A 51453-nucleotide genomic window follows, 5' to 3' on the forward strand; every position below is an offset into this window, starting at 1 on the left:
TGGGTATTGAGGAGGGCACCTTTTGGGATGAGCACTGGGTGTTGTATGGAAACCAATTTGACAGTAAATTTCATATATTAAAAAAAAAAATAAACATCTTTACAGCCAATATAAAAAAAAAAATTCCATTCTCGTTAGCTCTATTATTTAGTGGAATGTCTGTGATAAGGACAGCCAGTTATAGCGGCTTGGGGGATTTTATGTTAAAACCAACTCTTAGTTTTGGGGCGCCGGGGTGGCTCCTTCGGTTAAGCGTCCAACTTTGGCTCAGGTCATGATCTCGAGGCTTTCTGAGTTCGAGCCCCGCGGCTAGCTCTGTGCTGACAGCTCAAAGCCTGGATCCTGCTTCCGATTCTGTGTCTCCCCGTCTTCCCATCTCTCAGCCCCTCCCCTGCTCGTGCTCTGTCTGTCTCTGTCTCTCAATAATAAATAAATGTTAAAAAAATTTTTTTTAAACCCAACTTTTAGTTTTGATTGTCCTAGGCTTCATAACATTTATTTTGAGAAATTGCTGTGAAAGGCACAGCAAGTTACTTTGGAATTTTGTTTGTTTGTTTTAAGGGAAAATACGTTACTGATTTTTATATTTTAGTAATAATTCCCCAATTTCTTTAAAATCTTATTTTTTGGGAAGAGATATATAGAGAGTGGTTTTTGTAAAAGGAACAGCTAGTTAAGGAGGTTTAGAGATTTTTGTTTTGTTTAAAAAACAAAAACAAAAACCCCTGGTTTGACTCTTTTAGTAATAGGTAATAGCACTACCTTCCCAAATTAGCCTTCCGACTACCTTCCTTTAAAATATTACTCAGTGGATCTCTTATTTTGGTAGGATTTATTTCATGACTTTGGGTGAGAGACCTCATATAGGCTTAGGTCCCTATGCCAAATGAAATTTTTTCCTTGGGAATATTGTATTTTCTTCTTTGACCATGCATCAGTTTAGAAATGTGTTTACTGAGTTTTCATTTTCTCCTTTTTCTTCTGTCTTGTCTAGCTCACAAAGGAAATACTAACCAAAAAGAATAACTTGATGGATTTGGAGAGATATTTTGATTGTACTTATCACTATGTGAGGTTGATTTTTACTCATTGAGCATCGGGCACAGTCCTGGGAGGCCAACAGCCTCATTCAGATCACATATCCAGCCTTTATTACCTGTCTGACCTTGAACCTACCAATGAACCTCTCTGTGGCTTTGATTTGTCATAGGGAAAATGGTAGCATTCAGAGTGACTGGCTGCCAGGTTCACATTGATGATCCAGGGGAAGTGCCTGCTCCTTGCTGCCCCAACCTTTGCCCTGTTAATTGAAGAAATACTGCTATAAACACTTCCTGGAGGTGCATTTACTCTCCTAATGGCTTATGGAGAAACCCCTTCACATTTTCAGTTGCTTCCTCTGCTTTTTGTCATTCTTAACCCACCTCACTTGACCTCGTGTGATCTTAATTGTGTGTGTTTGCACTGATAGAATTTTGGCTTACCTGTCTCTTCAAAGCCTGATTGCCCACCTCCTACCTCTGCCAGAATGTGGAATTTCTCAGGACCCACTTGCAGCCCATCCCTAGAGTCTTGTATGACTCCTCCCCCATCCCCATCACTGCAACTTTGTTGATTTAATATTTCATGGTGGGCATCCCTTCCTGACTTTGTATTATGTTAAATTATATTGAGTTTCTGTGCTGTGTTACAGTTCATGGAGGCAGGTGGTCCTGGGTAAGATTTTGCCTTCTGCTCCTGAAGGAGGGTCACAAGAGTTGTTGAGAGAGATGGGAAGACACTGGACTGATATTTATTTATTTAAATTCCAGTTAGTTAACATATAGTGTAGTTGGTTTCAGGAATAGAACCCAGTGACTCATCACTAGTATATAACACCCAGGGCTCATCCCAAAAAGTGCCCTCCTTAATGCCCATCACCCATTTAGCCCATCCTCCCACCAGCCTCCCCTCCAGCAACCCTCAGTTTGTTCTCTGTATTTAAGAGTCTCTTATGGTTTGCCTTCTTCTCTGTTTTTATCTTATTTTTCCTTCCTTCCCCTATGTTCATCTATTGTGTTTCTTAAATTCCACATATGAGTGAAATCATCTGATATTTGTCTTTCTCTGATTGACTTATTTCGCTTAGCATAATACACTCTAGTTCCATCCACATTATTGCAAATGGCAAGATTTCATTCTTTTTGATGACTGAGTGGTATTCCATTCTATATATATACATCTTCTTTATCCATTCATCAGTCGATGGACATTTGGGCTCTTTCCATAGTTTAGCTATTTTTGATAGTGCTGCTATAAACATTGGGGTGTATATGCCCCTTTGAATAAGCATTTTTGTATCCTTTGAATAAATACCTAGTAATGCAATTGCTGGATCGTAGGGTAGTTCTATTTTTACATTTTTGAGGAACCTCCATATTGTTTTCTAGAGTGGCTGCATCAGTTTGCCTTCCTACCAGCAGTGCAAAAGAGATCCTTTTTCTGCATTGTCACCAACATCTGTTGTTGTCTGAGTTGTTAATGTTAGCCATTCTGACAGGTGTGAGGTGGTATCTCATTGTGGTTTTGATTTGTATTTCTCTGATGATGAGTGATGTTGAACATCTTTTCATGTGTCCATAAGTCATCTGGTTATCTTCTTTGGAAAAGTTTATTTGTGTCCTCTGCCCATTTCTTCACTGGATTGTTTGTTTTTGGGGTGTTGACTTTGGTAAGTTATTTATAGATTTTGGATAACCCTTTATCCGATATATCATTTGCTAATATCTTCTCCCATTCCGTCAGTTGGCTTTTGGTTTTGTTGTTTACTTTGCAGTGCAGAAGCTTTTTATCTTGATGAGGTCCCAATAGTTCTTTGCTTTTGTTTCCCTTGCCTCTGGAGACATGCCTTGTAAGAAGTTGCTGCAGCTGAGGTCAAAGAGGTTGTTGCCTGTTTTCTCCTCTAGGATTTTGATGGTTTCCTGTCTTACATTTAGGTTTTTCATTCATTTTGAATTTGTTTTTGTGCATTGTGTAAGAAATGGTCCAGTTTCATTCTTCTCTATGTCACCATCCAGTTGTCCCAGCACCATTTGCTGAAGAGACTGTCTTTTTTCCAATGGATACTCTTTCCTGCTTTGTCAAAGATTAGTTGGCCATATGTTTGTGGGTCCGTTTCTGGGTTCTGTATTCTGCTCCATAGATCTATGTGTCTGTTTTTGTGCCAGTACCATCCTGTCTTGATGATTATAGCTTTGTAGTACAGCTTTAAAGTCCAGAATGTGATGCCTCCAGCTTTGGTTTTCTTTTTACTTTGGCTATTCGGGGTCTTTCCTGGTTCCATACTAATTTTAGGATTGTTTGTTCTGGCTCTGTAAAGAATCCTAGTATTATTTTTTAAATTTTTAAAATGTTTATTTATTTTTGAGAGAGAGAGACAGAGCGTGAACAGGGGGAGGAGCAGAGAGATAAGGAGGCAGAATCAGAAGCAGGCTCCAGGCTCTGAGCTGTCAGCACAGAGCTGGATGCGAGGCTCAAACTCACAAACTGTGAGATCATGACCTGAGCTGAAGTTGGACGCTTAACCGACTAAGCCACCCCACCTAGGTGCCCTTTGAATGCTAGTATTACTTTGATAGGGATTGCATTAAATGTGTAGATTGCTTTGGATAATATAGACATTTTAACAATATTTGTTCTTCCAGTCCATGAGCATGGGATGCTTTTTCCATTTTTTTGTGTTTTCTTTCATAAGCTTTCTATAGTTTTCAGCGTACAGATCTTTTACCTCTTTGGTTAGGTTTATTCCTAGGTATCTTATGATTTTTGGTACATTTGTAAATGGGATTGATTCCTCAATTTCCCTTCCTGTTGCTTCATTATTGGTGTATAGAAATGAATCTGGTTTCTGTACATTGATATTATATCCTGTGACTTTGCTGAATTTATGTATCAGTTCTAGCAGTTTTTTGGTGGAGTGTTTCAGGTTTTCCATGTAGAGTATCATGTGATCTGCAAAGAGTGGAAGTTTGACTTATTTGCCAATTTGTATGCCTTGTATTTCTTTTTGTTGTCTGATTGCTGAGATTAGGACTTCCAGTACTATGTTGAACTAAGTGGCGAGAGTGGACATCCCTGTCGTGTTCTTGACCTTAGGGGGAAAGCTCTCAGTTTTTCCCCATTGAGGATGATATTAGTCGTGGGCCTTTCATATATGACTTTTATGATGTTGATGTATGTTCCTTCTATCCCTACCTTCTTGAGGGTTTTTATCAAGAAAGGATGCTGTATTTTGTCAAATACTTTTTCTGCATCTATTGAAAGGATCATATGGTTCTTATCCTTTCTTTTATTAATGTAGTTTATCATATTGATTGATTTGTGAATATTGAACCAGCCCTGCAGCCCAGGGCATGATCAGGATCCCACTTAATCATGGTGAATAATTATTTTAATGTACTGTTGAATTCAATTTGCTAGTATCTTGTTGAGAATTTTGCATCCAGGTTCATCAGGGACTATAATTCTCCTTTTTGGTGGGGTCTTTGATTTTGGAATCAAGATAATTCTGGCTTCATAGTATGAGTTTGGAAGCTTTCCATCCATTTTTTTTTTTTTTTTTTTAGAACAGTTTGAGAAGAAGAGGTATTAACTCTTCTTTAAATATCTGGTAGAATCCCCCTGGGAAGCCATCTGGCCCAGGACTCCTATTTGCTGGGAGATTTTTGATAACTGATTCAATTTTTTTGTTGGTTATGGGCCTGTTCACATTTTCTATTTCTTCCTGTTTGTGTTTTGGTAGTGTGTGAGTTTCTAGGAATTGTCTATTTCTTCCAGATTGTCCAGTTTGTTGGCATATAATTTTTCATACAATTGTTTCTGTTTTTGTGGTGTTGGTTGTGATCTCTTTCATTGTGATTTTTATCTATTTGGGACCTCTCTTTTCTTTTTGAGAAGTCTGGCTGGGGGGTTATCATTTTATTTATTCTTTCAAAAAACCAGCATTTAGTTTCATTGATCTGTGGTATTTTTTGTTTGTTTGTTTCTATATTGTTTATTTTTTGCTCTAATCTTTATCATTTCCCTTCTTCTGCTGGCCTTGGGCTTTATTTGCTGCTCCTTTTCTAGCTCCTTTAAGTGTAAGGTTAGGTTGTGTATTTGGAACCTTTCTTGCTTCGTGAGATAGACCTGAGTTGCAATGTACATTCCTCTTAGGACTGTCTTTGCTGCATCCTAAAGGGTTTGGACTGTCATGTTTTCATCTTCTTTTGCTTCCATGTGTTTTTAAATTTCTTCCTTAATTTCCTGGCTAACCCATTCATTCTTTAGTAGGATGTTCTTTAACCTCCATGTATTTGGGGGCCTTCCAAATTTTTTTGTGTAATTGATTTCAAGTTTCATAGTGTTGTGATCTGAAAATGTGCATGATATGATCTCGATCTTTTTGTACCTGTTGAGGGCTGATTTGTGACCCAGTATGTGATCTGCTCTGGAGAATAACCCATATACACTCAAGAAGAATGTGTATACTACTGCTTTAGGATGAAATATTCTGAATATATCTGTTAAGTCCATCTAGTCCAGTGTGTCATTCAAAGCCATTGTTTCCTTGTTGATTTTCTGCTTAGATGATCTGTCCGTTGTTGTAAGTGGGGTATTAAAGTCTTCTACTATTATGGTATTATTATCAATGAGTTTCTTTGTGATTAATTGATTTATATATTGGGTTCTTCCAAGTTGGGAGCATAAATATTTACAATTGTTAGCTCTTCTGGATGGATAGACCACTTATTTATGATATAATGCCCTTCTTCATCTCTTGTCACAGCCTTTGTTTTAAAGTCTAGTTTGTCTGATATAAATATAGCTACTCCATCTGTCTTTTGACCTCCATTACCATGATAGATGGTTCTCCATCTCCTCACTTTCAATCTGCAGGTGCCCTTAGGTCTAAAACAAGTCTCTTATAGGTGGCATATAAATGAATCTTACTTTTTATCCATTCTGATACCCTATGTCTTTTTTTTAACGTTTATTTATTTTTGAGAGAGAGGCAGAGTGTGAGTGGGGGAGGGGCAGTGAGAGAGAGGGAGACAGAATCTGAAGTAGGCTTCAGGCTCCAAGCTGTCAGCACAGAGCCCGACGCAGGGCTCAAATTCACACACTGCAAGATCAGGACCTGAGCCAAAGTCAGCAGCTCAACCAATTGCCTCCCACCCCCCCCACCCCCCACCCCGGTCTTTCAATTGGAGCATTTAGTCCATTTACATTCAGAGTGGTTATTGACAGATATGAATTTAGTGCCATTGTGTTACCCGTGGAGTTGGTGTTTGAGGTGGCATTCTCTGGTCCTTTGTATTCTTTCATTGCCTTAGTCTTCTTTTTTTTCCTCCACTCAGTCCCCCTTAAAATTTCTTACAGGGCTGACTTAATGGTCACTAATTACTTTAGTTTTTGTTTGTCGGGGAAAGTCTATATCTCTCCTTCTATTCTGAACGATAGCCTTGCTGGATAAAGCGGTCTTGGCTACATATTTTTCGTATTCAGCCCGTTGAGTCTTTCCTGCCACTTCCTTCTGGCCTGCCAGGTTTTCAGTGGACGGGTCTGCTGCTACCCTTATGTGTCTACCCTTCTAGGTTAAGGACCTTTTGTCCCTAGCTGCTTTCAGAATTGTCTCTTTATCTTTGTATTTTGAGGGGAGTTGATTTTGAAGAGAGTTCTCTGTGCCTCTTGGACTTGAATGACTGTTTCTTTCCCCAGATTAGGGAAGTTCTCTGCTATAATTTGCTCCAATAAACCTTCTCCCCCCATTTCCTGCCCTTCTTCTGGAATTCCTATGATACGGATGTTATTTTGTTTCATGGAATCACTTACTCTAAGCCTCCCCTCATGATCTAATAATCTGCTTTCCCTCTTTTTTTCAGCTTCATTATTTTCCATAATTTTATCTTATTTCACACATTCTCTCCTCTGTTTCTTCAGTCCTCGTTGTCAACTGTGTCCAGTTTATTTTGCATCGCAGTTATAGCATTTTTTAATTCATTCTGACTAGTTCTTAGGTCTTTGATCTCTGCATCACGGGTGTCTTCTATGCTTTTTCCAAGCCCAGCTAGTAGTGTTAAGACTATTGTTCTAAATTCTTGTTCAGATATATTGCTTATATCTGCTTTGAGCAAGTCCCTGGCTGTGATTTCTTCTTGACTTTTCTTCTGGGGAGAATTCCTCCCTCTTGTCATTTTGGCTAAGTTTCTGTCTTTTGCATATTTTAAAGGTTTGTTATGTGTCCTGCACCTGAGAGTACTACTATATTAAAAAGCGGTCATACACTGTCCAGGGCCTGGCACTTCAAGAAGTTTCTGGTGTATGTTGCATGCACTCTGCTGTTGCATTTTTGGCCTCTCTTTCCCACTGGTCAGTCAGTCCCCTGCAGAACTCCTCCTTGCTTGTAGTGATGGAATGTTTGGACCTTCAAGCAGGTGTGCTTTGATTTGTTTGTTGAAATAACCCTGGAAACAAAGGAAAAAGGGGGGCAGGGAGCCTGATCCCATATAAAGAGAAAAATGAAAGGGGAGAAAAGAAGACCAAACAGAGAAGCAAAAAACTATAAAACTGATTCCAAAAAAACAGAAAGGGAAAAAAAAGTACACGAAAAGAAAAAGAAGGAAAAATAAAAGAATAAAAAAGACTGATTCCCCCCCCCAAAAAGAGAAAAGAAAAATGAAAAAAAAGAAAAAAACAGATAAGAAACTATGAGCCTGAAACCAAAAGAAAAAAAGGAGGAGGAGAGAAAAAAAGAGTTGTCTTTTGGCGCATGTGGAGTGCTGGCTGTGATGGTCTGTAGGAGAGGCTGCCTGTGTTGGCTCAGAGTCAGTCTTGCCCCAGTAAATAAACAGTTGCCAGGCACAGAGTGGCAGGGTTTGGTGTTAAGCGATCCCACCTCCACTGGGGGCTTCTGTGTTGCTCTCTGAGGTCCCACAGTGTTGATTTTGGGGGGCGGAAATGGCACCACCCAATGTCTCGTCCCTGCCCAGGGATCTCAACCCCTGCTTATTCATACAGCTCTAACGGAATAGCGAGGGCAGTTAGCTTGCCCTGCACCACAGTTCTCCTGCATTTTTTTATTTGGTGTGTGGCTGGGATTCAAAACCCAAAGTGTTTTTTTTTTTTTTAATTTTTAATGTTTATTTATTTATTTTGAGAGGGGGGTGCAGGCAGAAAGAGAGAGAGAGGGAGGGAGGGAGGGAGGGAGAATCCCAAGCAGGTTCTGCACTGTTGTGTAGAGCCCGACACAGGGCTCGATCCCATGAACCATGAGATCATGACCTGAGCCAAAACCAAGATCTGGAGGCTTAACTGACTGAGCCACCCAGGCACCACCAAAACCCAAAGTCTTAAAGGACCCAGCAAGGCACAGATCTGCTCCCCTTATCTGGAGTAGAGCCTCTCCACCCTGCTCATGAAAGGCCTTTGGCTGGCACCTCCAGGGTCTCTTGTCCTTGGGGAAGCAATATATCCTTTTCCAGAAATACTCCAGGAAGGGGACTGTTCTCTCCCAGTGCACCCTGGCGATCTCTACGCCACACTATGCACTGTGGGGGCAGCTCCCTCCTCCCCCAGGAGCACCCGCCACAGCTCTGCTCTGGAGAAAGCCATGCACTTTCAAAACCCCAGAGTTTGAGCTCCAAAAGCTGTTTGTAAAAAAGATCTGGGACACTCAGTACTTCTTTCTCCCTAGTCTGTGGTCCAGAAAAGTCTGCCTGTTGTGCTAACTTGATGCCACAGTAACTCAACTCTTTCTCTCTTTTTTTGACTTTCCATGGAAAGGGTTCCTTCCCCCTCTGTGGTGCTGCCATTTTTTCTCCCAGTTCACATCCACACACTTCACATCTGCCAAGCTGTCTCCCTCCAACTGTGGAGATCTTTCTGCCACTTTCAGTTCGATTTCTTGGGTGTTCCAAGTGATCTGACCTCAATAGAGCTGTGTTTGAGAGACAAGGAAAGCCTAGGGTGCCCCTACTACTCCGCCATGTCAACTCCTTGGACTAATAGTTCTTTAAAGGTTCCTCTAAGAAGGAAGAGACTGAACCTTCTCAAGCAAATCTTGTTTGTTATTCTTTCAGGTCTGAATTTTGGGCAAATCTTGCAGAGATTGAAGAGGTAAGGCTAAGCTTTCAACATTCACACCAAGAAAGGCCCAGGAGATGACTTGGGCTGTAGTTCGGGGTGGCAAAATGGTAGATGAGTGGACAACAGGAGGATTGAAACATAACCCAGAGGGAGAAGAGAAAATGCCCTTCAGAAATCAGGGCAAAATTCCAAAGTATCTCTTTCCCCATGGTATTGCTAGGATGTGGGTTTCCCTCCCAGCTCCACCCTTGCAGTGCCAGTGAGGGACAGAGCAGCTATGGGGTGAGTGTTTGATCCCTCTGTTCAAATGCACACCTAGATGCATGTGTGGCACCTCCTGGTGTGCTGCCCCAGTGGGTAAGTTCAGTTGCCTCATCAGACACAACATATATTTATTTCAGTTGAGACATCCAGGTTATATGGCACCTGCTGATTTGTTTTTGATCTCACGTCATGGTGATAATCGAGACAATGACCCTACCAGTTTCAAATTCTTCAGCTTGTGGGTAGGTGAGTGGGAGATAGTTTTTATGTCTTAGTCACCTGTGATAGTTGTTATTTTTTACACAAACTATTGAGAATGTTCTTATAACTATAGATAATAGAGAAACCACTAATCATGTTAAAATTCTCCCATTTTTTGGTCCAGAGCTGGGACTGGACCCCTCATCAGTGAGGAGCCCTGAAAGTTGGAGTAAAAAAGCAAGTGTTCCTTTAAACCTCTCATCTGTCTTTCTCTCCCAATGCCTTCTTTAATTTTATTCACATCATTTTAAGGGGTTATATTTGGCTTGTTTAGACTCCAGGATAGAAAATGTCCCAGCTGAAGACTTCATTTTTTTTTAAGTTTATTTATTTATTTTGAGAGAAAGAGAGCAGGGGAGGGCCAGAGAGATAGGGAGAGAGAAAATCCCAAGTATTCATAGTGGAGAGCCATAATGGGGCTTGAACTCATGAATTGAGATCATGACCAGAGCCAAAATCAAGAGTCACACGCTCAACAGACTGAGCCACCCAGGCACCTCTGAAGACCTCAGATTCTAAATTTTTTTTTTTAACGTTTTATTTTTATTTTTGAGACAGAGAGAGACAGAGCATGAACAGGGGAGGAGCAGAGAGAGAGGGAGACACAGAATCCGAAACAGGCTCCAGGCTCTGAGCTGTCAGCCCAGAGCCCGACGCGGGGCTCGAACTCACGGACCGTGAGATCATGACCTGAGCCGAAGTCGGCCGCCTAACCAACCAAGCCACCCAGGCGCCCCTGAAGACCTCAGATTCTAACCATATTACAAGAGTTGTCTGGTTTTGTTTTGTTTTATTGTTATTGCTAGGTTCCCATTGTGGGTATGCCATGAAGGAGCAATACAGATTCCTTGAGTAGTTTCCAGATCTGTAGGCCTCTTCTGTTCTCAGGAGCAGTTCTATCAGAGTAGGAAAACCTGATCTTGGATATTTAGTTTCAATCTTTTGTGAGAGGTTATAAAGATAATTTTCCACCTCTAGCTGTAAAGTGCTCTTGGTGCATAGGAAATTAAGTCCTTCAGGGGGATTAAAATCTCATCTGGGTCACCCTAATTCCAAAAGTTTCAGTTGTTAGAATTTTCTTGAATTTTCATGAAAAAGTATTTCATATTTTCCATGAAGATTCATTCTCCTTAGCAGTGAATTTTGAACTTTGTTTTCTTAAACATCCAAATTAGGTTTTCCCCTAGTTTTTCTGTTACTGATTTCTAACTCAACATTAGTGGTAACTTAGTCAAAAGGGCACAGTGCAGAGATAACAGTAGAAGGCACCTTCAACCCCACTGGGGAAGTGAGATTCCTGCTCCAAACAGAAACATTCTCACAATCTCAGCTTATTGGTTTGGAGCTTCAATTCTCTTATAAATGGAATTGGAGGGGGACGGTGTGGAGAAGTGGGACTCTGTTTTTAGCCAGATAGTTTTGATGCTGTGTATGTTTATATTATTTGTCCTATTAAGTATTTCTTGTTTCAATTATAATTTTTTCTGTGAGCTGTCATTGATATAACAGTATTTTTAAAAAAGTTTTGTAAAACTAGGTAGTTTCGTATGTCAGCCTAGCACCCATTGGTGTCACCCATGCTAACCCTGCTGCTGTGCATAAATGAGGCATGTCCTCACCTGAATCGCCAGTGTCCCTCAGTGCCAGCAAGTGAAGCTGCTTACCAGGGGTGTCTCTGTCACTTCCCTCCACCCACCTCTCCTATGTCCCTATGACCCTACCCTGCTAGAGACCATTTCTCTCCAGAACAGTGCTTTTAAATAGATATATAATGCAAGCTTCATATGTATTTTTAAATTTTCTAGTAGCTACTTTTGGGAGATTAAGAAGAAACAGGTGAAATTAATTTTAACATTTGAATAACCCAATATTTCCAAAATAGTATGGTCTCAGCATTTAATTGACATAAAACTTATTAATGAGTTAATTGACTTTTTTTTGAGATATTATTCTTAAGTAACACGCAACGTGGGCTCAAACTCACAACTCCAAGATCAAGAGTTGCACACTCCACAGACTGAGCCAGCCACGTGCCCCTTAATTAGCATCCTTTTGTGTCTTCAACATCTGGAGTGTATTTTGTACCTATACCATTTCTCAATTCGGCCTAGCCATGTTCAAGTGCTCAGTAGCCACGTGTGATGAGTGGCTACATTATTGGACAGCACAGCTCTAGAGAATGATTCTATGTACACATTCCACCTCTCTTGCAGTGTCCGTTATTCTCATGGACCTCTACATCCCTGGAGTCTGTGAGCAACATCCCTGTTGCTCCCTCTTTTCTCTCTTTTCATTTGTCGTGTTTCTTTTCTGATCTGGAGACTCATTTCCAGTTCCTTAACATTTTGGCCTGATTTATTCTGTCTTGCTTTTCTTTGAGGGTCATAGTTTTTTCCTGTAACCCTCATTTCAGCCTTTTCCCATAGGAGGTGACATGCTTTTTTGTCTCGGTTGGGTATTTATTTGCAGTTACTTAGTAATGATTATTTCCTTTGCCCCATTAGTTGAGTTAGACACTTTCTCCATTTTTTTTCAATATATGAAGTTTATTGTCAAATTGGTTTCCATACAACACCCAGCGCTCATCCCAAAAGGTGCCCTCCTCAATACCCATCGCCCACCCTCCCCTCCCTCCCACCCCCCCATCAACCCTCAGTTTGTTCTCAGTTTTTAAGAGTCTCTTATGCTTTGGCTCTCTCCCACTCTAACCTCTTTTTTTTTTTTTTCTTCCCCTCCCCCATGGGTTTCTGTTAAGTTTCTCAGGATCCACCTAAGAGTAAAAACATATGGTATCTGTCTTTCTCTGTATGGCTTATTTCACTTAGCATCACACTCTCCAGTTCCATCCACGTTGCTACAAAGGGCCATATTTCGTTCTTTCTCATTGCCACATAGTACTCCATTGTGTATATAAACCACAATTTCTTTATCCATTCATCAGTTGATGGACATTTAGGCTAAGTGCCCCTATGCATCAGTACTCCTGTATCCCCTGGGTAAATTCCTAGCAGTGCTACTGCTGGGTTATAGGGTAGGTCTGTTTTTAATTTTTTGAGGAACCTCCACACTGTTTTTCAGAGTGGCTGCACCAATTTGCATTCCCACCAACAGTGCAAGAGGGTTCCCATTTCCCCATTTTTTTAATGTATTTTTCTTGACAGATCTCCAAATTAGCGTTAAACTAGACAACTGAAATGCATAAATTTAGAGGTGTGTAGCACCCCTTATGTTTTTGCCTTGATTAAAAAAAATTTCTTTAATGTTTATTTATTTTTGAGAGAGAGAGAGACACAGAGACACAGAGTGTGAGCAGGGGAGAGGCAGAGAGAGAGGGAGACACAGAATCTGAAGCAGGTTCCAGGCTCTGAGCTGTCAGCACAGAGCCCAACATGGGGCTTGAACTCACAAGCCGTGAGATCATGACCTGAGCCGAAGTCAGATGCTTAACCGACTGAGCCACCCAGGCGCCCCTGCCTTGATTTTTAAAATATCATATGTAGCTATATATAATTTAGGATGTATAAGACCTCACTCTTAAGTACTGCTTTGCCTCGTTGAGTATTTTTGATAATCATTTTTATATCTTTTCTATGTATTTTAGGATTTCCATTAAACTGATAGGAAATTTTGTGTTCTTATATATGAAAAAGAAAAATTTATTTTTAAAAATTTCTACATGAGTGGTATTTTTACCTAAGAAAGTCCATAAATACCATAAAACGGGCATATCAATGATGTTCTTTCCTGTGCTGTGATGGGATGTTATCAGCGAACAGAGTGTCAGATCTCAATGAGAGAGGGTGGAAAGTAGGATTTCTCAGAGCACCAGGGTCACAGGTTTTGGGGAAGGTTTCCATAGGTACATTGCTTGGGCCTGTCACTCTACCTGACAGAGCACTCCCTCCATGGTACCTTTTATTGTAGGCATGATGCTGTAAATGCTCTTTCAGCTGTCTTGAAGGTTTTTATGTTTGAGGAGTTTACAGAGAAGCCCCTCCACGTAGTCTTTAAGTCCCTTCTGTTGCTTCTTTGCTCTTTAGTACCTCCTCGTGACCTGGTGTTAGACTAGATCTATTTTTTTTTAATGTTTATTTATTTTTGAAAGAGAGAGAGAGAGCAGTAGCGGGGACGGGGCAGACAGAGATAGAAAGAGGGAGATACAGAATCCGAAGCAGGCTGCAGGCTCTGAGCTGTCAGCATAGATCCAGATTTGGGGCTCAAACTCACAAACCGTGAGATCATGACTTGAGCTGAAGTCGGACACTTAACCGACCAACTGAGCCACTCAGGTGCCCCTAGTGTTAGACTAGATCTTAGTATGGTCCTTGGACCAGCAACATCAGTGTCACCTGGAAACATGTTAGAAAAGCAGATTTTTAGGCCCCACACAGACCAGTGAATTAGAAACTCTGGGTGAGGCCCAGCAATCTGTTGTTTAACAAGCCCTCCGAGTGGATCTGTTGCACCAACATTTGAGAAGCACTATAATTAGATGATGTTTGAGTTCATGCTAACTTAGTACTAGTCACATGTGTCTGCTCACTGCTTGGCCCTTGCACAGGCATCTGGATCCTCTTGGAATCACTACTCCCCAGTGCCTTCTCCCGGACTTTGTAGTCCCTCTTACTTGAAGTCTGTCTTCCGCAGTCTCTGCACTTCCTGGCTTTAGTTTCTAGTGAGGTCTGTGGTATGTATATCCATGTTTATGACATTGTAGAAGTAGCCCGGGCTGGAATTGGCCTCTACTGCTGCAGGCAGTAGTGGTGTTCAGAAGGGAGGTGAGAAGCTGTGTTTGTGTGTGTCTCACAAAATAGACTGATGCTCTCTAACCGCTTTGTTTTTACTTCATCTTCTGTTGACTTCACAGTGTGAGTGCAGTTTGTGTGAACATCTCTACTGGTTTATGCATCTCTATGGTGCATAATATAAGTATTTATGAACATATAAAGCCTGCATATGTGGATAAACTCTCCTTACATATAATTTATTTATCCATCATTACACATCTGTGGTGTCTAGCTGATTCCTCTGTCTTATTTTCTGCCACTGTACCCACCTCTACTTGAATGTATATGAAATATTTTATTATAAAAATATGCAAATTCTGTGTTTACTTTGTGTTTTTTCTCTCACTGTGGAGCCTCCTCCCCGCTGGGGAGTCACTGTGGCACCAGCAGGTCTCCAGGCCCTTTGGGAGGCCCTGGCTCCTCCCTGACTTCTGCTCTAACTGCCTTCTCTGGCCAACTCTGTTGGAGCAGAAGGTGTTGCCTGCTAGCCTGTGGCTGCAGGGACATAGCAGAGGTGTGGGCAGCCATCTCTTACCCTCGAACCCCAGAGTTCCCACATGAGTATTTTACTGGTGTGTCTTTCCGAGGACAGGATTGTGCACATTTTCCTCATCTCACTCTTTCTTTTTAAGAGTTTATTTATTTTGAGAGAGACGGAGATGGTACAAATGGGGGAGGGGCAGAGAAAGAGAATCCCAAGCAGGCTCCTCACCATCAATGCAGAGCCTGACACAGGGCTTGAACCCATGAAGAAGCTGTGAGGTCATGCCCTGAGCTGAAACCAAGAGTTGGACATTTAACCCACTGAGCCACTCAGGTGCCCCCCTCATCTCACTCTTGAGGGCTGTTTCCTCTACTTATTTATTTACCCCATTTGCCCATCATGTGCTGATGTCACTCATGCTGCCCTCCCATCTGTGCATAGGATGGGAAAGGCTCTACACTTGACTCTTTCGTGTTTTGGTTTTTTTTTAAACAATCTAATATCAACCCCTGAATATACCTTCCAGGGGTAACTGTCATCTTCCACATCTAGTATGATCCTTTGTGTACCCCCCTCCCCAAGGACTGTCTCTGAAATGACTTTATGCACAAACTGCACTTCTGCCTCCTACATTCCCATAAGTGCCCCCACCCACCCTCATCTGATTATTTCTTCACTCCCTCATATCCTTGTTTTCCTGTTCATTTTCTGACCTAAGAGGTGATTGCTAGCTCCTTAGTTTTCTGCCTCTGCCTTAATGTCTAAGTCATAGATTACTTTCAGGCTAAAAACTTCCCTCTAACCATCATTTTTACTCATGATCATTCACTGGAAATTAATTTTTAATGATTTGACTTTTTGGTGATTTAGACTCACCCACACCCCCTCACTGTCCAGTTATGGAGTTTTGTCCTTCCCTTTTTGTGATCAGTTTTATTTAAACTTTCTGAGTTTATTCCAACTAGAAATTCCTCCTATAGTGCTTTTGGGGAGGCACTGTTTTTAAGATCTCTGGGTGCCAAAGTAGCCTTATTCTAGTATTTTCACCATTGTTTCTTCCAGTGATTTAATAGATTGCAGGTCAATTTCTTCTTTGTCATCAGTGACACAGTAGTTTGTCTGGCTTTTAATTTCAAAGAATATTTCTTCAATTTTTTTCTTCTTAATTGATTTTCCTAGATGGGCATGACTAGTTTTTTTTTCCCCCACTGTGTTTATAATTTAAATGGATTTTCACATCTCTGAGCCTCAGAGTGCAATTAGGAGTATGGGAAATAGGACTCCTCAAAGCACAGAGATTAAATCTCAAAGCTCTGAGATTTATTAAGGAAACTCAGGTTCAAGATAAAGGGGTCCTGCAAACTGAGGGTTGATGGGGGGTGGGAGGGAGGGGAGGGTGGGCGATGGATATTGAGGAGGGCACCTTTTGGGATGAGCACTGGGTGTTGTATGGAAATCAATTTGACAATAAATTTCATATATTGAAAAAAATAAAAATAATTTAAAAAAAAGATAAAGGGGTTCTGCACCTTAATTCCAACTGTGGGTTTCCCCACCCCACCCTTCCCCCCCCTCCCCCCCCCACACACATTCAAGCAAGTCTCAGACACCAGCTGGGTGTCCTACATTTCAACTGCATTCTGACATTACCTTCCTGGAGACAGTATCACATGGCACAGGTGAAGGGCTCAGTCCTACAAGACTCCCTCCCATCCCCCCATTTAAGATGCCAATTACAAGTCCATGTTGTCACCTGGGCTTTGACCAACTGGCTATAGATTGGAGGCTCCCACAACTCCCTCTTCAGGTTTATTTAATTTGATAGAAGGCTCACAGATTTCAGAGAAACATTTTACTTACTGGATTACCAGTTCATTATAGAAGGATATAGCTCAAGAACAGCTAGATGGAACAGCCATAGGGCAAGGTATGGATAAGGGTCACAGAGCTTTCATGCTCTGAGTGACCACTCTTCCTGAATCTCCACCAACCTGGAAGCTCTCTGAACTCCGTCTTTTTGGGTTTTTATGAAGGCTTTTTGGGTTTTTGCACAGGCAGGCATGATTGATTAAGTCATTGGCCACTGGCGATTGAGTCAACCTCCAACCCCTTTCCCCTCCCCGAAGGAGAGAAAGGGGTATGAGTAAGTTTGCAGAGTCACATCATCACCTGACCTGCTTTTTTTTTTTTTTTTAATGTTTATTTCTTTTGACAGAGAGAGAAGAGAGAGCAGTGTTCATCTGATCAGGGGAGGGGAAGAGAGAGGAAGAGATAATCCCAAACAGGCTCCACACTGTCATCGCAGAGCCCAACAGGGGGGTTCAAACTCATGCATCGTGAGATCATGACCTGAGTAAAATCAAGAGTCAGATCCTTAACTGACAGAGCCACCCAAGTGCCCCTCACCTGACCTGCTGTGTTATATTATGTTTGACTTATTACAGGTAGCCTATCAGCCTAGGTTTCTCTTCAGTGACTGTGTACACACATGTCTACACATAGGGATCTGGATAATCTCAGAATCTTACCTCCAGTCACCTCCCCCCACCAGCACCCCAATCCTTTCTCTAAAGCTTTCAGTCCCTCCATTTCATGTATGCTCTTCACAGCCCCATGCCTGACTTTGGTTCGTAATGAGTTGTTAACAAGCATTTCACATTCATGGATACGAAACTCTTGGTGAGGTATGCCACCAGGACTGGAATAGGTCACTGGGCCGATCCTCATTCCTAAACACCATCCAATGGGGAAGGCTGATACTAACATGCAAACTTTGTTTTTTTACTCCTTCAGGTAAAGAGATATTGGAAGATATTCTGGAGTAGGGTGTGAAGATTCAAGAGTAGTCTTCGAATATGTGCACCATGATAAGTCGTGGAGGTGTTTTGTGGGTGGGGCTTTGGAAGGTTCAGTTATCAGGAAATTGTAGATACTAAGGAAATCAGGAAAGAAAAGATAACCCAACTCAACCATTCAGGGTAAGCTCCCAAAGGGCTCTTTCTGGCTACTTAATGCCCAGAAGCCAGGCCTTCATCTCCTATCAACTCTACAAGCCAGTAGGTGCCAATGAGGTTCATATAGTGTCAGATCTATTCATGCCTTTCCCTAAAGCCAGGACTTTGGGGGCAAAATATAAGGGGCACCATAAAAGTTCAGTATTCAAGATAAATATTTTAAGGTAGTATCTTTGAAAATCAGAATTCATGCAAAAAAATCATGATGAACAAAACTGTCAAATTATGCTTCCTCTTCACTCCTCATCCCCCCCGACCTCCCAACCACAACCCCTGTAAATTTATTCTAAGTGTCACCTGTCACCTAGCTACCAACTAAAAAACAAACAAACAAACAAACACCAAAAACAAACAAACAAACAAAAACAAAAAACCCAGGGACTACGTCTACCACCAGGGGGCCTTGTGCTCTTGGCCTCAAGTCCGGCCTCCCTATCTACCAAAACCCCGGGGACACAAGACCAAAGCTTGGAGTTAGCCCAGCCAATCCCGCTCTCCTCAAAAATAGCCTTGGCGTTCCCTGTCCATACTGGCGCCCCTCCTACCTCCGGGGACCAAGGCCGGTGTCGCTCTTATCCCCGAGTCCCAACAAAGCATCACTCCACTGCTTCATCCCTCAAGTGCTCTGCCGTGACCGGCGCCCACTCGCGCCAATCTGGACCCTGGTTTCTGCTACGGGAAGGGCACACGGGGCGGCGCCTTGGCATGAGTTACCCCAGTTCGTCCGCGCCGCTGACCGTCAGTGCACAGCCTGGCCACTCGCCTCCGTAGCACCGGCGGGAAGCCAGGATCACATATCCTAAAATCCTCGGGCACTTCTGCGACTCTCTCGTGGTCCGCAAGATCTCACTGCCCTTCGGAGGAGAAATAAGTGCACCTTGCGGTCTGGGCATCTTAACAGTGGGCTCCTAAACTTGGTTGTATGAGAGGTGCAGAAGTCAAAGTCACTTTGCAGTTAGCAAGCCTACTCACCCACCACCTCTCTGTCTCAAAGACTACACAGTCCAGAAGCCCATGCGGCCACTTCCGCCGTCCCTTCCGCTCCCCCTGTTTTTGAGTTGACGTAGCAGGAGCATTTCCGGTCCGTGGGATCCGCCACTCGCTGTTTGGAAGTGGCGTCGGCACTTCATTCGGGATTTTCCCGTACTTCTGCACTTCGTTCCCGAGTCTCAGCCTCAGGATCGGCAACGTGCACCCCGCGTTCCGTGAGTGCCCTATAACCATTGCCTCGTCCAGTCAGCGCATCCCTCTGCTTGTCCCTGTTTTACTCGTGGGGGAACAGGCTGCCTCTGTACTCGGGCGTTCTTCTGTAGGCACCTCCAGGCCTTTATATTTTCATTCCAGCCCATAAGGTTAGAGACGGACCCCCCACGCCTCTGCAGGGGGCCATGGGCTCCACTCCCTGGCCAGAGCTTGGGGCTGAATGTGAGGGTGCTCGGTCACCCTGGACCCTTTTCCCAGGGCTCTGGATGGGAATTGGGTTGTGCTGGTGATTTCTGGACACTCTCAACCCGCAGTTGTGGGGCTCCGGAGCCGACCCCCCAGACTCTTGGGGAGGGGCTTCTCCATAGGGGCATTTCTCTTCACATCCCCAGATCTGTCTTCTGAGACTTTGCCCTTCTCCAGAGAGAGCATTCAGGAGACCAGGAAAATGGCCACGGGGCTCCTGAAAGCCAAAAAAGAGGTGAGAATTTTCATCAAATTCCATGCTGGCTGCCAACAGAATGGCTCTGTTCCTTTTTCTTGCACTGCAGACTGCCTTGTTGGTATTGGGCCAAGTTCACTCCTGTTCGTGGAGGCGTGGTGGCTCATCTTACATAGAATCCCCCCTTCACCATTCCTTTCTGTTTCTTCCATACCTCGGCCATCCTCGAAATGGTCAGTTTGAACAGCACACGTAGAACAGTTTAAATAAAAATACAGGAACATCCAAGCTTAATTGTTCAGTGATAAGGATGAAGGGTAGGAACAGCAGAGATGCTTGTGACCTGAGGTGGTTAGGGAGGGCTTCCAGAAGAAGGGCTGTCAGAACTGCCCCTGAGGGTTTGGCAAGTTGGAGAGTTGGCAGAGCAGGGAGGAGAGCAGGAAGCATGGTTAGTCTGAGGCAGGGCACACTGCCCTCGCCACAGTGTGGCAAGGTTGTAGTGGTTAATGGAATGCTTTCAGGTTGATTTTTATGTGCTGGTGAAGATACAGACGCATGGAACAGAGAGGAGTTTGATGGTCTGACCTGAATTTTACATTGAGAGCCTTTTCAGCATTTGGAGATTTCACCAAAAATTCTGGATTGCCTGCTTCTCTGAAAATAAACTGCACTTAACTCTGGTGTCAGGTAATTCACACTGAACAGTGTCTTCATCATTTGGACAGGTCCTGCCGAGTTTATTTGCTGCACTTTTCACAATACCTTCCAAACTGAGGTTGAAACTATTGACCAGCTATCATTTTGCCTGCCTCTCTCATTTATTACCTATCTTGCCCCTGAAGGATTTTCATTTTTCACCTCTGAGTCTGGGTGGCTAGGTTGAGTGCCAGACTGAGGCGTGTAGATTTTGTCTTTGAGTAAGCTAGGTTTTGAAGGATGTTGAGAAGGAATTTGACATAAGGAAATCAAAGGCATGGATGTATAGGGATTTAAGGGGAAACTTTCTAACCCCTGTCAATGGTAGCTATGATGACCTTCCCTTAATTGAATGTGATTAACATTTATCGAGCACCGACGCAGTTGCCAGGCTGGTTTACTATGATTTTTGACACGCATTACTTGGTTATTTCAGATCTGCTTTGACTATCCATATAAAAACAAATCAGGAAAATTTAAACAGAAAATGAGACGTTGATTTAATCCTGAGCTTCTGTGGTAGTGATTTACAATTTCCTGGATGTTATCAGAACAACTATGAGAGTTCTGTGTTTCTCATTTGTAAAATATTTCATTCATTTGAAAGTGTTAGTACCAAGAATGCATAATAAATCTAATTGAGGACATTACCTAACGTAACATTGAGTCTTTTGTGTGTATTTTCTTCACCACCTCGTAATGTTAATAGGAAAGCGTTATGATTTCTGGGAGAAGCTAGATATTTGTGTGGGCTGATTTTTCCTGCCCCTAATACTTAAAAAAAAAAAAAAAAAAAAAGTATTAGGAAAAATTGATCAAAGGGTACAAGCATTTGAATGGATAAGTTGTTTAAGATGAAACTTCTGTGCCTAGAGGAGTACCTGACACATACTAAATGTTTGGTGCATAGAGGAACCACAAATTTAAATAAATTTATTTGAAGGAACTAAGTATCAAAGGAGTTTCTGTTGTTTGTATTGTTATGTTATTTGGGGCGCATAATTAACTACATGTTTCAGGGGGTTTGCATAGACCATGCAGGTACTCTGATATGCATGACAGCCGAATTATGCAAACCAATTTAAACAAATATGCAGTAGGATATTAGGTGTCACTGCCAGGGACCTTTGCCTGAGAGAACAAATGAGAATTTGTAACAAATGAGATGGGCTGGCAGGCACAGGGTATTGCTAAGCCTCAGCATTTTTTCGTTGAGTTCATTGAACAAATTTGCTGAATGTCTGCTGTGTGCAGGGTACTTGGTGGACAACATTCAGTAATGTGGAGGGGCACAGCCTGCACACTTACGAGTCTTCCATTTCGTTTTGGGATTCTGTTACCATTGGGGTTTTTGTTTAATTTTACACACACACACACACACACACACACACACACTCGCACATACACATTTTGATAGACCTTAATGATAAAATCACTATGTTAAAGCTAGTACAGTGTATCTATCCAGACAGATTTTTCATAGGTGGAGGGTTAGGGTTACCAACACTTATCCCACTGGATGTGATTTATATAATAGTGCAATGAGTGGATGAACCCATCCACTATTAACCAAGTTGGGGGAACGTTTTTATTATTATTTTTAATTGCAGTATAGTTAACATACAGTGTTACATTAGTTTCAGGTGTACAATATAGAGGTTTAACAATTCCATACATTGCCCAGTGCTCATCACCAGTGCAGTCCTTAATCTCCATCACCTAGTTTACCCATCCTGCCACCCACCTCCCCTCTGGTAATTATCTGTCTGTTCTCAGTAGTTAAGATTCTGTTTCTCAGTTTCTGTCTCTCTCCTTTGCTTGTTGGTTTTGTTTCTTAAATTCCACATATGAGTGAATCATACGGTATTTGTCTTTCTCTGACTGACTTATTTTGCTTAGCATTATATGCTCTAGTACCATCTATGTTGTTGTAAATGGAGCGATTTCATTCTTTTTTATGGCTGAATAATATTCCATTATATATTTATACCACATCTTCTTTTTCCATTCATCTATGATGGATACTTGGGCTGCTTCCATTATTTGGCTCTTGTAAATAATGCTGCTATAAACATAGGAGTGTTTGTATTCCTTTGAGTTCATGTTTTTGTTTTGTTTTATTTTGTTTTGTTTTGGGTAAATACCCAGTAGTGTGATTACTGGATGGCGTGGTAGTTCCTATTTTAACTTTTTGAGGAACCTCCATATTGTCTTCCACAATGGCTGCACCAGCTTGCTTTCCCACCAACAGTATAAGAGGGTTCCGTCCACTTTGGGGGAACATTTAACTTGCTCGCAGTTATTTTAATTATTGTAAATTTTGCTTCTATGATCAATCTTGTGCATGCAATTCTTTTTATAGATTTGTATTTACTCTCATAACAGGAATATGATAAGGTAAATGGAAATGACTGTTTTGAAGCAGTGGGGACTCACACCAGTTGGAGCTTTGGAACTTTGCCTGTTCTAAAACATTTGATACTGTGGATTATTTCTTCCATTTTTGAGGCCCCCTTCTTCCATCACGATGTCTGCTTCATGTTGTGCAGTTTTCTTGTTTTTGTTTTTATTGTTATACTGTGTAGTTTTACATCCCCAGGGTAGACCTGCCAGTGCAGATCTTTTTTCTCATGTGAATGTTCACAATCGTGTCCCAATTTGTTTCTGCGTGTTGATATAGTCCTTTGCTACCCACTGCGTGTTTCTATGATTCTCATTTTCCCCAAACATTACGGTAACATCAGTTTTCTGTTCAGAAACCCTCCTTCAGTGGCTCATGACAGTGTCTTAGATATTCAGGACACTCTTCATTTCAAATGTGTGGTCCTTTTCTGACATGTTCTGATTATTCTGTAAGTGTGTTTATTGCCAACACAGTGGAGCCATCATGTATACTTTTAACGTAGATTAATTCATTTTTTAGGCACTTGGCTGAAGAAAGGGAAAAAAATAACTGTTCAGGTCATTCAGATGAATCTGTCCTCTTTTCCAAGTAATGACTTCATGCTCCAGAGTGAGAGAAAAACAGGAGGACTGAGTCTATTCCTTGCCAAATCTAAGGAGTTTCTGACAGCATTAGCATCACAGCAAGTCAAGGATGATATTAGTTGTAAAGTATTTTTCATCTAACATGACATTCCTTTATCAGTTTATCAGTGAGCCTTTGCTGCGTAACAGACCACCCCAAAGCTTATGGACTTAAAACAAAATAATTTATTCGCACACAATTTTCTAGGTCAGCATTTTGAACTGGGCACAGATGGGTGTTTTGCAGGTTTCACCTGGGCTTGCTCATGTTGCTGCAGTCGGGGGCAGTTTGGGACTGGAGACCATCCATGCATGACCGTTACCAGGCTAGTTGATTAGGGTGCTCGGCTTGTTTTTTCCCCACGGGTCTGTATTTTCTCTATGTTATACTTATAAACTGCTTAGTTGCCTCTTTAGCTCTTCTCTTTCTTTCTTTTTTTTTTTTTTTTAATTTTTTTTTTAAACATTTATTTATTTTTGAGACAGAGAGAGACAGAGCATGAATGGGGGAGGGGCAAAGAGAGAGGGAGACACAGAATCGGAAGCAGGCTCCAGGCTCTGAGCCATCAGCCCAGAGCCTGACGCAGGGCTCGAACTCACGGACCGCGAGATCGTGACCTGAGCTGAAGTCGGACGCTCAACCGACTGAGCCACCCAGGCGCCCCAAGCTCTTCTCTTTCTTATCGTATGTAGCTAGGAGCATCCAACGGAAGCCTATAACGGGGTTCCCAGAGATCTCTTTAGCCAGATCTGAAAATCATGAAGTGTTTTTTTCTATTTTCCAAACTAGCACAGGTGACATTTTTGCCAGCATGTAGGATGCATTCCCTTTCTCAAGCCGCCATAGTGGTTTCCTCGCTACACTTCTAGTCTGCACTAACAGTTTGTTTACTACTTTTCCAACTTTTGCTAATAGCCTGGTTTTTTTTATATTAAATTTTTTTTTAATTTTATTTTTTAAATTTGCATCCAAATTAGTTAGCATGTAGTGCAACAATGATTTCAGGAGTAGATTCCTTAATGCCCCTTACCCATTTAGCCCATCCCCCCTCCCCCAACCCCTCCAGTAACCCTGTTTGTTCTCCATATTTAAGAGTCTTATGTTTTGTCCCCCTCCGTGTTTTTATATTATTTTTGCTTCCCTTCCCTTATGTTCATCTGTTCTGTGTCTTAAAGTCCTCATATGAGTGAAGTCATATGATATTTGTCTTTCTCTGACTAATTTCACTTAGCATAATACCCTCTAGTTCCATCCACATAGTTGCAAATGGCAAGATTTCATTCCTTTTGATTGCCAAGTAATACTCCATTGTGTGTATATATATACCACATCTTCTTTATACATTCATCCATTGATGGACATTTGGGCTCTCTCCATACTTTGGCTACTGTTGACGGTGCTGCTATAAACATTGGGGCACGTGTGCCCCTTCGAAACAGCATACCTGTATCCCTTGGATAAATGCCTAGTAGTGCAATTGCTGGGTTGTAGGGTAGTTCTATTTTTAGTTTTTTGAGGAGCCTCCATACTGTTTTTCAGAGTGGCTGCACCAGTTTGCATTCCCATCATCAGTGCAAAAGAGATCCTCTTTCTTCGCATCCTCGCCAACATCTGTTGTTGCCTGAGTTGTTAATGTGAGGCATTCTGACAGGTGTGAGGTGGTATCTGTGGTTTTGATTTGTATTTCCCAGATGATGAGTGATGTTGAGCATTTTTTCATGTGTTGGTTGGCCATCTGGATGTCTTCTTTGGAGAAGTGTCTATTGATGTCTTTTGCCCATTTCTTCACTGGATTATTTGTTTTTTGGGTGTTGAGTTTGATAAGTTCTTTATAGATTTTGGATACTAACCCTTTATCTGATATGTCATTTGCAAATATCTTCTCCCATTCTGTCAGTTGCCTTTTAGTTTTGCTGATTGTTTCCTTTGCTGTGCAGAAGCTTTAAAAACAATTTTTTTTAATGTTTATTTATTTTTTGAAAGAGAGAGACAGAGCATGAGCGGGGGAGGGGCAGAGAGAGAGGGAGTCACAGATTTCGAAGTGGGCTCCAGGCTCCGAGCTGTCAGCACAGATCCTGACACAGGGCTCAAACTCAGGAACCATGAGATCATGACCTGAGCTGAAGTTGGATGCTTAACCAACTGAGCCACCCAGGTGGCCCTACTAATAGCCTCTGTTGTTCCTGTTCCCAAAGCTAATGCCATGTGTTTTCGGTATTTGTTATGGTAGTTCATTTCTATCTATTGGTTCTTCATTTCTTCATTTCTATCGGGCTTAAAACAAAAGTCATTTGTTAGCTCACAATTCTGTGGGTCAGCCATTAGGCTTGGCACAGATGAGTGGCTCTTCTATTGATTTACCTGGCCTTACTCATGTGGCTGTGGTCAGCTGTGCTGACAGCTCAGAGCCTGGAGCCTGCTTCAGATTCTGTGTCTCCCTCCCTCTCTCTGCCCTCTCCCACTCGTGCTCTGTCTGTCTCTCTCTTTCTCTCCCTCAAAAATAAATAAACATTAGAAAAAAAAAAAAAGAAAGTCCAGGGGCGCCTGGGTGGCTCAATTGTTTGAACCTCTGACACTTGATTTTGGCTCAGGTCATGATCCCAGGGTCATGCAATCCAGCCCCATTGGGCTCTGCACTGAGCATGGAGCCTGCTTAAGATTGTCTCTCTCACCCTGTCTCTCTCTGCTCCTCCCCCGCTCATGCACTTGCACACACTCTCTCTCTCCCTCTCTCTCTCAAAATAAAAAATAAAAAGAAAGTTCAGAGCCAGGGTACACTTGGAGGGGTTGGTTCTCTCGCTTCATAAGCTTATCAAGGACTAGGAGTCGTTCATTCCTCTCGTCGATTTTGCTCACAGTGTCAGCCTCATCCAGGCTGGTTCCCCTCACAGTCACAGGATGTTTATTAATAGCAACTTTAAACTTCACGACCACCCTAAAAGTAATATTATTCAAATACCCATTTTTAGAAAATTGAGACACAGAAATGTCATGTTACTGGTACAAAGTCATGGGAGAAGGAGGGCTGTCATTTAAACATGGTTGTCTCCAAAGTGTGCTTGTAGCTACTATTTCTCAAACTTTTCTGTGAATCAGAATCACTGAAAAGGCTTGTGAAAGCAGATTGCTGGGCCCCACACCCTAGAATTTTTGATTCAGTGGTTCTGATGGGGCCTAGGAATTTGTATTTCTAACAAGTTCCTCAGGGGTGCTGGTGCTGTGGGTTCAGGGACCACACTTAAAGCCAGTGCACTTATCTCTACTGCCTCAGTTGGGTCATCTGTGCCCACCTTTGTGAGCATCACGAAAAGGATGGACTCCCTGTCACTCCATCTGAAAAATGAAGTCTTCTGCTAGGATCCAGCAGCAGGCTACTTGTGTCTTGTCAGGTAGCATCAGCCTCAGATCCATTTTTCAGCTGACAAAGGGACAGATTGCTTTTACACCAGTCTGGCCTCCCCTTGATTTGGCTTTAGTGCCCCACGCTGCCAGCTGAGTTGCTAGCCAGTGAGAGAGGTTTGGAACAGGTCATGGAGTGTCATCCATTTAGAGTTAGCACACTCCCTATGTGTATGGTTCTCCGACAGAGAAACCATGAATTTTTCCAGGGTTGCAGGAATACCAGTTGTGTTAAACTTGTTGAAAAAAATGTGAGTTGGTCTCCAGTGTAGCTACTTTGTCAGAGATTTCAAAGTATTTGTGTGTGTATGTGCGTGTGTGTGTGTGTGTGTGTGTGTGTGTGTGTTCATTCTAAGAAGGGGTTGTAAAATCAAATCACCAGAAGGACTAGGCAGGTATCTGAAGGAGTGAGTAGTCTTTTTCTTTCCAATATTTAATTATGAAAAGTTTCAAATCTACAGAAAAAATACAAAGACTTTAACATTGACTCACATACCCACCACCTACATTCAATAGTATTTTTTTTTAACGTTTCATTTTTGAGAGACACAGAAAGACAGAGCGTGAATGGGAAAGGGGAGAGAGAGAGGGAGACACAGAATCCCAAGCAGGATCCAGGTTCTGAGCTTTCAGCACAGAGCCTGACACGGGGCTCGAACTCATGAACCATGAGATCGTGACCTGAGCCGAAGTTGGATGCTTAACCGACTGAGCCACCGAGGCACCTCTAGATTCAATAGTATTTTGCTACATGTACGTTACCACCTGTCCATCCACATGTACACTCCTCTACCATCAGTTCAAGGTTATTACTCAAATACTACCTTAAATGCACAGTACAGGATAGGATTTTATATTCCTTTAGCCTTTCAAACCCTCTGTAGTCTGTTACAAACTACCTACTGTCTTTTCCAGCTAGCCACTTTTCTTTTTTTTTTTCTTTAATTTTTGTTTTAAATTTATTTTTGAGAGAGAGACAGAGACAGAGCGTGAGCAGGTGAGGGGCAGAGAGAGAGACAGAAACACAGGATCCGAAGCAGGCTCCAGGCTCTGAGCTGTCAGCACAGAGCCCAATGTGGGGCTCGAACTCATGAACTGCGAGATCATGACCTCATCCGAAGTCAGATGCTTAACTGACTGAGCCACCCAGGAGCCCCATAGCTAGTCACTTTTCATTCTTTATTTCCTCCCATTCTATATGTCTTTTCTGGAGTGCCCACCTCTGTTCTTTCTCTTTGACCCTTCAAAATACTGTGTGCCCTTTAAGACCAAGATCATACCTTCCTCTCATAAAACCTGGTCTCATCTCTCTATCCTGAGATTCCTCTGACCCAGTGATTTTAAGCCATGGCTGTACTTAGGATCCTTCACTCATTCATTCATTCATTCATTTTTAAGTTTATCCATTTGAAAGAGAGAGCGAGCAGGGGAGGAGCTGAGAGAGATGATCCTAAGCAGGCTCCATAACACCAGCACAGAGCCTGACAGTGAGACTCGAACTCATGAACCTTGAGATCATGAGACCTGAGCCAAAACCAAGAGTCAGACACTTAACAGACTGAGCTACCCAGGTGCCCTTACTTAGGCACCCCTATGGAACTGGGTGAGTCAATCGGTTGAGCGTCTGACTCTTGATTTGGGCTCAGTTCATGGTCAGGGTCTTGGGATCAAGTCCCACATTGGGCTCCATGCTCAGCATGGAGCCTGCTTAAGATTCTCTCTCTCTTTCCCTCTGCCACTGTCCCCTTACTCACACTCGGAAGGAAGGAAGGAAGGAAGGAAGGAAGGAAGGAAGGAAGGAAGGAAGGAAAGAAAGGAAGGAGGGAGGGAAGGAGAGAGAGGGAGAAAGGGAGGAAGGAGGGAAGAAAGGAAGAAGGGAGGGAGGGAATGAAGGAAGGAAGAGCTAGGGATGAGGGGTAAGAACCATAGCTCTCATTCATCCTGTCTGTGTTTTATTTATAATCATTAGTTTGGTGGAGGGCTGGTTCTGGGATTACTGTAGGCGGGGGACAAAGTGGGGTCCTGTCTTAAAGCCATTCTACAACCAGTATAGAACAGTTGCACTGATAGGGGACAGGAAATTTGGGGAAGGGTCCCCTGAGAGGGGAGAGACACAGTATCATCCCTCAAGGAGTGATGATGTTCTGAGAAAGGATGCAAAGTCAAATCACCAAAGGGAACAGGCAGGTAGCTAAATGAAACAGATAAGGTAGGAGTTGCAGCAACCTGCCAATAACTTGCCTAGGGTAATAGACCCCCAGTGTGAGTCACGTTCAGCCAACTGTGGCCCTGCAGCAGTGCAAAGCCCAGAGTAGTCAGATTTATGGATTTTTTTTTAACAGGACTCATAAGTTGATATTTTCATGTGAAATCATACATTATATAAGTAATATAAATAAAACTTTTAATGCTTTGTATGGCTCAAACTAACCCTATCTGTGGACTGCAAGTTTTGCCCTTTTTAAATATTTATTTTAGGGGTGCCTGGGCGGCTCAGTCGATAAAGCATCTGACTTCAGCTCGGGTCAGGATCTTGTGGTCTATGGGCTCAAGCCCCACGTCGGGCTCTGTGCTGATAGCTCTGAGCCTGGAGCCTGCTTCAGAATCTATGTCTCTCTTTCTCTATGCCCCTCCTCTGCTTGTGCTTGGTTTCTCTCAAAAATGAATAAACATTTAAAAATTTGTTAAATAATAATAAATAAATATTTATTTTAGAGAGAGAGCGCGAGCGCTGATGGGGGTGGGGCAGAGAGAGAGGGAGACAAAGGATCCAAAGCCAGCTTGAGCTGACAACAGAGAGCCTGATGGGAGACTCATGCCCCGAGCCAAAGTTGGATGCTTAACTCACTGAGCCACTCAGGCATCCCTTGCCATTTTTTAAAAGACAGAAAAACTGATGGGGTAGGAAGAATCTCAGAACTGGATAACTAGGCTCCTTGGAGCTTGGTTTCTGCACACCTCCAAGCCAAGACACCTCACCAGTACTTCCATGCCAAAGGCCATTATATTTTCCCACCTTCCAAAGTACAGCGTTCTAGGTAGTAGAAGGCCATTTGAAACTTGTTCAGGGAATAATAATAATAAATGCACATTCAGTCATCTAAAAATATTTGACTGCTTAGTGTTTGCAGGCTCTGTTCTGGGCACCAGGGCAATAGCCCTGTGAACAATGCATATGGAACTTAGAGTCTAGCACAGAGTCAGAAAATAAATATGAGTAACATGTGCGTTATCTAGAGTGAAGGGGATACATTAAAGCAGGAGAGGGGAATAAGAACCTGAATGAGAAGGGGCGCCTGGGTGGCGCAGTCGGTTGAGCGTCCGACTTCAGCCAGGTCACGATCTCACGGTCCGTGAGTTCGAGCCCCGCGTCAGGCTCTGGGCTGATGGCTCGGAGCCTGGAGCCTGTTTCCGATTCTGTGTCTCCCTCTCTCTCTGTCCCTCCCCCGTTCATGCTTTGTCTCTCTCTGTCCCAAGAATAAATAAACGTTGAAAAAAAAAAAAATTAAAAAAAATTAAAAAAAAGAACCTGAATGAGAAGGAAGAATTTTCATAGAATGGCCAGGGAATTCCTCTCTGGAGCACTCACTGTGTGCAGCAGACATTTGTCTTGAATCCTTACATTTACCAACTTCTCTGATCCTCAGCATAATCCAGTAAGATAAATGCTGTTTTTCTTGGTTCACAGAGGAAACGGAAGTGCTGATAGGTTAACTAATTGGCTGAAGAGTACTCTAGTTGGGGACAGGTGAGTTCCAAATCTAGTTGGGGACAGTGTGATCTGAGTCCACGGTCTTCCCAACCACCCACTTGCACTCTTCAGGCCACATCAGGGCAGTGGCAGTGTGAGGGAGAGGGAGGGATGGGTCCTGCTACAAATACCCAACCAATACCCCTGTTGGTTGGTATTCACCCCCTCAAGACACTCAGCTGCTTCAAGCAGGTAGAACATAAATGCTTAGATCAAGTAGTCTCTAATATCCTTCAAACTCAGTAAGATGATTATTTTTTATTGTTTAAGTTTGTGCCTGTGATGGCTTCCTCTTCTTTCTACCTAGATTTAAAGCTCCCAATGTGAAGGGACTTGTGTTTTGCTTTTATTCCCCATAGCAGCTAGTCTAAGATGTTGGCAGTAATAGGTGCACAAATGGTGCCAGCTGGATAAAGATAGGAGAATAATGGTCTTTTATTTATTTATTTTGAGAGAGAGAGAGCACAAGCAGGCGAGGAACAGAGAAAGAGGGAGAGAGAGAGAATCCCAAGCAGGTTCCACACTGTTAGTGCAGAGCCTGATGTGGAGCTCGAGTTCACAAACCGTGAGATCATGACCTGAGCCAAAATCTACAGTCAGAAGCTTAACTGAGCCACCCAGGTGTCCCCAGAATAATGGTCTTTTAACCCTTGGCACTAAGGTCATATAGGGGAAGAAAAAAAAATCAGTTTTCCTCTACCTGTTTTGAGTTCATTGGCCAGGGCCTTGTAAATTACACTGACAAAAAGACAGATTAACAAGAGAAAAACAGAAGTTTATTAATATGTACCTCATACCTACACATGGGAATATTCAGTGTTGAGTAACTCAAAGGGGTGGTTAGAACTTGGGCTCACATAGCATCTTAACAAAAGAACAGTAACTTTTTAGAGATGTGACAAGACCAAGGAAAAGGATTTTGAGTTTCCAAGGTGGCAAGTTGTGGGGAGGTAAATACATGGGAGAACTGATGGAAGGTAGGGGCTAGTTAGTAAGGTTTGTTGTATAAATTCCTCTGGTGCCATCTCCTGGCTGATAAATTGTTTCCAGTGACTAACTTCTATTCTTCCTGGTTGGGGGGAGGGAGGGGAATACCCTCACAAATTTATGTTCTTCTTTTAGGAAGATAGGAGGAGTGCAGAGAGCTTTTCTTGTATCTGCTTCTGCTCAGTTTCCTTCAGCTCAAAATAATACTTATTTCAGGGGCTCCTGGGTGGCTCAGTCGGTTGAGCACCCGACTTTGGCTCAAGTCACGATCTCACAGTGGGTTTGAGCCATGCATCCGGCTCTGTGCTGACAGCTTGGAGTCTGGAGCCTGCTTCGGATTCTGTCTCCTTCTCTCTCTGCCCCTCTGCTCACACTCTGTCTCCCTCTCTCTCAAAAATAAACATTAATAAAAAATAATACTTACGTCAAAATGGCATAGTGGCATATCCTGTTACCCTTCATTTACAAAGTAGGGTTTAGAAATCTCTGCCTCCCACAGGGAAGCCTTTTCATTCCTCATCCTGAGTTGTGAGCAAGGCGAACTCCTGGATGAGCAGCAGTGTGTTTTGTGTTAAAGGCATTCGTGGCATTCAGGGATGTGGCTGTGGACTTCACCCGAGAGGAATGGAGTTTGCTGAGCCCTGCCCAGAGGACCCTGCACAGGGAAGTGATGCTGGAGACCTACAACCACCTGGTCTCACTAGGTAAGGATGGCTTCCCTTAGCACTTAAAATCTGTCCCACAGAGTATTTTCTACACACCATGAGGAAAGCCTACCATGAAGCAACTGTCCTAGGGTTGGGCTTAAAAACAATAATTTACATTTTCCCTCAGGGTAAATCTGGATTTATTAGAATTAGAAACAGGTGGATTTACTCATGTTGCACATAATACTGTGTTTCCAGTCCTCTTTCTCAAGTCTGGGGGCTCTCCTCTCTTTTTACTTTATGTTGTTTGAAACCTAGGAGATTTTCATTCACCAAGTATTAATATGCTGATTTTCTGATTAGAGTCACCTTTACTTACTCAACTCTTCTTCTGTAGAGAGTTCACTATTTTTTAATGGGTTTTTTTTTAATGTTTGTTTATTTTTGAGAGAGGGGGAGCAGGGGAGGGGCAGAGAGAGAGGGAGACAGAGAATCCCAACCAGGCTGTCAGTGCAAAGCCCAATGTGGGGCTTGAACTCACGAACCGTGAGATCGTGACCTGAGCTGAAGTTTGATGCTCAAACAACTGAGCCACCCAGGCACCCTGAGAGTTCACTGTTATAGGTCCTTTGTACCACCTTTTGGGTTTCCCTCCCCATTTTGGCTCTGAGTTCTGGAATGGCCCCTTGAGCCCATAACCAAAAATCTCCTTGTTTGTTTTTTTCCCCCTGTGAACAGAAATTCCATTTTCCAAACCAAAACTCATTTCTCAGCTGGAGCAAGGAGAAGAGCCCTGGATTGAGGAGAAACGATGTCCGCTGGTCCTCTGTCCAGGTAAGTATGACACAGGGAAGATGGGACCATCTGCAGCTTGACAGATAGGGAAGGAGGACGCATCTCTCGGGTACAGGAAAGAAGCTCTTCTCGGGTCTCCTAGGTCGTTGGTAAGTCTGCCTGGCATGAGTTCCCTTCCAGAATATCATTTTCAGTTGAGGGAGGGACTTTCTTGGTTTCCTTGTCTCTTTCCTCTACCAGGAAGCCTCCCTTCCTCTTACTTGGCTTTCCTTCTTCGTCATGTTTAGTCTTTCCTCATGCGTGGGCTTCTTTCTCTCATCGTGATCTTAAAAACTGTACCTGCCCCATGGATATGAAGTCTGCTACTCTTCAGATACTTTCCAGTTTCTCTTAGGCGAAACATAATTGATTATCTCTACATGTCCAATTCCCATAGTTTAAAAAATGCATTACTCAGTAATGAAGATTAAGTTCCCATGAGCCAACATCCTAGCTTAAAAAATAAAACATTACCTAAACAATTGAAGTTCCTATTTCCCTTTCCCAGATTCTACCCTATACCTTCCCACACCTCTGCCCAAAGAGTAGTGTTTTTTCAAAATTAGGGATTTATAATTCTATGCATGGCTTTTTGTTTTGCTTCATAAATATGAATCCCTCAACTATCTATAGTTGTTTGGCATATTTTTAAACTTTACATTAACGTCATCATAATATGTATATCCTTCTGTAGTTTGCTCTCTTCACTGACACTGAGTTTATAAGATTCATCCATGTTGATATAGGTTGTTCTGGTTCATTCATTTGCACTACTATATCGTGTTTATTGTAGTCTATGCATAATTAAAATACAAAATTCATTTATCCATTTTATTTTGTTGGACATCTGTGGTTTTACCAATTTTGGCTATTAAAGAATGCAACTATAAACATTATCATACAGGTGTCCTTGAGCATAGAAGCATTTGTGTCTTTAAGATATGTGCTCAGGAGTAGAGTAGCTGAGTCAAAGAGCGTGCACTTGTCCATTTGGCCTAGGCAATGCCAACTGGCCCTCAACAATTGTTTCATTAGTCTGCAGGGTTGCCATCACAAAAGGTTTTAGTTTTTGACCATCCTTTGGGTATGAAATGGCATCTCACACTAGTTTTAATTTGCTTAGCACGGAGTTTGAGCATCTTTTCAAACGTTCATAGGTTGATTAGCATTGAATTCTGTGAATTGCCTGTTCAAATCTTTTGCCTGCTTTTCTCTTTCTTGTCCATTGGCAGAAGTATTTAAATAAATCCTGGAAATGAATCCTTTGTTAAATGTATTATGTCCATCTTCTTCCAGTCTGTGGGCTGCCTATATGCTTTTCAAAAAGCTGTTTAATTTTGAAATAATAGAAGTCTCAATCTAAAAATAATGCAGAAAGTTCCCATCTACTCTTCTCTCAGCTTTCTCCAATTTCAAAACCCAAGAAGTTGACATTGGTACAGTACTATTAAATAAACTGCAGACTTTAATCAGATTCAGATTTTGTCAGTTTTTACAGGTACTCTTTTTTTTTTAAGTTTATTTATTTATTTACTTAGAGAGTGTGCAGGGGAGGGGCAGAGAGAGAGAGGGAGAGAAAGAATCACAAGCAGGCTCTGTACTGTCACTGTCAGCCTGGAGTCCGACATGAGATCATGACCTGAGCCAAAATCAAGAGTCAAATGTTCAACCAACTCAGCCACCCAGGCGCCCCTCATTTCCTACAGCTTTACAGTAAGTCTTAGTGTTTGGTAGGTTAAGTCCTCCCATCTTATTCTTCACGTGTCTTTGTAGCTTTACCCATTGAACTTTTACAATCAACTTGTCAGATTTCATAAAGTATCCTGTCAGGATTTTGTTGTAGTTGCATTGAATTTATATATTAATTAATATACATGTATTAATATATTAATTTGGAGAAAATTGACCTCTTTTACAATATTAAATCTTTCTCTTAGTGTGTATTCCTTCACTTATTTATTAATACATCGTTATTGCTACCTTTTGGTAAGCTTTATAACTTTCTGTAAATGTACATCTTTAAATTTATACATAGGCTTATTTTTTTGGAGAGCTATATTTTTACAAACTAAATTTGCATAATTTCTTTGTTAAAATATGTAACTAAAATTCGTTTCATCATAATGATCATATACCCAGTGGCCTTGTTGTTTAATTAATTCAATAATTTGTCCTGTGTATATTCTTTGGAGTTTCATACGTAGACAACTGTTTTACCTGTTTATTTTGCCTTTTGTTGTTGTTGTTTTTTTTTGTCTTTGTTGATCATGTCTATTGTATGTTTTATGTCTGAACTTCTGTTTAATATTTCCTTTCTCTTCTTACTTTGGGCTTATTTTATTATTCTTTTTCTGTTTTTGAGATAGATGCTTAACATTATTACGTTTCAGCCTTCCTTCTTGTCTAGTATAAGGATTTAAGACTATAGATGTCCTTGTATCCCTAACACATATTTGCAGCTTCTGTTCCACCTCTGAATCCTTACCTCTGGTACCTTGAGCCCATAAGGCTTTGGTGTTTCATCACTGTTTCTCCACTGCTGTGGTTGTGTGTGTCAGGAGTGCTCTTTAGCAAGAAACTCACAAATGAAATTCTTACCCTTCCCTTTCCATTGCTTTTTTAGTGTAAACTCTCTCCTCCAATCAGTTTCTGGTTGCTTTTGAGTGTTTTCCAGTGACTTTAAGTAATTATTTCTTGTATTTATCCAGTTTCATCATTGTTTTCTGTAGGGGATTCTTGTGACCAATTCAATATATGTATTTTGGACTTGAGATTTGGAAATTATTTCAAAATTACAGAAAATTTGCAAAAATAAAATTAGTACAGGGGCACCTGCGTGACTCAGTTGGCTAAGTATCCAACTCTTGATTTCGGCTCAAGTCATGGTCTCACAGCTTGTGAGATCGAGCCCCACATCGGGCTTGCTGATAGTGCAGAGCCTGCTTAGGATTCTTTGTTTCCCTCTCTCTCTGCCACTCTCTCTCTCTCTCTCTCAAAATTAAATAAAAATTATAAAATTAGTACAAAGAATACCTTATATCCTCTACACACACATATGTGTAAATATATATGGCATATATGTTATTATAAAATAGCATCATAAAATTACCTATTAATATTTTACATTTGCTTGTGTGCTATCTTATGTACTTGTTCTCCCATCGCCTTCTCCCCTCTCCAGATGTATGTGGATATATTTATGTATATATATGTGTGCATGTAGGTTCATATGTGCATTTTGTTAAAAGATTTTTTTAAGGAGGGCAGTGTTGTCATATAACCATGGTAGTTATCAACGTCAATAAATTTAACTTTGATACAGTAATGTTATCTAATATCTACTTCTCATATTATAATTTTGTCAGTAGAAGCAGTAATATCTTTTTTTAGTAAAAGGCGAAAGATTTATGCGATCTGAAGAGAAACCAGAGTATAGTAATATCTTTTTTTACTCTGCAGAACATCCAGTCCAGGTTTAGGTAGCACATTGACATGTCATGTCTATTTAATCTCCCTTAATACAGATCATTTCAGTAACCTTTCCTGTCTTTTGGACACTGACATTTTAGAAATACACAGTCTTACAGTTCCTGTTTTTTTTTTTAAACTTCATTGAGATATAATTTATATACCATAAAATCTACTTATTGTAAGTTGCATTATTTTTGGTAAACGTTTATTGTTGTATGATCATTTCTTCCATTTAACTTTAGAATAGTCCATTGTTCCAAAAAGTTCCTTTCTGCCCATTTGCATCTATTCTTCCTCTTGTCTGAGCCCTAGGGAACCACTGATATGCTGTCTCTCTAGATTTGCTGTTTCTGGACTTTTTCTATAAATGGTATCATAAAATATATAGCTTTTTGTATCTGGCATAATGTTTTTGAGTTCATCCGGGTTGTGGCATGTATCAGGAATCCATTCCTTTTTATTTCCATATAATATTCCATTGTATGAATATAGCAATTTTGTTTACCCATTCACAGGTTGATGGATATATGGGTGGTGTCTACTTCTGGCTATTGTGAATAGTGCTGCTAAGAACAATCATGTACCAGTCTCGATGTGGGCATACATTTTCATTTTGGGGTAGATAAGTAGCTATAAAATTTCTGGATTGTATGCTTTGTTCATATTTAACTTTTTAAGAAGCTGCAAATTGTTTTCCAAAGTGGCTGTACATTTCTATTAGCATTTCTATGTTACATTTCCGTTTTCTATTTTTACATTTTCTGTTAGCAGGATGTTAGAGTTTCACTTTCTCTGCATCCTTGTCAGCACTTGGAATTGTCTCTAATTGTGATTATAAACATTCTGGTGGATGTGTAGTGGTATTTCACTGTGGTTTTAATTTGCATTTCCCTAGTACTGATGATGTTGATCTTTTCATGTGCTTAGAATCATTACATTCTTCTTTAATGAAATAGCTATTCAGTTCTTTTGCCCATTTTTCAGTTGGATTGTTTTGTCTTCTTTTTCACTTGTAAGAGTTGTTCATATATTTTAGACACAGTCCTATATCAGATATACGATTTTCACATACTTTCCACTCTATAAAATGAAGTTTCAGAAGACAAGTCTGTGGCTTGGCTTTTCACTCTCTTTAATGGTGTCTTTTCTTTCTTTTAAAAAAAAATTTTTTTAATGTTTGTTTATTTCTGAGACAGAGACAGACCATGAGTGGGGAGGGGCAGAGAGAGAGAAAGAGACACAGAATCCGAAGCAAGCTCCAGGCTCTGAGCTGTCCCCACAGAGCCCGACATGGGGCTCGAACTCACAAACCATGAGATCATGACCTGAGCCGAAGTCGGTTGCTCAACCGACTGAGCCACCCAGGCACCCCAATGGTGTCTTTTCAAGCATAAGTTTTACGCTTTAGTGATGTCCAGTTTTTAAATGGATTGTGCTTTTGGTGGTGTAACTAAGAACTTTTTTGCCTTTTGTTTGGAGTGTTCGGTTTGTTCATATTTAATACAATTATTGATTGCATTAAGTCTGCCATTTAGCTATTTGTTTTTTATATGTCTCATGGTTTTTTTTATTCCTCTCCCTTCCTTTTGGCACAAATATGGAGTTTTTGCAGTTATTTTCTTAGTGCAGCTCTAGGAATTAAAATATGCATCTAATTTATCACAATCTAGTTAATAGTTTCAGTAAAATAGATATTTTATAAAGCCCACAATATGGTGTTATAGGCCTTTTATGATAATCTTAGGCACTTTAGAGAAGTTAAGAGAAGAAAAGAGAAAAATATACAGACATAGTCTTTTATATTCACTTACATGTTTACCAGTGTTGGTGGTCCTCATTTGTTCCTGTGGATTTGAGTTAGTGTCTGGTGTCATTTCTTTTCAGCCTGGAGGACTTACTTCGTATTTCTTGTAAGGCACGTTTGCCAGCAATAGATACTTTGTGAGTACTTTTTAATCTGTGAATATCTTTGTATCAATTTTTTTCTTCTTTTTTTTAAATTTAAATTTTATTTTTAAGAGAGAGAGAGAGAGAGCGAGCATGGGAGGGGCAGAGAGAGAGGGAGACACAGAATCCGAAGCAGGCTCCAGGCTCCCAGCTGTCAGCACAGAGTCCGATGCAGGAGTTGAACTCATGAACCGTGAAGTCATGACCTAAGCTGAAGTCGGACACCGAACCCACTGAGCCACCCAGGCACCCCTATCAATTTCATTTTTGAGGGATACTTTTGTAAGAATAGAATTCTCCCTGGCTAGCTTTTCTTTTTTTTTTTTTTTTTTTAATTTATTTTGATAGAGAGTGTGCACATACATGCACGTGGGGTAGGGGCAGAGAGAGAGGGAGAGAAAGAATCCCAAGCAGGCCCCTATACTGTTAGCTCAGAGCCCAATGCAGACTCGAACTTATGATCCATGAGATCCTGGCCTGAGCAGAAATTGGAAGCTTAACCAACTGAGCCACTCAGGTGTCCCCTTCCTTGTTAACTTTTTAACCTTTATTTCAGCACTTTGAATAAATCACTCCACTGCTTTTTGGTCTCCATTACTTCTGATGAGAAGTTAACACTAATCAACTGTTTCCTCCTGTGCATGTTGAATCATTTTCCTTTTACTGGTTTTAAGATTTTCTCTTTGTCTTTTTTTTCTGATAGTCAACAATCTGGCTATGATGTGTCTCTCTAGGACTTTATGTTTTTCTTGGGGTTTGTTGAGCTTCTTGGATTTGCAGATTAATGTTTTTCATCAAATTTCAGACTTTTTAGTTACTATTTCTTTGGACACTTTTTTCCTGTTCTTTCTCTCTGTTGTCTCCTTCATGTGTCCTCGTTGCGCATAGATTGGTTTATTCAATGGTGTCCCACAGGTTTCTGGGGCTCTTTGCTTTTCTTCGATCTTTCTTTCACCTGTTCTTCAGTTTAGGTAATTTCTATAGATTTATCTTCAACTTCATTGTTTCTGTTACCAACTCAAATATGCTGTTGGATCTCTCTAGTAATTTTGTAATTTCAGTTATTTGACTTTTTAATTCCAGAATTTCCTTTTACTCCTTTTTAATAGTTTTTATTCTTTACTGAGATTTTCTATTTCTTAAGTGGTCATACTTTCCTTTAAGTTTTTACACACTGTTTCTTTTAGTTCTTTAATTATATTCATAATACCAGCCTTGAATGCTCTTTTTCCCTTGTACATCAACATCTGGGCCACCCAGCAAAGTTTCTGTTGGCTACATTTTTTCCTCCACATAGGTCACTCTTTCCTGTTTCATTGAAAACTGGATATTTTAGATACTGCATTGTATCCCTTCTGGTATCTCATGTTTCCTGCCTAGATGTTGTTGCTGTTTTTGGTTTAGAAACATTTCTAACCTTAATACAGGGAATATGCTTTTTCTGTGAAGATGATGTTTCTGTGTGATTTGTTATTTTATTCTTGTGTTTATTTTTAATCCTGGCTTCCTGTTTTCAACCTTGTGTCTGCAGAGCTTAGTGAACTGTGACATTAGCAATAGGTTGTGTTCAAAGACTTTGAGCCAGTAAGGCTTCCTGCCTCTGCCACTGGATGAGTGTGTGGGGTGGGGAGCTCTAAGTTCAGATAGCTTTCAAGCCTTTTCTTTCCACTGACCCCTCTGATGTTTTCCTCTTTACTTGGTTGTAGCCTCTCTATCAGGCAGGGTTATGTGCATCAATCACATCAATCTTCCCTGCTTTTGCAAACAGCCTTTCAGTCAGCCAGGATTGTGTGGAGAGTTTATCAAGCCCTTCCCTGGCTCTCTCACTTTCAGGTTTCCCTTGCTACATTTCTGGATGGTCTACCAGTCTTTTTTGTTGTTGTTCCCAACCAAGACTGAACCTCAGACAGCAGTCCCTGGTGGCCTTCCGTGTTCATTTACCACCTAGATCACATTTATGGACAGTTCCACTGGGCATTGGTTTTTCACCTCCTGCTCAAATCAAGTGACTGCCCCTCTGGCAGCGGCAGCACTGATCATTCTATGGCCTGTCCTAGTATAACGACCACACCAACCAAGCTGGGGGATTGGAAGGGTGAGAACAGCTCCAGGCAACAATGCTACAGATTCCCACTTTTCTTATCTGGAGTTCAGTATTTTTCGTGAATAAACACTTCTCAAGTTATTGTAGGTTTTTGATTGATTTCTGGAATTAAACTATGCAGTCTGTCAGGTATTGTGAAAATAAGTTTTTAGTATGAGTTTTCCACATTGCCATAGAACAAGGGTCAAAAACTTTTTCTGTAAGGGGCTACATTAGTAAATATTTTAAGCTTTCCAAGTTATGTGCCCCATTGGTTGGTTGATTGGCTTGCTTTTCTTTCTTTCCTTTCCTTTCCCCTTCCCTCTCCTCCTCTCTTCTCTCCTCTCCTCCCTTGCCCCTCCCCTTCCCCTCCCTTGCCCCTCCCCTTCCTTCTCTCTTCTTTCTTTCTCTTTTCTTTTCTTTCTTTCTTTCTTTCTTTCTTTCTTTCTTTCTTTCTTTCTTTCTTTCTTTCTTTCTTTTATCCTTCCTTCCTCTTTCTTTCTTTCCTACTTCTTTCCTTCCTTCTTTTTCTTCCTTTCTCCCCCCCCTCCCTCCCTCCCTCTCTCTCTCCCTCCCTCCCTCACTCTCTCCCTCTTTCCCTCTCTCCCTCACTCCCTCTCTCCCTCTCTTTTTCTTTCTCCTTCCTTCCTTCCTTCCTTCCTTCCTTCCTTCCTTCCTTCCTTCCTTCCTTCCCTCCCCTAGAAAGGCAAAATCCATTTTTAGCTGGTGGGTCATACCAAAACAGGTTGCAGGCTGAATTTGGCCTACTAGACAAGTTTGCTAACTCCTGTACTTAAAAATGTAATGTTTAAATTCAAATGAAAAATAGCCATTTTTTATGGATGCAAGGATGTCTGAGTGGGAGACATGCTGTGATATAAACATATTATGAATGACCAACAGGCAGAGTAAAATGGCCCAGGCAACCCTACCTATGGCTACTCTGACTAAATATATTCTTTTTTCCCCAGGATCAAAGCTAGAAATTGAACCTTATCCCCCCTGCCCGCTGGCATTCTCTAGTCAGCGAGGCCTCAGCCAACATGTGTGGCTCAGGCATCTTCCTCAGCTCTTCTCAAGTTACTGTGCAGGAAATCATCTCCGTCCGGGGAAACCCTATCCAGAAGATCAGAAACAGCAGCAGAAACAACTCTTTGATCAAGCCTGCTTGAGTGACAAAGCAGAAATTCAAGAGACAGAAGACTCCAAGCCCTTGTTCAGGAGAGTAAGCAGAAGAGGCCCTTGGGAGGTGTTGTCCAGCCCACTGCAAGAACAGCCAGTCAGGTCCAGGGAAGACAACACGGTGCTGGATATAGGGCCCAGCCTAGGCCAGAGGACAGACCTTGAGGAATCAGACAAAGGATCGCGTGGTGTAGAAGTCTCAAGATTTGGGGCAGTCAAATGTGGGGAGTTTGGGCGAGGCTTTTTGAGGGAGTCAAACCTGCTCAGCCTCCAGAAGATGCATACAGGGGAGACACCTTACGTGTACACTGAGTGGGGACAGGGCTTTAGCAACATGTCAGTCCTCATCAAAAACCAGAAGAAACACTCTGGGGAAAAACCTTATGTGTGCAAGGAGTGTGGACGAGGCTTTACCTGGAGGTCAAACCTCATCACACACCAGAGGACACACTCAGGGGAGAAGCCTTATGTGTGCGAGGAGTGTGGACGAGGCTTCACCTGGAAGTCAAACCTCATCACACACCACAGGACACATTCAGGGGAGAAACCTTATGTGTGCGAGGAGTGTGGACGAGGCTTTACTTGGAAGTCAAACCTCTTCACACATCAAAGGACACATTCAGGGGTCAAGCCTTATATGTGCAAGGAATGTGGGCAGAGTTTTAGCCTGAAGTCAAACCTTATCACACACCAGAGGGCACACTCTGGGGAGAAGCCTTATGTTTGCAAGGAATGTGGGCGTGGCTTTCGCCAGCATTCACATCTCATCAGACATAAGAGGACACATTCGGGAGAGAAGCCTTATGTGTGCAGGGAGTGTGAGCAGTGCTTTACCCAGAAGTCACATCTAAGTAGACACTTAAGGACACACACAGGAGAGAAGCCTTACGCGTGCGCGGAATGTGGGCGCCGTTTTAGTTGGAAATCAAACCTCAAGACACACCAGAGGACGCACTCCGGGGTTAAACCTTATGTGTGCCTGGAGTGTGGGCAGTGCTTTAGCCTGAAGTCAAACCTCAACAAACACCAGAGGTCACACACGGGGGAGAAGCCATTTGTGTGCAGAGAATGTGGGCGAGGCTTTACCCGGAAGTCGACTCTTATCACACACCAGAGGACACACTCAGGGGAAAAGCCATTTGCGTGCAGGGAGTGTGGACGAGGCTTCAATGATAAGTCAACCCTCATCTCACACCAGAGAACACATTCAGGGGAAAAGCCTTTTGTGTGCAGGGAGTGCGGTAGAAGGTTTAGCCAGAAGCCAAACCTCTTTAGGCACAGGAGGGCACACTCGGGTCATATGCCGTTTGTGTGCAAAGAGTGTGGGCAGGGCTTTTGTGATAAGTTAACTCTTGTCACACACCAGAAGGCACACTCCGGGGGAAAGCCTCACGTGTGCAGGGAGTGTGGGCAAGGCTTTAGCCGGCAGTCACACCTCGTTAGACATCAGAGGATACATTCAGGAGAGAAGCCTTACATTTGTAGGAAGTGTGGGCGAGGCTTTAGTCGGAAATCAAACCTCATCAGACATCAGAGGACACACTCAGGATAGACACCTTGTGTGTACAGCGAGTGTAGTGAAATCTTTAGTCAAGAGTCCTATTTCACAAGATGCCAGAAGTCACACCTAGTGGTTTTAGTAAGAAGTCAGCCATTACCAGACACCAAAGTGGAGACAGCTACTTACGTGTGACAGGAATGTTCACGAGCCCAATGGGAAGAGTCAACATCTCCAGTCCGCCTGAAGGAGAACTACTGGCTCATTTTCAGGAGCTCTGTCTTCCCCTAGTGGGCATGGTGGGTTGTGGAAGATCAGGTAACTTGATGGAGGGAGCACTTAGAAGTAGATTGAAATAAAGGAATGGAGACTATTCTAATGTCATTTCCTGAGAATATTTAAACCCTCCTTACACAGTAGCCTGGATGTTAGAGATAACAGCAATAATAGAGCTCGCCCCTTAAAATCTGTCCGACTTTCTGAGAACAAGGGACTTGACAGAGACCATTGCTGATTTAATCTTGCTTTCCCAGAGCAGGACCTAGCAGCAGTTAGTTTCAGGGAAGTTTGGGAAATGATGAATTCATGGAGACAGAGGTAGTACGTGGGTAGAAGAAGGTTTTATTATGCAAAAGGGCTTACAAGTGAGAAAGACCATGACTGTCCTAGCTCTAGGTTTTGGGAGGAAGTATCCATTTTTGCTTGCTTCCAGGGGCTGTCTCTGGTTTCCAGGTTGAATCCATACTGAAGATATTCTTATTTACCGATGTACTTAGACTAGAAATGTATTATATGCTTTTATGAAGAAAACTGGTAGTAATTTTTGTGAATTTGACTTTCAAACCAAAAGTTAGAATATTGAAAAACAACTGTCGCCATGAACTTGACAGCTTTCCACTACTTAGTCTTTTGTGACAAGATTGCTGATGATATTAATGAATGTGATTTTGTAATACCATATAATGAAATACGTAAACATTTGGAAGATCTGCCTAACTCACTGAACAAGTATTTTCCAAATGATTAGTGTGTGATGCTACAAAATCATCCATGGTGATATTAAAGTATAAGATAGGCAAATGGATTTCAGTTTAAAAGATAAAGGTACCCGGCTGGCTCAGTCAGTAGAGCATGCAGCTCTTGATCTTGGAGTTGTGAGTTCAAGCCCCACCTTTAGGGATAGAGTTTACTTTAAAAAAGAAAAGAAAAACCAAAAACAAAAATTAAAATTAATACCAATCTTTAAAAAAAAAAAGAGATAAAGGCCAGATTCCACATTACATTAACCTTTAAAAAATTATCACTTGTTGACTTTTGGTATACTTTGGTATAGTCAAAGAATAATATTAACAAATATCTGAAAAGGTCATTAAGATACATCTCCATTTTTAAAATTTGTACATGTGAGGTCATATTATTTATCTCAGCAAATTAAATGCAAGAGCACATATAAAATACTAGCTATATTAAGATTAAAGAGATTTTCAAAAATACAAGATAATGCCACTCTTCTCACTGATCTATTTTTTAAAAATTTTTTTGGTGGAAAATATTCAAACCCAAGTGAAAGTGAAGCACTTTACTTCTCATTTAAAGTGCATTGTTTCTAGATGTTTATGGTTTTGGGGTACCTGGCTGGCTCAGTCGGTGGAGCATGTGATTCTTGATCTCAGGGTTGTGAGTTCAAACCCCACACTGGGTGTAGAGATTACTTAAAAATAAAAGTCTTTAAAAAAAAAACAAACAGGTTTGGGGTTGCCTGGCTGGCTCAGTTGGTGGAGCATGCGACTCTTGATCTCAGGGTCATGAGTTCAAGTCCTGTGTTGGGTGTGGAGCTTAACAACAAAACGTTTAGATGTTTATGGTCTATATCTCACAGCAAAAAATACTTCACACACACTTAAACACCAAAAAAAAAGTTACCTAACATACTATTATACTTAATATAATTTAAACTAGGCATGGGGCACCTGGCTGGCTCAGTTGGTGGAGCATGAGAATATTCATCTCTGCGTCATGATTTCGTCCCCATGTTGGGTGTAGAGATTACTAAAAAAAAAAAAAAAAAAAACTTAAAAAAAATTAAACTAGGCATAGAAGAAAATTACCAAATAACACAAATGCAAAGGAAATGCTTGTTAACCCCCACTGGCAGATGTAAACCTACGATTGAAGTATGCTGCTCTATCTAGACAAAACACACAAATCTTGGGGAATACTCATTGCTAGAACTAAATAATATAATTACTTAATCTCTGTGCCTGTCGCTATGTCTCTTCCTGAATATTCTTGCCAATTTTTCTATTTTTTATTAAAATCTATTCTTTTAATCTTTCCAATGTGTTTTTAACTTATATTTTGTTAATTTTTGTTAATATTTACTAATATCTTGAAGCTAGTTTTTATTAATTGCTTTTTGAAGCTTATTTAATCATACTTCAGGTTTTTTTTACCTTTTCCTTTTTATTTTCTTCTGAAAGTCAAATCAGTTATAATTTTTATCTTTATTTTCTCTTTTAGCCAAGAATTACTATTTCTACAAATGGCTAGATGGATGTATTCATTTTTACACTCTCCTAGTATTTAGGTTTTTTTAAATTTTATAGCATTATAGTCAATATATTTTTGTAGTTTCTTCCATTTTATTTTATTAAAAAATGTTAATGTATTTATTTAAATTCAAGTTAGTTAACATACGATGTAGTATTGGCTTCAGGAGTAGAACCCAGTGATTCATCACTTCATATGACACCTAGTGCTCATCCCAACAAATGCCCTCCTTAATGCCCATCACCCATTTAGCCCATCCTCAACCCACCTCCCCTCCAGCAACCCTGTTTGTTCTCTGTATTTAAAAGTCTCTTATGGTTTGCCTCCCTCTCTGTTTTTGTGTTATTTTTCCTTCCCTTCTCCTATGTTTATTTGTTTGGTTTCTTAAATTCCACATATGAGTGAAATCATATGGTATTTGTTCTTTTCTGACTTATTTTGCTTAGCATAATACACTCTAGTTCCATCCACATTGTTGCAAATGGCGAGATTTAATTCTTTTTGATTGCCAAGTAGTATTCCATTGTATGTATGTATGTATCTTCTCTATGCATTCATCTGTGGATGGACATTTGGGCTCTTTCCATACTTTGGCTATTGTGGATAGCGCTGCTTTATAAACATTGGGGTACGTGTGTCCCTTCAAATCAGCGTTTTTGATTCCTTTGGATAAATACCTAATAGTGCAATTGCTGGGTCATAGGGTAGTTCTATTTTTAATTTTTTGAGGAATCTCCATGCTGTTTTCCAGAGTGGACTTCCAGTTTAATTCATAAAGTTTAGTTTTGAATCTAATCAGGCTCTGAATTTTCATATATATCTTTTTTTTTTTTTTTTTTTTTTTTTTTTTTTTTTTTTTTAGTTTATTTATTTTGAGAGAGAATAGGGGAGGGTCAGAGAGACAGTGAGAGAGAGAATCCCAAGCAGGCTCCACACTGTCAGTGCAGAGCCCAATATAGGGCTTGAACTCACAAAATGAGATCATGACCTGAGCTGAAACTGAGAGTCAGATGCTTAACTGACTGAGCCACCCAGGCACCCCAGTTTTCATGAGTATCTTAAAAAGCAAGTATGTAACATGAATATGTGTATTTTAACAATATTATACCAAAATTAACACAAAAGGGTATAAATGTTGATGTTTTTCTATATCGTTACCTTATTCTCCTGTTGTTTTGTATTAATTTCATATTTATTTCTATGTTAACATGTGAAATTAGATTTGTAATGTAAATATAGATACAAGTAATATTAACAGAATAAGCACCATTGTACTCACCCCAGAAGAAGTAGTAAGCCTTAATTATTTTTAAAAACTTAGCACTTCCATTTCTGTAAGTGAAATAGTAAATAAATTTATGGTCATGTTAAGAAACATTTCTCCATGTATTGCCATCAAATTTTGCTTAATACATTTCAAGGCTATTTTATTTAGATCTACAGAAATTAATAAAATTTCTTCTTGATGGATTTTCTCTTTTAAAACCATTGAGCAACCCCAGGTCCCATTCAGTGCTTCTAATTAGTCCGTTCTCAGTACTGTTTGCATTTGCCTTTTTTGGTAGTATTTGCTATACTCACTTTTTCATTTTCATCTTGATATTCTTGTTTTGTGAATAGAGCATCCTATTCAAGTACTGGAAGCCACAGTCAGAACAATTAGGTAAGAAAGATAAATACAAAGCATCTAAATTGGAAAGGAATAAGTAAAACCATCTCTATTTACAGACATCATTTTATATATAGAAAATCCAAGTGAACTCAAACTGATAAAGCTAATCAACAAATTGAGCAAAGTTATAGAGTACAAGATCAACAAACAAAAATCCGAGAAAATACAGAATTCTGGTTTCTTGAGGGATCTTGGCTGATGGGTTGCCACTGAGTAATGAATTGGGTGACCATGGGGGTATGAGTACTATGTACCCTTTAACTCAAAGTTTCTTAGATTTGGCCAATGGGAGCCCCTTCAAGCTGGCCTCTTGTGTCTTGCTGACATGTTTCCATCATTCATTAAGCATCTCCTTAATTTCTGACAGATAGTAAAGGCTCATTTTGTACTTTCTCAGCCCTGGCCCTGGAATTCACCATTTCTCTAAGAAATTATAGTTGCTTTCAGTGGAGAATGATATTTAGGAACCAAGACCTAGGTAATAGGTGTGCTCATTGGTCTTAGACCATCTCTGCTGACAGAGCTAGGAAATTTACGTGTGTGTGTGTGTGTGTGTGTGTCTGTGTACACAAATACCTGTTTGTATCTGAAAAAAAAATCAGTTCATATGGATACTTCCAATTTCAATCCAACATCACAATGTTTATTCTAACCTTCCTTTCCACATCTGTAACTCCCTTTTCTTTCTTTTTTAACGTTTGTTTATTTTTGAGAGAGACAGAGAGACAGCATGAGCGGGGGAGGGGTAGGGAGAGGGGGAGACACAGAATCTGAAGCAGGTTCCAGGGTCCTAGCTGTCAACACAGAGCCCAATGCGGGACTCAAACCCACAAACCATGAGATCATGACCTGAACCGAAGTTGGATGCTTAACCGACTGAGCCACCCAGGTGTCCCTGTAACTCCATTTTCTTATAGTGAAAAACCTGGTTCTCATTATCCATCATATATTTACTTATTTGCTCATTCTTGGAATACATATTAAGTAGTTTCAGAATTGCTAATGCATACAATTGTGATAAGCATACCTACTCATTGGAGTTCATTATTTTTGTAGATCTTTTTGTCTTTGGCCTGAGGACAAATTACTTACTACATTTGAATTACTTGGGTTAGTTCTTTTTCCACCCTTCACTGTGGTTATGTTATTCATTTGATTTCTGTTTGTGTTTAGTTTTAGGGTTCTCTTCATCTTTGCTGTTGTGAACACATTTAGGGTGTCTCCCATGATTCTCACTCCTAATAACCACACTGTTGAGTAATCCCCTCCCCTTGAGTGTGGGTGGGACTATGAGCAGCTTCTAACCAACAGAATGTGGTAAAGATTATGGGATATCACTCTTGTTTTTATGTTAAATTGTATGGCAAAAGTGAAGGGATTTTGCAAGTGTAATTAAGGTTCCTAATCAGTTGACTATGTAGGGGAAAGGGAAATTATACTAGGTGGCTCACCTAATCTGGTAAACACTTTAAGAGGGCCTCAGTCAGGGCACCTGGGTGTCTCAATCAGTTAATCGTCCAACTTCTGGCTCAGGTCATAATCTCATTGTACATGAGTTCAAGCCCCACTTTGCTGACAATGCAGAGCCTGCTTGGGATTCTCCCCCTCTCTCTACCCCTTCCCCACTCACTCTTTCTCTCTTTCTTAATAAATAAAAACTTTAAAAAAAGAGCCCTGTGTTGGGCTCTGTGCTGACAGTGTGGAGCCTGCTTGGGATTCTCTCTCTCCCTTCTTTCTGTCCCTTCCCCCACTCTCTCTCAAAATAAATAAGCATTTAAAAATTTAAAAAAAAGAGAGACTCTGAGAATCAAAGATTTTCTCTTTATTGCTAGCTTTGAAGAAACAAACTGCCATAAATTATTTTTTCTTTCTATTCTTTTTAAAAGTAGGTTTCACATCCAGCACAGAGCCCAATGTGGGGCTTGACTCACGACCCTGAGATCAACACCTGAGCTGAGATCGAGTCAGATGCTTAACTGACTGAGCCACACAGGCACTGCAAACAGACTGCCCTGAATTCTATAGTCACAAAGAAACTATTTCTGCCAACTACCTAAAAGAGCTTGGAAGCTAACCCTTTACTTGTCAAGCCTACTGATGAGACTGCAGCCCACCTGACAGTTTAACTTCAGCTTTGTTAAGACCCTGAGTAGAAGAGGGGCACCTGGCTGGCTCAGTCAGTTAAGCATCTGACTTTGGCTCAGGTCATGATCTCGCGGTTCGTGAGTTCGAGCCCCGCGTCGGGCTCTGTGCTGACAGCTTGGAGCCTGGAGCCTGCTTTGGATTCTGTGTCTCCCTCTCTCTCTGCCCCTCCTCCACTCATGCTCTGCCTGTCTGTCTGTCTGTTTCTCACACAAATAAACATTTAAAAAAAAAAAAAAAAAAAAAAAGACCCTGAGTAGAAGAGCCAGCTAAGCCCAGATTCCTGACCCACAGAAATTGAGATAATAAATGGGTCTGTAGTAATTGTTTGTATAACAACAGAAAACTAATATTTGTTAATTTTATCTACTCTTTTAATATGTGAAACACTAACATTTCTAAAAGTCTAAACTACACAAAACAGTTCACTCAGGGAAGTATAACTCCCTCAATCACTTCTATTCCCTCCCCTCCCCATATGCTCTTCCCCTTTTGGATTTGGACTCAAGGCATCAGAATGTCTGGCTGTGGGCTGATGTGCCAAAGCCAACAAGAAATAGATACTGCAAGAATTAGGTTCTCTCAGCCAACATGCAGAAGCTGCAATGAAAATTAGGTTAAAAAAAGCTGGAAGGCTCTTGAGAGAAGAAGAAAGTCATATAAATTCCTTGTGATACATCAAAATACAGGTAAATGCATTTAAATGCATTTAAATATTTTAGGATAAAACTCAAATGGTTTTGGCATGTATCATTTTTTCATGATTTCACACTAAATTTCACACTAAATTGAGTAATTTTGCAATTACTCAACCAACTGCATTTGATAAAAGGTATCTACTATGAAAATAAATGATATAAAGTACTTTTGATATAATCATTCAGCTGCTAAGCCAACTGAACGTTTTGCCAAGTGGAGAAATAAATACCTTTATTGTAAAAGCCACTTCCACTTGGGCATTATATAACTTCCAGCTAAAAGCATCTTAATTGAAATTCCCACATTCTTACTCCAACTGCCAACCTTTCCACTGAGCTACATCCACGTCTAAATGCCTACTTGATATCACTTCTTTAACATTCAACAAGTATCTCAAACTTAACATGACCTCACCCTACATAGTCACTGTTTACCATCTTAGTAAATGAAACTACCATTCATGTAGATGTTCGGGATGAAAATTTAAGCATTGTATTTAACTTCTTTCCTTCCTATTCACATCCAAGCATCAGCCAGCCACTCCTGTTACTTCTACACTCAAATTGTATCATTTTGACCATTTTTCATTGCCTCCAACATTTACTTCCCTAATTCAAAGCACCCTATCTTAACAAAATCAGTGGTGTCCAAACAGATTGTAGAGGAAGCAAACCTGCCACTGACATTTAGAGACCTGGGTCAACATACAAGTAGAAGTCGCCAGCCAGCTCCCTTCTCTTAACCATCTCCACCTTTGTCCCACACCAAAAACGGGCCTCATGTTCACATTTGTGGGCACTCCAGATTGTATGTCTAAGCTGTCTAGTCTCACCATGTAGCTACCACTTGGCCACCTTGTGCACATAGGCAGCACATTGACCTTCCAGAGGACAGATGGAGGGAGGGAGCTTTGGACACAGAAGAGGCACAGACTCTGGTAGCAGCCTTGAAGCTACTTGAGTGGAAAATTCGCAGATACCCTGAGCACGGTCTAAAGGAGGTTTCACGCTCTGGACACGAATGTGTCTTTGCATCTCGATTTCTCACCAGGAAGGAAAGGGGCTTGGCCAAATGAGGGCCAAACTGTGACCCTTTGTATGCTTAATAATTATTAAAATGTAAAATATATTTGTTACTAGATACTGATAATTGTATTAACCGAATCTTTAAAAATCTTTTTGACACTTATAGAGTGTTTTGGTCACAGGGAAAAATTAAAATTTCATTTTTGCTGCAGAGAAGTAAATCAAGATGATTAGTAAAAGATTTTTAAGGATAGGCAATTATTGCATTAAGACAAAATTCAG

General features: G+C 41.1%; 1 protein-coding gene across 1 annotated transcript; it reads left to right on the plus strand.

Moving 5' to 3' along the window:
- Nucleotides 1-18988: 18988 nt before the first annotated feature.
- ZNF875 (zinc finger protein 875) lies at nucleotides 18989-47103 on the plus strand. The gene is made up of 5 exons (XM_019431961.2): nucleotides 18989-19120; nucleotides 19511-19599; nucleotides 31999-32125; nucleotides 32807-32902; nucleotides 41375-47103. Exons 2-5 carry the CDS (start codon nucleotides 19567-19569, stop codon nucleotides 43135-43137), a joined length of 2019 nt encoding a protein of 672 aa, XP_019287506.1. The 5' UTR covers nucleotides 18989-19120; nucleotides 19511-19566; the 3' UTR covers nucleotides 43138-47103.
- The last annotated feature ends 4350 nt before the right edge of the window (nucleotides 47104-51453 follow it).

This window comes from Panthera pardus, unplaced genomic scaffold, assembly GCF_024362965.1.
Source record: "Panthera pardus isolate Hobbes unplaced genomic scaffold, ASM2436296v1 HiC_scaffold_18, whole genome shotgun sequence".
In the NCBI taxonomy this organism is placed as follows: domain Eukaryota; kingdom Metazoa; phylum Chordata; class Mammalia; order Carnivora; family Felidae; genus Panthera; species Panthera pardus.

Coding starts and splice junctions, on each gene's coding strand:
- ZNF875 (XM_019431961.2), top strand. CDS start 19,567: ATGGCCACGGGGCTCCTGAAAGCCAAAAAAGAG. Junction 19,600..31,998: donor TCCTGAAAGCCAAAAAAGAG/GTGAGAATTTTC, acceptor TTTGTGTTAAAG/GCATTCGTGGCATTCAGGGA. Junction 32,126..32,806: donor CAACCACCTGGTCTCACTAG/GTAAGGATGGCT, acceptor CCCTGTGAACAG/AAATTCCATTTTCCAAACCA.